Source organism: Chenopodium quinoa, unplaced genomic scaffold (genome assembly GCF_001683475.1).
Source record: "Chenopodium quinoa cultivar QQ74 unplaced genomic scaffold, ASM168347v1, whole genome shotgun sequence".
In the NCBI taxonomy this organism is placed as follows: Eukaryota; Viridiplantae; Streptophyta; class Magnoliopsida; order Caryophyllales; family Amaranthaceae; genus Chenopodium; species Chenopodium quinoa.
Window position 1 is genome coordinate 563177 of NW_018743813.1, and position 72089 is coordinate 635265.

The window sequence follows — 72089 nt, forward strand, 5'->3', positions numbered from 1 at the left end:
GTATCCCAAAAATACTCTAATAACGCGCGGACGACCGTCGCGCCACAACGCCGGGGGCTGCGAAACCCTACAATTGCCGAATAAAAATCTACTAAACCAGCAGATTCCCACAAGGCGTTCGTAATAGGATCCCTCGTGATAATCCCATGAAGTCGAGGAATCAGATCTCCGGCTTCGGAACCGTGATGGCGAAGCGTGCCATCGACTATGCCGGCAAGTGGACGGTGAGAAACGTGGTTCTCACGGCAGAAAACCAACTCATCCGACGACCACGGAGGTGGAACCCACCTGCCCCTACTCGAAGAAGGACGAGGCTCCGTCTCTAGGGCATCGTCGTCCATGCCCTCAGGAACTGTGGGAGTGTCATCCTGAAAAGCCTGACGTCGGTCATGAGTGGAAAGATCGCGATCTTGTCGTCTAGGCATGCTATTACAAATATAAAAATCTAAATGCTTAGCATCATTTTCTAAGTTATTTAGTTATTTATTCCAAACAGCTTAACGGTTATTTCAAGTTGCATTTTCTATTATACGCTAAATTTTTACCTCAAGGCTAAAAATTAGCAAAATAATGGAATTATTTTTAGTATTTAGTTTCTCCATGACGAACTAATACTATGTTCTCCTAATCGCATGATACTATATTCTCCCTGACAATGTAGTACATACACAAAACAAAACATGTTTCAAAATTGCACGAAAACAATAGATCGACACATCATGGCATATTTTACAAGATCTACAACCAATATATCATCATTTTAAGTGCAAAAGAACAACATGAACAACAAGAACACCATTTCACAAAAGTTGTACCAAAAAAATGGTGATTTGCTCAATTCTTCACCAAATCACGCAATTTTTGTCTCAAATCGCTCACAAACACACACACATACATACATATACAAGCTAATTCATGCCAAAAATTTCAACATAAAACCTCAAAATCAAAAATCCCCAAATTGATTTTTCAAGGTTTTTTTTACATGAAATTACTCACTTGAAGCAAAATTCAAGACAAAAATCAAAGGAAACTTACATGGATCCTTGTGGAGAATCGAAAATGAAGAAAATAGCAAAAAATTAGAGAAAAATTGATGAGGATTTGAGCTCCAAAGCTCGAAAAACGGTGAAGACAACAGTAACAGCCGCTGCGACACGGTCAGCAAAAGCCGTGACACGGTGTTCAGGTCCCGTGTCACGGTGAATCTGGGAAGCGGCGGAGCTCCGGCCAGCAGCGACGAGCACCGGGACAGCAGCAGCGGCGAGCAGTAACGGAGAAAAATAAAAAAAGGGGGGACACAGCAGCAGAACCGTCGTGTCACGGTGGCTGAAAACGTGACACGGTGAAGTCGGTCGTGCGACGGTTCTGAACTGACGTGGCGCGGTACTTTTTGAGATTAAAAATAAAAAATTTTAAGGAGAAAGGAAGAATATGGAAATGAAAATGGTGAAAGTGTAGCATGAAATGGCAAATGGAAGTTCGAATTTAAAGAAAAGAGGATCCCGTTATACTCCCCGTTTCCCGTGCCTTGGTGTCCGTTACCGTGTAACGGTAAAATTCTGACGTGGCACACTGTATTTTAGCTGGTCAAAAACGCTAAAATCGAGCATTTGACCATTTCTGCAGCCACAAAAATCCCGCGTCACGGGATATTATTCCGCATGACAGCACTACCTGCCGTGTCACGGGAATTTTGCTTCGTGACACGGTGGTCTTGCTCGTGTCCTGCACACTCCTTGAAGCTGTCGGCAAATATTCCTGGCACTTTGACCAAAATTGCACGATTTTTCGCACAAATTGGATAATTAGTTTTTCAGTAAAATTACGCGGAAAACTCTAACTGACATTTAAAGGGTATCAAAATTACTATTTTACCCCTAGTGAGCGTCAAAGTCAATTTTGTCGATATTTTAAACACCTAATATGGTCGGATAGTCGACTTGAAGGTATGAATCATCTGCGGCCCACATTCGGGGATAATCGAACCATCATACACTTGCAAATTTCAGCGATTACATCAGTTGTCGGTTTTCCTCGAGCATGGAAAACGTTTTCGACAGATTTTTCTTCAAGTATAGAAAACCACCAAGTCGGCTTTCCTCAAGCATGGAAAGCGTTATTGGTGGATTTTTCTTCAAGTATAGAAAACCGCCAAATTGGCTTTCCTCAAGCATGGAAGGCATTACCGGTGGAATTCTTCAAGCATAGAATGACACCAAATTCATCAGTCGGCTCTCCTCAATCATGGAAAGTATCATCCGGTAGGTTTATTCAGGCTTAGAAAGTTACCAAATTCATCAGTCGACTTTCCTCATGCATGGAAAGCGTTTCAACGAACGTCATCCGGTGGATTCCTTCAAGCATAGGAAGCTGCCAAAATCATTTGTCACCGATATACTAGTGTCAGATACGTATTCTATCCTTTACTCTTTTATCTATGGAACTAACATTTTTCTGCAGGTATCGGCGTATACAAAGTGATTTAGGATCGCAGAACGTCTTAAATCATTCTCGGTCCCTATCGGCTACTTTGACTATCGTTTTCAAAACTGACGTTTCTACAGACCCAGTCAAAGTGGAGGCTTCAGTAGACATCTAAAAATATCTCCCCAAAACCAAACCCGATGATGAACAACCTTTCACCGTCACTATTGGTCGGGTTCAGTATTTAATCCCGAGAGTGCTTAAAAAATCGTATTTAATTAAATTCAATTTTTGAATAATCCATGGATCAGTCTTGGTATTTAGTCAAAGCATAGTTTTTTAATTTCAGCCCAAAGCTTTTTTCTATTTTATTGTTTTATTATTTATTTTGGCCCAAACCTTCTATTTTATATTTACTTATTTTCTTATTTTAGCCCAAATAATAATAATAAATCAGAAATGGCCAGAAATTATCAATCGGCACTTAAAATGCTGAGCGAAATTAGGGTTAAAAAATGAATTTAGATGGAAAAACGGACCAGGACTCCCGCGTCACGTCATATGTCCACCGTGTCACGGGAAACTGTCCCGTATTACGGTGGGATTCCCCGTGACACGGGGCACCTGCTGTGACACGGGGGTTTCTGTGTCCTTTCCGCGTAAACCCTTAACGCGTTTTCTCCCCCGTTCACTAAATATTTCCCGCGTCACACATCTGTACACCGTGTCACGGGAATGTTTTCCGTCTGACGGTTGGGATTCCCGTGTCACGGTACACTTTGCCGTGTCGCGGTATACTTTTTAGGGTTTTTATCTTTTTAGGGTTCCGTGTGTTCCCTCAACACATTTTTTCTATAAATACCCCCTCATTTCTGATGTACGGGGCATCAATTAATTTTCTATTTTTTCTCTCTTCTATGCTCTAGCCTAAACACTAGCCTACCCTCCTTCTTTCAAAATTCCTTCTTCAAGCACTCCAAGGAGTCCGTACTTTACTCGAGGTTCTATCTTTTAGCCAAGGCGTGAATGGTAGAACTGTTTGAGGGTTTGGCCCCAAATTGACTCTACTTTATTTAATTTAATTTAATTATTGTTTTATTATTATTTCCTTGAAGTTACTAACTCGTTTATTATTTTATAGTTGCAAGCAAACATAATCAAAGTAAGAATTATGTTCCTTTTATTTCTATTATTTTTCTAACGATTTTATATTGTTGGAATTATTGTTAAATTGCTTCCAATATTTATGTCAATTATATTATTTTTTTGATCACCATATTGCATGTTAAAGGGAATATGTAATTGAAAATCACGCCTAATAAGATAATTTAGACAACCGGTTTAGGTTCCTTTTTAATCTTGTTATTAAATCAAGTGATCACGATATTTTAGAATTATGTGTTGCATTAATATTAAACCAACTTAGCTTAATAATAGTTTGGAGCAAATTGAATTTCTGTTTGTATGCCTTTGAGATCGCAGAAATCATTTTTCACAATAAGAATTGAGTAGAGGCCAAGACGGGCGAATGTGACTCCATGACTCACTTCGTACCATCATCCCCGATCCTCCTTTCGTGGTTCCGAACCATATGGAGTTAGTAATCTCATGGATTATGAATGGGGTGTAACCTTCACGGGTCAATCGTTGTTGCCTATCGTTGTCCCTTATTCGTGGTTGCCTTTTTACGATCCGCGAACGGTTTACAAGTTCCTTAAAAACTTGTTGGCGGCTCCCTACTTTCCTTGTCCCTAATCCTATATGTCAATTCCCACTTCCTATGAGTTCCAGGCACATTCACACATGCTTTTACGTAGGCGCACTTCAAACGACGCCTACACTAGGGTGTTTTGATATTCCTAGTATCATGTTTAGGGTAATTTCTAATATCAAATATGACAATTGTGATTTTTGCGATGCTTCCTACTCTCTTCCTAATATTCATGTTAGTATCATGTTAGGGTTAAAGCTTTGATTTTTATTCCTTAGTGACATGCTAGGGTTTGTTATTAATCTTGTTAGTATCATGCCTATGATCTTGCTATTATTATGCTTTAACATGATTATCATGATTATGTTTTATGATTATTTTTATAATGGTTATGATCATTATTATTGTCATGTTTCTTGATTATATATATTGTTATTGCTTGATCACACCTTTTATGCATGTTTAAAGTGAATTGGTACTTGTAATCACGCTTGATAAGATAATTAATAATCTTGTTTAGGGTTAATATGATTATAATCCAAGTGATCGCCAATAATAGATTTATTTGTGCATTAATATTCAACCAACATAGATTAAACAGGTTTAGGGTAAAGCGCACATGAATACGATCAGAATAAAGTAGAGGCCTATTATTAGGGCAGGTTCAATCTCTTTTAGGTTGGATTTGTACCTTCATCCCCGAACTTCCTTTCATGGTTCCAGACCTATTAGAGTTGACGATCTCATGGATCGTTAAGGGGTGTAACCTTCACCTCGTGAACGGTTTACAAGTTCCTAAAACTTGTTGGCGACTCTTTTGCTCTAGCATCCTTCCCTGTGGACGCCACCGTACTTTAGTGTATGATCACAGTAGGGTTCAAGTTTGGGGTAATGCTTGAAATATTCCCTACAGTTTTTAGCGACTCCGCTGGGGAGGTTTTGTATATTAATTCCTAAAATTTATTTTGGCAATGATTTAGAATGAGTGGATGAGACTCGAAAAGTTCTAAGTATTTCATGTGCGTAATTTTGATTAACATTATTGTCATATGCATAAAAAAGATCTCATTGGAAAGACCATCCGTAATGAGTTAAAACATAGGATTTTTACACGTAGGAAATTTGAGAAATATCTTTCACAACTAGGATCGAAATAACACTGCGCGAAACTGGAAAATTTTATCGAGCATAGAAAGCTGCTAAGGCATGTAGGAATTAGCGTCAGCGAACATAAATTAGCGCTGATACGTTGACTTTAGCGCCAGGCCCTAAAGCCAAAAGCCGGCGCCAACCTCTGTTTGCTGTTGCCAAGTTCTTCCAATACCGAGCCAGAAATATGCGTTCTAATTTTGACCAGTTTTTAGCACTATTTGCTCGATCCTACTTCCTAATTGAGTTTTTCTCACTTTTCTGAAACCCATATGTGTTCTACATATGGACATAACCCTCTGAGAATTCATGCTCCATCTACCTGATTGAACGCTCTGTACAACAAAGGGTACATCCGAGGATGTTGAATAAACCAAACCATGGAAGCGAGTTTTTAACTCGCGGTGTCCCATCCACTCGCGCCAACCCTTCAAAAGGTAAGGCTTCCTCGCGGTGCATCCGGACAATTAACCGTGGACCCTCTTTGACTAACCCATATCCCGAACTTTAGAGAACTAGAGCCATGGTTAGGTTGCAAACTCATTGCATCATATTGTGCCTACTTGACTAATTGTGCATTATTTGTTGTGCATACTTTATGTGTTTTTCCTAACCATTTATTAAGCATGAAAGCCATGACAAGAAAAAGAAAATAACCTAAATGCTCATCAAATGGGGCCTATTTATGACACCCATCATGTTCTCGGTGCTGGACCTCACATGTTTTATGGCAAACCTGCAATTATTATCAAAAGCCCTTCAAGTGAGCTGTTGGAATCGAAAGTGGTATATGAATGGACCCCTCCTTTTTGTTCTACTTGCAACAAGGTGGGGCATGATTGCACTGCTAAACCTGTTCCTGCAAAACAGAACCAGGCTACAAAGCCAACTGCTCCTAAACCTACAGCACCAGTTACTAAACAGGTTTGGGTTCTTAAGTCTATACAAACTGCTGCTGCTGATTTTGTTGTTGACAAAACTGTTCATGGAGTTGTTGTTACACCTGCTGCTACTCATTCTCATCATAATTCAGATGATGGGTGGAGAATTGTGGGTAGGATAACTACAAATCAGGGCACCGGAACTCAGGGTACAACTGCAGTTACTTCTAATGCCTATGTTGCTCTAATGACTGGTGAGGTTGAAGGGACTGGAGGGTTCACTATTAATCCTATCAGAGATGATGGTAATCCCCCTCTGGTGTGTCATGATTATCATCACATGGAATATTGGGGGTCTTAATGACCTCAATAAAGTAGCTGCTGTCAAAAAGCTACTTTCTTAGAATAATTGTGATGTAATTTGTCTTTTTGAGAATAAAGTCAAGTTGAAGAATTTTGTTAATGTGCAGAGGAAGATTGGTATTGGATGGTCTTGGATCACCAACCTCTCTCACTATACCAAAGGCAGAATCTGGGTTGGCTGGAAAGATGATAGGGTTACTTTGGATGTACTTTCTATTCATGAGCAATTTATTCATTGTTTACTCAGTACTAAGGATTTGGCTACCCAAATAAGTTTTACCTTTGTTTATGGGCTTCATTCTATTCATGATAGGAAATCTCTATGGGATGGAATTAGGAGTTTTTCTACTCCTAGGATTTCCTGGTTATATGTTGGTGATTTCAATTTTGTGCTGCATTCTGAAGACAGGATTCTTGGGAATGTTGTTACTGATTATGAAACTAGGGATTTCCAGCAATTCATTGATGAAATGGAATTGGTTGAGATTAGGAGTAAAGGATTGCCTTTCTCTTGGTTTAATAAAGCTCATGATGGACCTAGAACTTGTACAAGGATTGATAGAGGTCTGGTTAATCATGCTTGGATTGATCAATTTGGGCATGTTGAAGCTAACTTCCTCCTTCTCTTTCTGATCACACTCCTCTTCTCTTTGAGATCTTCTCTTCCTCTCTTGGTAAAGCAAGACCTTTTAGATTCTTGAATTGTCTTGCTTCTCATGATCTTTTCTTGGATTTTGTGAAGACTGCTTAGCAAGAATCTATATCTGGTAATGCCATGAAATGTGTTTGGTAAAAGTTCAAACTTGTTAAAGATTAGATGAAGAAGCTAAATGCTAAGCATTTTAGCAACATTGAGATTAGAATTGATGCAGCTCACAATTCTCTCCTTGAAATTCAAAGCTTGCTTGCTAATGGCTATGATCATGACTTGGTTGTTAAGGAAGCTGATTGTATTCAGAAGATCAAATATTGGAGGCATATTCAAGAAAGCATTTGCAAACAAAAATCTAGAGTTATTGGGTGAAATTGGTGATTCTAACCGTCTTTACTTCTTTGCTGTTATGAAAACTAGGAATAATAGGAACAGGATTGATTCAATCATTGATGGAAATCATGTTCTTTTAAAGAAACCTGAAGAGATTGAGCATGAGATTACACGGTTCTATAAGAATTTAATGGAAGCAAGAGTTGTTTCCTTACCAGCTGTTTATTTGATTACTCTGAGAAAAGAGAGACAACTTTCTAGAGAGGCCCAGCAAATGCTCATTGCCCCTATTTCTTTAGATGAGATTGATATGGCTCTTAAAGATATTGATACCTCAAAAGCACCAAAGATTGATGGGTTTAATTCTTTCTTTTTTCAGAAAGCTTGGGATATTGTTATGCATGATATTTATATTCCTATTCTGGAATTTTTTGAAACAGGTGTAATGCAGAAAGAGTGGAATTGCACAACTGTTACTCTTGTTCCTAAGGTTCATAATCCCTCTCATGCCAAATATTTTAGACCGATTGCTTGTTGTTCTGTTCTGTACAAGATTGTATCTAAAATCATGACAGCAAGATTAGCTATGGTAATTGGAGAGGTTGTAGATGAAGCTCAGGCTGGCTTTATTCTTGGAAAGCACATTGGTGATAATATCTTGCTGGCAACTGAGCTCATCAAAGGGTATACAAACAAGTTCATAACCCCAAGGTGTATGCTTAAAGTGGACCTGAAAAAGGCTTATGACTCTATTGAATGGAATTTCTTGAAAACTGTCATGGAAGAGTTAGGTTTCCATGGTATCTTTGTTTCTTGGATTATGAGTTGTCTTTCTACAGTCTCATTCTCTATTCTTATCAATGGAGTGCCTGCTCCTCCTTTTCCTACAACGAAAGAGCTTAGGCAGGGGGATCCCATTTCTCCTTTTCTATTTGCTCTTGGAATGGAATATTTGTCAAGATGGCCCACCAAGTTCAATGGAAAGATCTTAGGCAGGGGGATCCCATTTCTCCTTTTCAAGTTCATTGAGCTTAAGCAATCTCTTCTCACCGGCCAACGATAAATCCATATTTAGGTTAACCCTAAACCTGTTTATCTATGTTGGTTGAATATTAATGCACAAACAAATCTATTATTGGCGATCACTTGAATTATAATCAAATTAACCCTAAACAAGATTATTAATTATCTTATTAAGCGTGATTACAAGTACAAATTCCCTTTAAACATGCATAAAAGGTGTGATCAAGCAATAAAAATAAATAATATAATATCAAGAAACATAATAATAATCAAAATAATAATCATAATTAAAATAATCATGTCAAAGCATAATAATAATATTAAGATCCTAGGCATGATACTAACAAGATTAATAACAAACCCTAGCATGCCACTAAACATCAAAGATCAAAGCTTTAGCCCTAACATGATACTAACATGATATATTAAAAAAGAAAATAAGAAGCATCACAACAATCATACTTGATATTAGGAATTTTTAGTTATTACCCTAAACATGATAATAGGAAGCAATAAAGCATCCTAACATGATACTAGGAATCAAAATAACAATCTAAGCATGATTTCAATATCAAAATATCAATAAAACAATTAAAGTACTTACTTGGATGCCTCGTATCTCTTTCTAATAACAAAATACACACGTTAGTAACTTCAAGGAAAATAATAAAATTAAAGAATTAAATAATTGAATTAGAGATTTGGGACCAAACCCTCAGAAATACCAAACCTTTCACGTCTAGGGCGAAGGCAACTTTGAATTTGGCTAGGTGTGTCTAGATCTTGTGAATGCGGAATTTTGTTTGTAAAAAGTTGGTTTAGAAAGAGAGAGAGAGTATCAAGAATTTCTTGATGAGAGTTGGTAATTAAAAACGGAGGTCTAAGGACGCTATTTATAATGAAAATAGTCCGGATATGATAAATAAAGAATCTGAGTTTGCAAAGGAATAAAACACGTCGCTGTCGCCGCAACAGCCCCTGTCGCGAGGCGACAGCCTAACGTTCGGCGCTGCAGGCGATTTTTCCACATGTTTTCTATTGTTTGATAAAATTAAGTCGTAAAAGTCCTTATGAGGGGTAAAATCGTAATTTCATTTAAAACACTTCTTTTATTCAAAATAAAACTCATAAAACTTAATTATCAATCTTAATCACATTAGGATTCAAAAGAACCTTCTAAAAGATTCTAGAAAACTCTATCCAATCCTAATTGCATTAGGAATGATAATTCATAATAGGCCCTCCTCTAGATCATTGGGCCGCATATAAAGATCAAACCGGGCCCATTTTAGTAATTTGGCCATAACTTCCTCATCATTCATCGGAATTGAGCTTATAACATATCGTTGGAAAGCTCTTTTCGAGCCTAATCCAACTACACTTTTATTGGACCCTTGTTATGGACCAAACTAAACTAGATAGGCTATTTTCATAAAAATAGAGCAAGTTTTCGAAAACAGAAAGAAGAGAAAAAACTAACCGCGACACTAGACTTTCCCACACTTTCACTTCATTCGATTATGATTTGGCGTGAAAGGTATTCATCACAGGGTTTGGTTTTGGGGAGACACAAATGGGTGTCTACAATATGCCAAAATTCTGTTTATCTTCAGTCATTTTATGGAAATAATCAAGCATAGCCATTGCATCTCCGTCTTTTAACTTCAGCCGTGTCTTCCTATTCACAATATTATACATGTCTTTTTTTTAAAACCCCACATTTTCAGCTCCATTCCTCTGGTGGGCTAGATTATTGAAAGTATGAGGAATAGAGGATCCAACCCCATAATTATTTTCAATTCTCTTCTCCACTGCCTTGTTTATTTTGTCAATTCTGTACATTGCAATGTGATTTGAGTCATGGGATTCCACTCTGTGGTTATGACTGTCATTTACATTAACCACCTTCCATTCACCAAACTCATTCATTGATGCATACAAAACAATAGGACACTCACACATCTTAGACTTTCTTTTGACCAAAGGGTCGTGAGTCACAACTGCCCTCTTGCCATTTACTACACTCTTATACTTTGTTGTGCCATAGGCCTCACACTTAAACACATAATTGCAGACATTTTTGGGTGATGACATATACTTTTTAGGCATCTCGCCACCAACACACACCACAACAAATCCTTCTTGTTTCCCGTACTCCCTATAGTAACTATACAGTTCATCCTAAGTGGAAAACACCATTCCAGCTACAGGTGCATCCACTTTCATAGCAGGACAACCACTATCATCCTCATCCATAGCATTTTCCCCTACACGAGTACCACCAGTAATCATACAGTCATCCTCTTCACCACCTTCAATTTAATTGTCACCTTTGGTCTTTCATCCTCATCACCATCCAACACCTCATCAACCTCAACATAATTGTCACCCAACTCATCATCATCAAAACAACAATCAACATCATTTTCCGAATGTAAATTTTTGACCAACTTAATGTTCTGTAGACAGTACATTTATCAGTAACTAATTCAATCCTTTCCCAACAAACAATTAACTTGTTAAAAAAATACCATCATAACATATTAAAATACTATATCATTTTTAAAAGAACGAAATTACCAACAAACTACAAAAGTTTACCAATAACAAATACACACTATTATCAATTTCCCATCTCCAACGGAGATAATCTAGACTTTCAACCAATATTTATCAAATGAAGCAATTATATGGATCTTAACAATCTTCAGTCGATTCTCAACACAAATATCAGCACAATCATTGCAATAGATTTACTACCAAAGATTTACCACCAACAAAACAATGCAACACAAATTCACTCAACACAAATAGCACTTAACAATTACCCAGTACTCATATTACCTAGTACTCATAGCTAATCGAGGCACATTCACATTCAATTACAATTTTGCAAATCTAAATCAACTACAAATTCCAAAATATAAATTATAATTTAAGGAAACACAACGAATTACAAGATCTAGTCGAGGCTTGACACAAACATTTTCCTCCTCCATCGCCGACGAACTCCAACCAGATTCCTTTGTGGAAGGCTAGAAGCTACTTAACTCCTCCAATCTCCTCCTCCAGTGGCCTCGTTGTGGCGTAATTACAATGACACCCCCTGCTAGAGCCATTTTCGTTTCTAGTTGCTAGATGCTGAGAACACCACATCAGGTTTGTTCAGTTTACTTGTTTTCAATAAATCGAAAAAAACCATAAAAGAAATAATCCCGCTTTAGGCCCTGTACTTTTGAGCTTCTGGGTAGAGCAAAGCAAAGCAGAGTAGGGGTTAGCAGAGTAGATTAAATTTCAGCAGAGCAGATTTTAGGATAGCAGAGCAGAGCCGAGTCGGGCCGAGCCGGGCAGATTTCAACATTATTATTAATACTATTATTAATGTTATTATTATTAATGTTGTTGTTGTTGTTATTATTATTATTATTATTATTAAATATTTATTATTATTATTATTATTATTATTATTATTATCATCTCAAAAACAAAAGTCATACAACCTACAGTAAATTAGTGGGAAGCCGAGATACAATCTGGGCCCCCACTCCTCTAGCTATTGCAAATCCTACCCTAGTGAAGATATGAGCTGCAGCACGAGTCCCAATGTCTTGCGTCGTCGAGAACCTTTGAATCCGCTTCAGTAACGCAACATCCTCTTTCTCTAATTCCCCAAGCGAAGAAAAGGAGAAGGGAATGAAACCATATCCAATCGCCTGACATCGAGCTTCATACTTAACCCGCTTTCGATGAGTTGTATCAGCCACAACCCGCCCAGGAATGAAGTCAGATAGCCCTGACCGTGTCAAAGGAGAAGACCCTGTCAAATCAACACAGACATCGCGACCACGATCCCATGAATAAAGTAACACATCCGCGGGTCTGAGGGCCTCGTCGTTCCCTCCGGCCAACCCAATGTCAACCTCTTTTCTCGCTGAAATCCCAGAACGATAGCAAACATCAACAAGGGTATCCCGAACAACATTATGCCGATGTTTAATACCCACAATACCAGCACAAGACACCGCGTGATCACCGAAAATATCTCCAGCAAAAACCCTCGAACAAGCAGAGCACAACGTCAAGATAGAGAACAATGGAACACCCAACCAATAGGACAACACACAGCGATAAGTCTTGGCGTTCATCGTCTAACCCAACCCTGAAATAGGAACCGCCCGAAGCCAAGCAGAGGTGTGATCACCCTGCTGTGATTTCCATAATGCTGATTGTCGAGCAGTTAAAGAATAAGCAGATTCTGCAGAAGCGGTAACCTTTGTGAAATATATATCTGCCAATTTCTTCATGAGTTTAGAAGCAGCGACCTCACTAGGATTACTCAAAATGTCAGAATCCACTGTTCCATTAAACAGACTCAACGCATCCTCAAAGGCTCGTCCAAGACCAACAATGCCAGCATGCCGAAGAAGTTGTGTCTGCAATCCAGCAGACTGTAACCGAGAAGCAAGAAAAGCATAGTGACGAACATCACCTGCAGAATAAACACCAAGCCCTCCAAACGCAAATGGTAAGGTGACAAGTCGCCACTGCCAATCACCAAACCCAGGCCCCGAAGCAGTAACAATACGCTCCATGGAAGATCGAAGAGCTGCATCAAAAGTGCGCTGAGCCACCTCAAAAGTACTAGGAGGACAAGTACGCAATGCAAAGTAGAGTTTAGAAACTCCAGTACATGCCCTAAGTAACAACATCTCACACTGAGGATCATCGAGCATAGCGACCTTATCCATAAGGGCAATGGTCTTGGTCACCCTCTGCATCACAAGCTCACCACACAATAAATTATTAATTATTATTATATCTAAAAAACAAAAGTCATACAGCCTACAATAAATTGGTGGGAATCCGGGATACAATCTGGGCCCCCACTCCTCTAGCTATAGCAAAGCCTACCCTAGTGAATATATGAGCTGCAGCACGAGCACCAATGTCTTGCGTTGTCGAGAACCTCTGACTCCGCTTCAGCAACACAATAGCCTCCTTCTCTAATTCCCCAAGCGAAGAAAAGAGGAAGGGAATGAAACCATATCCAATCGCCAGACAACAAGCTTCATACTTAACCCGCTTCCGATGAGCCGCATCAGCCACAACCCGTCCCGGAACAAAATCAGATAGCCCTGTTTGTGTCAAAGGAGAAGACTCTGTGAAGTTGAAACATACATCACGACCACGATCCCATGAATAAAGTAACACATCGGCAGGTCTAAGGGCCCTATCATTCCCTCTAGACAATCCTATGTCAACCTCCTTTCTTGCTGAAATCCCAGATCTGTAGCAAATATCAACAAAAGTATCCCGAACAACATTGTGCCAATGTTTAATACCTACAATACCAACACATGACACCGCATGGTCGCCGAATACATCCCCCGTAAAAACCCAAGAGCAAGCAGAACATGGTGTCGAGACATAGAATAATGGAACACCCATCTGATAACACAACACACATCGGTATGTCTTAGCGTTCATCATCTGACCCAATCCATAATTAGGGACTGCTCGAAGCCAAATAGAGGTGTGATCACCCTGATGTGGCTTCCACAATGCCGACTGTCGAGGAGACAAAGAAAAGGTGGATTCTGCAAAAGCGGTAATCTTTGTGAAATATATATCTGCCAATTTCTTCACGAGTTTCGGGGCAGCGACCTCACAAGGATTACCTAAAATGTCAGACTCAACTGTTGCAGAAACAGACTCAACGCATCCTCAAAAGCCTGACCAAGAGCAATAATACTAGTACGACGCAGAAGTTGCGTCTGCAACCCAGTAGACTGCAACCGAGAAGCAAGAAAAGCATAATGAAGAATATCACTTGCGGAATAAACACCAAGCCCTCCAAACGAAAATGGTAAGGTGGCAAGTCGCCACTGCCAATCACCAAACCCGAGCCCCGATGCAGTAACAATACGCTCCAAGGAAGATTAAAGAGCCTCGTAAAAAACGCGTTGAGCCGCCTCGAAAGCACCTGGAGGACAAGTACGCAAGGCAAAGTAGAGTTTAGAAACTCTAGTACATGCCCTAAGTAACAACAGCTCACACTGAGGATCATCCAGCGTAGCAACCTTATCCATAAGCGCAATGGTCTTGGTCACCCTCTGCATCACAAGCTCGCCACTAAACCTGGAATCAGAACTAACGGGACCACCAAGCAACTTAACACCATGCAATGGTCGAGCAATAGAAGGGGGAAAAACACCCACAAGCCTGCTTCGAGGGTCTTCTGTAGGCCAGAAAACTTCAGTTTTTTCCACATTGAGATGCAACCCAAAACGAGGTCCTTCCTCCATAATAAACTGTAGAACCTTCCCTACCACCAAAGTGTCTCCAATAATAGTGTCGTCTTCCAAATACCATGCCTGAATACATACCTCAAAAGCATTTTTAATTTTACACACAAGAGGTTGTAAAATCAAAGAAAAAAAGAAGAGGACCAAGGGGATCACCCTGCTGCACCCCCTGAGACAACCATAAGGTATGGTCCCCATAATACAATCTGGCTGGATTAGAGTAGCAGAATTCAACCCACCGTGAAATACCTGGACAACGACGACGGACTTCACGTAACATGATCGCACGATCAACTAGATCAAAGGCATTTCGAAAATCCACCAACAACGTATAAAGACCAACGTCATAACCACGATCCTCAATCAACCGATTCACAGCATGAAGAATAGCCTCACCCCCCTGAAGAAACCCCAACACCAAATTGAAGACCATCAAAGTATTCGCCCAAAGACTGGCCAACCATAACAACACCGATCTTCGAAACTAAACGACGCCAAACAGTTGCCACAGCTATAGGACGTATACCACCACCGGGCTTAATAAGTGGTGTGATAGGAGCACTAGCAATATACTCTCCTAGTTCCAAAGGACATCTGCCAGCAAAAAAGAGATTAACCACCCTGGAAATAGAGGCAACCAACTCATCTGAGACAGCCACATCACACCACTCAAGCAATCCATAAGGTGTAGAGCATGTAAACTGTCCCTACCACATGAAGTACCACGCGGAAAACTGTTAATCTGATCCAAAACAACAACAGAAGTAACAATAAGATGAAATTGATCAATAGGTATATTATTATTATTATTATTATTATTATTGTTATTATTATTATTGTTATTATTATTATTATTATTATTATTATTATTATTATTATTATTATTATTATTATTATTATTATTATTATAGACAACGGTTTAGGACTTGTTCTCTTCACCTGAAATAAGTAGATATGGTCTGAATTTTTAAGGTTTGGTCTGAATGTTTTGGATCTGGTCTGGTATGATCTGATTTAACAATTTGACTAAACTTTGACCGCATTTTAATACTAATCTATAAAGAAAAATATCATCAAAATGGAACTTGTTAGATTCGTCTCATTATGAACTTTTTAAATATGTAATTTGTATAAAAAAAATTTAATACGAAATTAACGATATTTAGCAATAAGTAATTGATAATCAAAAGTTCTGATCTGGTCTGACCTGAATCTTTCTGATCTGATCTGAATTTACTAAGGAATAAATAATAAGTATCTGAAAAAAATTGAAGAGAACAAGTTACTTATATTTATTTCACAAAATTTTTAAAATAAACTGATTTAATGAGTAATAATGATTTTACTTATAATCTTTTCTTAATCATATATTTTTAACCCCTCAAAATAATAATGATAAACAAATACTACTTGAAAACAACCTCTTTTTTTTAATTCTTAAATTGTATGGAAAGATTTAAAAAATAATTCAACTCAATGAACTAACAATCAATACCCACATAAAATATTTCTACACATTGTGATTCTAATATCAAATGTTTATAAAAGAAATTGTTATTAATATTATTTATTTTATTGTCTTTCAAAAAAATATTATTTATTCTTTTGAAAGAATTGTTATAATTATTAGAAATTATTAATTAATAATTTTATTAAATATTAATTCTTAATAGTTTGAATTAGTAAATATTATTATTGATAATTATTATATGATTAATAAATATTAATTATTATAATATTAATAATTATTATAATTATTTTTAATATTAATAATTATAATTATTCAAAATAATAAATTATCATCATCAATACAATATTAATTATTGTTTTTCAAAAATACAGTATTAATTATTATTATTAATTATTATTTGAAAATAAAGTAGAGCATATTAGATTAGATTTGAGCAGAGTAGAGAAACGACACAATTTCTATAGTACTCCTGGAGTACCATGAGCATGGTACTCTAGGGGGTCAAATACTAGCTTTTGGATTAAAAAAAAAATCCTTCTTCTATTTTTTTCTTCTGCTCTTCCCTTTGTCTTACTTTATTTTTCAAAAAATTTCAAATAATCACTCTATTATTAAGAAATTTTGTTGAATTGAAGAGCTAATTGCTCAAATTACCAAAATTAGAAAAATTAAAACCCTTTGTTTCAAAAAATAGAAAAATTAAAACCCTAAAATCAATTAAGTGTTTTATATTTGTGAGAATCTGATAAAATTTGAACAACAATTTGAATGAAGATGATTTTATTTAAAGAAGAGAAAAAGAATCGAACAAATTTATGAGAGTTTTTAGAAGAAATTTTACGTAAAAAAATAAAGTGAGCGAATTTTTTCGGAGAGGGATATTAACGTATTGTTCTGTAAAAATAACTTACATTTGAAAATAACAAAAAGTTGAAGCAAAATAACAAAAAGTTCAAGTAAGATAACACAATAATCTGTTAGCAAAATAATAAATGATTTCACTGAAATAATACAAGGTTCGTGTGAAATAACATAACTTTATAGTAAAATAACACGGGCTGAGGTTTCCACAAAATAACACTAGAATTTATCAAAATAACACATGGTTTACGTAAAGTAACATAATGTTTTAGCAAAGTAACATAAGGTTATTTTAGCAAACAACAACACAAGATTTGCGTAAAATAACATAATGTTTTAGTAGAACTACATAGTATTTAATTAGTAAAATAACATACAGTTTTCTTAAAATAACACAACATTTTGGCAAATTCAAAAATAACGATTCGATTGAATCAAATCAAATTAACATATTTAGTTCAAATTAGCAGTATCATTTTCAATTAATTAAACTAAAAACAAAACAAATTAAATATACTTACTTTATTTTGCTCATTCTTGTTCATAATTGTCGTTTCTTTATATTTTTCATAACTATAAACCATTTTTTATGTAGTGAAATTGATTTTCAGCTTTGATTGAGCAATTTTGTGCTTGTTTGAGTGGTTAAAATAATAATCAAAAGAAATTTTTTGGTTTCTGTTGAGAAGAATGAAAGATTTGATGATGCTAAAATGGTGGGTTGGGAAATTAGAGAGAGAAAAGGTGGGGAGAGAGAAAGTGAAGAGAGAAATGAATTTGAAATTTTGCTTATTTTAGATTTATATTGATTTATATACGCTTTTTATGTTATTTTGTTTTAAAGATTTCTTATTTCATTTAGTATGTTGGAGAAGAATAGTACTGCCGTAGTCCCTAATACTAATTGGAGAAACGAGGCCTTAGTCTCGGCAAAATTCTTCTATAAGCGTGTAAAACCCTCTGCCTGTAAAACCCTATCAAGGTGAACTTTAGGTCTTTAAAACAGAATTCAAAAACAACAACTAACACCACCACCACCACCACCACCACTGACCATGGCGCCACCATCAGACATCGGAAAAAATCGCTTCCTTTCATTCTTAATATGGCAGTCCATTCAATCATCCGCCATTTTCATACTCACCAAAGCTTTTCTTCTCTCTCCTTTCACCCCAAAACCCTTCTTCCCCTCCTTCTTCGGCTGTCTCTCTCTTCTCTGCTTCCTCCTTTCAATGCTACTCTTCTCCATTTCCGTCCAACTTAACTCTTCCCCGCAGTTCCGCCTCCATGCTTCTCTTCCAGAGCTTGCTCTTGGTGTTGTCCGATTTGTTTTCGGTGGTCTGTCTTCCTTAAACAAGGATTTTGTCCGACGAGCTCGGGCTTCACTGACTGCTGTTGTTCTTGTTTGCGTTTCGGCCCTTTCTGGTTTTTGCGCGGTGGTTTCGATTGTTGGGAGTAGCTTTTCTTGTTCATTTGGTGGGTTGATTAGTACTTTGGGGCTTCGGAGTCTTTGTGTTGGTTTATTTTATGGGTTTTATTGTGTATTTTGTCAGCGTTGGGTGTTGGATTTCCCTATTGTTCAGGTGACTTATGTTTCGCTTTGAATTTTTTATTAATTATTTGTTTATTTATCTATTTTTTATGCTAGTAGTTTCTGATGAGATCAAGATATTTTGTTAGATGTGTAATTATACTTAGATGGGATGGATTGAGGGGTGATCTTAGAAAGAGTTAATAGTGGGAGAATGACTCGTAGGTTCGTATTGATGTTAAAATTTGAGAAGCTGAAATTTTGATGGATTGATCATGTAATTTTTTTTTTTTTTTTTTTTTGGTGTTTTACCCGGTTCACCTTTCGGGCTAATCCGGATTCGGGGATCAATTCTGGCAGTCCCCTCCCAATTGTTGTTGCGGGGGATCGAACACAATGTCGTGGCATTAAATGTCATATGGGATACTTGATATGTGAGAAGAAGATGTATCTCCAAGAAGAATTGGATGAGATAATCTGCCAAGAATTGTTTTCCAGCTTAAGCAGGACTTAGATGGTTTGACTGCATAATGAGGAATTGAGGAGGTTTTTAGATGTTATATGGGATTCTTGTTTTGGGTAAGAAAATCTTTGTACTATTAGGGAAGAAGAGGTATGCCCAAGAAGAACTTGGATGAGGTTGTCGAGTTATATGGTAAGTTTTGGCACTCTTAGAGCTTGATATAGACATGGAGTTGAATAGGAAATAATGACGAGTTAGTATTCGTTGAATTTACTCATTTATCTGTCAGCGGCTATCTTTTTCCGGCATGAGTAGAGTAGAGGGTGAGCGAGAGAGCCGGAAGTCGAAGTCCTTAACCATTATCTGGTTTTATGAAATCAAGGGGAAAGGGGGGGGGTTAGCTTGATTTTAACATTTGATAAAAAAAATTTCACTTCGCATGTATTTCTAAGTAATTGTGGATGTTAAATGTGAGCAACCACTGTACAGCTGATTTGTATGAAATTTGGTTGGGTAGAGAACCTATTAGAAGAGCTGTTATGGAGTGTAAATCAATCAATATGGCTATAGAGTTTGCTAAGCATTATCTAGTGAGACCTCTTTACGGCTAATTTATGTCAGTGTCATTAACTGAATGGGTTTCCAAGGACTTAGGCGCTGTTTAGTTCACGTGATTATCTGGTCTGATATGATCGTATTGTCTGATTTAAATAATCTTTGACCTTAAGTGTATGATAATCTGTAATGTAAAACTATATCAAGTGGTATCTTATTAGATTCGTAATAATCTGTATTTTATTAATAATATGTAATTTTCATAATTTTTAAAATCACGAAATTAAAGATATTTAGCGATAAAAAAATGCACATAAAACGATGATCTCATCTAAACTTATTTTTTCTAATCCCATCTGAACTTATTTTTTTTTCTCATCTGAACTTAATTTTTCTAAAATAAGTAAAAATAAGGAGAACTAAACAAGGCCTTAATTCTATACTGTATATTATGAATTAAACTCTTATTTTGTGACAGTGTCATTTTAATTATAAGAATGTGTTTTCAGAAGTTACTATCAAATTTATGGTTTATTTGAAGTAATCTTAATTTTGTTTTTTTTTTGACAGCGCTCACCTTTCTTTAGCTATAAGATGGGGCTTCTTTCAGCTGTTAGACAAGCTCTGAAGCTTTCAGTTGCATCCTACATGTTTTCAGCATTGTTTGTTCTCCTCTTGCCTGATCAGCACAGAAGTTCGGTTGCAGGACAATATTTCTCAGAGCAATTTATCTTTTACGTAGGAAACTTTGCAGTTTTTCTCTCCTGGGAACTGATACTTTATTTGCATAAGGTTTGTTTGCGATTTGAATCATGTTTATTCGATATTATTGCTATGTATATGATGAATGTGTTAACTTAACTATTGAATATACTTAATGATTTAATCTGACATACTGTTCTGCTGTGTTCCATTTTTTCCCTGTGTGTTTATCTTCATACAACCATGGAAACATCTTAGAATCTATTTGACTTTTCTTGACTCATTTAATAAAATATGAAATTTTCTGCTTAAATTTGACTTGTTTGTGATCTCATCACTAATATTAAGACCTTGTTACTCAGTTGGTCAACCAGTTGATCTACCAGTAATGTTTGTTATTTTGTTGACTGTTCTAGACAACTTGTAGCATTAGTTGTTTAAAAGTTGTGTGGTGATTAGCTCTAAGACATTAATACAATATATGGTTAGCTCTTGGCAAAGCGGCAGTTTAATCTGAATAGGTCAATGGCCAAAAAGGCAACACATAAATTCAATCAGTTTCATTTTTAGTCAATGGAAAAATTGTCTGCCAACTATATTTGTTGAAAAGAAAGCCAAAAAAAAAATGGAAAAATCAGGCTAAAAGACATTTGCAATAATTGCAACATTTTCCCTAATGTGGTTTGGTAGTTGCTTTTGTTAATATGCATCTTATGCCTAACTTTGTCTTTCTTAGTTTAAAGCATGTATCCAACATCATCTCAAGATTAAACATGTCAATAAGTGGTGAGGATGGTCTTGGTTTCATCCCATTCCCTCCCTTTTTTTTTTTTTTTTGTTGTTTGTTTGTTTTTTTTTTGTTTTTGTGTGTGTTATTTTACATTCTTTCACATACCATGTGAAGTTCTAGAGTGTTTTATCCTACTTCCTCTGTGTTTTGGTAAAATTGACCTATGTGTTTGGGCACACAGTTAATTTTTTTTGGGTGTTCCACCCAATTCACCCATTGGGCTAATCGGAACACCCAATTCACCCATTGGGCTAATCCGAATTCGTAATCAGTTCTGGGTGGTTAGGTTCCAGTCCCCTCCCAATTGTTGTTGCGGGGAATCGAACACGTGTCCTCTCTACCAAGTGTAGTCCCAATCACTACTAACAACCAATTGGTATAGTTTAAGAAAATATTGAGTATGAACCATTAAATCAGTTGTTTAATGTATATTGAAGTTAATGGGTGCACTTTATATTGTGAGAAAAGTAAACATGTGATGGTGGAAAAGTAGGTGGGTTGGTGAGTTAAAAACTTTTTACTAATGGTGGGGATATCCAAATTACTATATCATAATGAAGTGTGAAATTATTATGAAACAAGTAAAAGAGAGAAGTTTCTCAGTGATGTGTGTGTGTGTGTGTGTGTTGGGGGGGGAGGGTTTAGTAAATTGATAGCTCTCTATAAGAAGTCATAAGTTCACAGCATTTACTTATTTGACTTGTGTACTAAATAAATAGAGGTACTAATCATTGAATTGTTCGTCATCTCAAGTGTCCGAGTGGCCTGACTTGGTAGTCTTATATCTAAGTGTTAGGATTGTGGAACCTATTGTGTGAATCTTGGATGAGCTACAAGGTTGGGCCTATGGCGTGAGGTTGTGTGTGCTATATTCAATTTGCATGGAGTTATTTGCTTTCTTTGGGATTTGACAAGTGGCATTGAATTGAGCCCATGACACAAATCACAATATTATAGGTAATGTGTGATTCATGGGAGCAATTTTGTGGTTTTTCTTCTGGTTCTTGGTTTTCCACGTACAATCTTTGTGTGTGACTATATTGTTGTTTCTTGCGATTATTTCTTCATTTTTATTGCTTGCTATTAACATAATTAGGGAATCACAATCCTAGATTTTGGTTTCAGGGCCCATGAATGTGTAATGGTTGATCCCGTGGATTGCTTAGCATGCTTAACACTTGGAAGTAAAGTGTTTAGTCTTCGTAGCATGAGTTATTTGCTTTTGTTGGGATATGGCAAGTTGCGTGGAATTGAGCCCATGAGGCAAGAAGTAATATATTAGCAAATGTGTGATAAGTGGGTAGCAAGGAAATCTTGGAGATTTCTATTAGGGAGTCATGATCCTAACAACCTTGTCTCATCTGTTTTCCCTCATATATTCACCCCCCCTATTTTTTAAATTCTTCTGGAATGGGGTAGTGGGGAGATATGTATTAAGGGCTTCTTTTCTTGCTGGGAATGTCAATGTGGTTGAGGGACCTGTTTGTTTTAGTAGGATGTAATCTACATGGTGAATGTTACAAGATTGTAAGAATCTTACTACTGTTCCGTTGTAGCTTGCATCTAATTCAGGCATAAATATGAATTTGATGTCCATGGATTTTCATAGAGCTGATAAACAACCCTTTACAATCCATGTAGCTTAGAGCTGATACTTATAATGTATTTGAGTTATACTTGCATATCCTTATGTATGTAGGTTGAATTTTGTGACTTTTATGTTCTTTTTAGGTTGACTGTGAAAATTGTATGTTCTAGAAGGCTAGACTCCAAATTCTCACCATTGTTTAATCTTATTTTTACATAGGTTCTGCATACCAAGAGATTTGTGTTTGCTCCATCAAAAGGATCTGCTGCAGTGGAAACAAATCCCAGTGAATCTCTTCTTGCTGCTTTGGAGGACAGTCAACCTAGATCTCTGCTGCAGTATCTTGCATACCTTGATTTATACATGGTGTGTGGAAGCAATATTGAACCCTGGCGTCGAGCTGCCTTCTTTGAGGAAACTGGTGAGACATATAAGAGAGTGGTTGCAGCGTGCTTAAGGCCTTTAGAGCAGTTTACTTCCAACTTAGCTGAAGGCTTAACAAGCTCTAAAATAAACAAGCTATCTCATCAACTAAGCTCACCGAATGAATATTTTCATAGCTCTGAAATTCTCGAATCATTTAGTGATTTCCAGGTAATCAGTTTTATTCCTTTTATTTTATTTTATATCTATATTTTGTTTTATATCAAACTTTTATATGCCTTATTAATTTAGTGAACCTTAATATTTGTATTTGTCCTAGATAACTTGGACTTTGTGATGGTTCTTTGAATTAATTTTTCGAATTCCATACTGCTTTTTGAAACTAAAACCTATGGTTGCAAATGGATGTGAAATACATGAAGTTTAAAGTGTTATGTTCTCCAAAGTTGAACTCCACATGAGGCAAGGTTGTTAGACTTGTTCTTATATGAACTTACATTCCTTCATCACCTCTCTATTGTAGAATGTTTTGATGTAAGGCCTTGGAGGTCTTTTGTAACATAAATATTTTCCTTTCTTTCAAAATTAATCTGTGATCTCTATAACTCTCCCCAAATAGTATATTTTTTTTTTGTAAGAGGAGGTTGTTACTTGGCTCTAAATTCTAGAAGAGCTACCCCAAAGGATATGCAAGTCATAGTTTTAGAAAAGGACATAATGCAATGGAGATGCTTATTAATCAACTTTTCCTATATGATTATCCCTTGCCTATCCTTTTTTCTTTTTTTGTCGGCATTTTTATCCACTTGATAAAGTCTGATTACCCAATTAAGAAGAGGGTATGGATAACAATATAGTGTCCTTTGGCAAAAAGAAAACTAAGGGGAAGACAAAATATGTTCTTGTTTCATTTATTTTTCTCCTCTAAGACACTTTCACACTCAAATTTGACAAAGAAAATTGAATGAAAAAAAGCAATTGAGTTATTCCCGATAAAAATACACATCAACAAACAATTAATGTTAAGTCAGAAAACAAATAAAGCTAAAGATTAGGGAAGCATTAATCCTATGAACTGAATCAGTAAATAGCATATACTTTCCTCTTACTATGACATAACAAACAAAAGGTTCCTAAAGCCTACTAACTTCAACTAATAATTCTCTACCACTTTCGTATGTTTGATAAACATATACTCTTAAAACGTAAGGAATATGTTGGACAATTAATTCAAAACAGTTCCTTGTATTTAGGACTTAGGAGCATATGTTTTTTAGTTAGTTATTCAAAAAGCAATGAAAGTGGCAAAGATTGTTTGGAATTAGTGGTTCTTAAGATCCCATCGATTTTTGTGTTATAGTTAGTGAGTCAACTATGTTATCAGGTTATGCTTCCTCGAGTTTTAGCTTTATTTGTTATTTGACTCAAGTAGTTGATTTGTTGTTGTGTACTGCATTTCAAAATTAAGCAGTTTTTATTTCTATATAATCTAGTTTAGAAACAACACTAATAACATTGGAATGAAAATTTGGCTGTCACACTCCATTTTTTTACTGTATTATTGATTTGATGTTTCAAAAAACCCGGTTACATAATGCCTTGTCAGAGTGTGACAAAATATGAAATACCAAAAGACGGTGGTCAATTTTAAGATTGGCACTGTAGCTAAATGTAACAGTATACAAGGAGTATACTGGATTCTTACTACAATTTCCTAAGAAACCCAGCAATTCAATGGCAGAAATCTATTGATCAGTGAAGAACAATACCTGGCTTAACAGATGAGAGAAAAAAAGATAAAAGAAAGAGAGAGAAAGATGATTTTTATTGCTGAAAATCAATGAATGAGTTCTGTTACAAGATAACAGATTATTTATAATTTATAATTACACTATGCAATACACCAACACCCTCCACCCGTGAACTTGGTGTACAGTAGGAGACAGAAGAGACCGCCACCTTCCCTCAACAACAGCAAGCCTTAGCAACAGCACAAAAGAAAGACAGAGGACCGTTGAGGGGGCAACATGGGAGACAAGCAGCTTTTAGTTTTTGTTTGCATTGCACTAAAATAGTATGAGGACAAGAGTAGCAATTGTAGTAATTAAGGCTATGTTGCCAATTCTAGTAATGTAATTGTAGTATAAGAAGTAGTAGCCTAGTAAGGACTCATTCAGAAAATTGTATGCAAACACTTGGAGAGTAATGGCCTAAAGCCATGTTTATCTTTTGAAAGCTTTGAGCTTAGTAATCAAACATCAACCTTTCGGCTTTATAATTGTTACATTACGCTAGTCCGTTGCATTTGGTATCACAGCAGACATGCCTCCGACACCACTGACGGTGACACCGGAGAGGGTGGCGGCGCTGGAAGAGCGCGTGGAAGAAATCCTTGAGAAGGTCGGAGATGGAGAAAACTCGATACAGAGAACGCTGAAGAGGGACCAGGACATATTCTTCGAGGAGATGCGAACCCTGATGACAACGTTGCAAAACCAGGACGGGAATCAGTCGCTCGGTGGGGGGAACTTCAATGAAACGCCACTAGACAACGGTGGCCTGAGGTTCGACAACTGGGAGCTCGGGAACGGCGGAGGAATTCGAAATATTAACCACGACGGCCGCGGAGGGAACATGAATTGGCGTTTTAGAAAGCTTGAAATGCCGACACTCAACGGCTCCGACCCCGATGGTTGGATTCTCCGGAGAGAACAATTTTTTCAGTTCTATCGGCTGTCGGAAATAGAGAAGCTACAAGCCGCGGTGGTAGCTATGGATGGAGATGCGCTCCTTTGGTACCAATGGGAGAGCAGACGGCGGCCCGTGGTCGGTTGGGAAGATTTGAAAGGGCGCATCTTGGATCAGTTCCGGCCAGTAAATTCGGGGTCTCTCCACGAAATGGCGGTGGAGCACCTGACTACGGTGGTGGAGTATAGGAGGTTGTTTATAGAAAAGGCCTCTCCGTTGATGGATGTGCCGGAAAGTATAATGAAAGGCCAGATCATTAACGGCTTAAAGGAGGAGATCCGAGTCGAGATCCGAATGTTGAACCCATTGACCCTAGAAGATGCAATGGATCTTACGATCCGGGTTGAGGAAAGGAATCGAGTCAACAGTCTTAGGAAAACGGGTGGGGCGTTCTCTAAGCCCGGACCCTATTCTTTCTTTAATTGTAGCCCAGCAGCCACTCTTTTGGGTACTGGGCCGGCCCAAAAGACAACCACAAACACAGCTTCTTACAACCCAGTTCGACCCAACCCACAAAGTAACCAGTCCAACACCACAACACTCATCAGTGCGGGGTTGAGCGTATTGCTTGTGGATGAGGATGATTGCGAGGAGGAGGGAGAGTTGCAAGCCTTGGAAAACCTCGAGGAGCAAGAAGAGGAGGAAATTCTGACCACCGCTTCGATGAATTCGATTGTTGGGCTTTCCAATCCCAAAACAATGAAATTAACTGGGTTTATCAAAAAGCAACCGGTGGTGGTCATGATTGACCCGGGAGCCACCCACAACTTCATCTCCACGTCGACGGTGGAGAAGCTCGGCCTACCCATTGTCGGAACTCAAATGTTTGGGGTTTTGTTGGGGAACGGAGAAAATATCAAGGGAAGAGGACAATGTAAAGGGGTGCACTTGGAGTTGGGTGATGGAATTTCGAAATAGAGGAGGATTTCTTGCCTCTTAAATTGGGCAACTCGGACGTGGTCATGGGCATACAGTGGCTCGAGAAACTAGGGACCATTCTCACTAACTAGAAGATACAGGAGATGAGCTTCTCCTTGAACGGGCGCACGGTGGTGATTAGGGGGGATCCGAGCTTAACAAAGGCCGGGGGTAACACTCAAGGCCATGATTAGGACCTTGAGAAAGGAAGAAGGTGGTATTTTGGTGGAGCTGAATCGAATTGAGAAGCAACAAAACAGCCAGAATTTTTGATGGGCCGAAAGAGACTGGGCCTCTAGAATTTTTGAGAGGGGTGATCGAAGAGTATGCCACGATATTTGAAAATCCAAAAGGGCTTCGTCCGACTAGGGGCCACAAGCACTCCATAATTCTTAAGGAGGGTAGTAACCCGATTAGTGTTAGACCCTATCGTTACCCGCAATTCCAAAAAGATGAGATCAAAAAACTCATCAAAGAAATGCTACAAGCAGGCATCATAAGACCCTCTACTAGTCCTTTCTCAAGCCCGGTACTTCTCGTTAAAAAGAAGGATGGATCTTGGAGGTTTTGCGTAGACTACCGGGCCTTGAATAAGGAGACCGTTCAGGATAAATATCCGATCCCCGTGATTGATGAACTTATGGATGAACTCCATGGGGCACAACTCTTCTCTAAATTGGACCTCAAAGCCGGCTACCATCAAATTCTTGTTCGGGCTGAAGACACACATAAGACCGCATTCCGGACTCACGAAGGGCTCTATGAATTCCTCGTCATGCCTTTCGATCTTACAAATGCTCCGGCCACTTTTCAATCCCTAATGAACGAGGTATTTCGTCCCTATTTACGTAAGTTTGTACTTGTTTTCTTTGATGATATACTCATATATAGTGCTAGTGAGGAGGACCATGTTATGCATGTGAAATTGGTGTTAGCAACTCTTAAGAAACACTCTTTGTTTGCCAACTTAAAGAAATGCGAATTTGGTAAGCCCAAAGTGGCCTACTTGGGCCACATCATCTCTAGTGAGGGAGTTGCTGTAGATCATGAGAAAGTGGGCTCCATGGTAAATTGGCCCAAACCGAAATCTCTAAGGGATTTAAGAGGTTTTTTAGGGCTAACAGGGTATTACCGAAAGTTTATTCACAACTATGCACATATTGCAAGGCCTTTAACAGAAATTAAAACAAGCCATGATTTCTGCTCCAGTGCTCACAATGCCCGATTTCTCAAAGGAATTCGTAGTAGAGTCAGATGCCTCGGGGTACGGCCTTGGTGCGGTGTTAATGCAAGAGGGGAAGCCGGTGGCTTTCTTTAGTAAGGTGCTCGGTCCACGGGGTCAAGGGAAGTCGATTTTTGAGAAACAACTCATGGCGGTGTGTCTCGCGGTGGAGAAGTGGAAACATTACCTTTTGGGTCGGAAATTCGTGATCCGAAATGATCAACAGAGCCTCAAGTACATAACTCAACAAAGGGAAATTGGGATGGAATTTCAGAAATGGGTGCGCAAGTTGGTAGGGTTCGAATTCGAGTTGCAATACAAACCCGGAGTGGCTAATAGGGTAGCTGACGCCCTCTCAAGGCGGGGTGAGGATGAAATCGAGGCAAGGGAGGAATTTAACGCACTGATAGCCACACAAGGGGTGGAGTGGGGATCCTTGAAGGAAGAGATTGCCAAGAGTACGGAGATACAGAGATTGAGGGCGGAGGTGGAACAAGGACAAGGGCCCCGAGGTTATTCGGTGGAGAACCACATGTATAAGGGTAGGATTGTGCTGCCGAGGGATTCGGTGCACAAGACAGCCTTGCTTCGAGTCTATCACGACTCTTCGGAGGGAGGCCACATCGGCGAAACCAAAACCTATTTAAAGATGGGTGCGGATTGGTTTTGGAGCGGAATGAGAAAAGACGTGGCAAATTACATTCGTGGCTGCTCGGTTTGTCAGCGTAACAAACACTCACAACAATCGCCGGCCGGGTTATTGCAACCGTTACCCATCCCGGAAAGGATATGGGAGGACATAAGCATGGATTTCATCGAAGGATTGCCTCGTTCGAAGGGTGTGGACACAATATTTGTGGTGGTAGATAGGTTGTCGAAGTACGCACATTTTATAGGGCTCAAACATCCATTTACAGCCTATACCGTAGCCGAGGTGTTTGCTAAGGAGGTAGTTCGACTTCATGGGGTCCCAACAAGTATCGTTTCGGATAGGGATTGGGTGTTCCTGAGTATATTTTGGAGGGAATTATTCCGAATGCAAGGAGTTGAAGCGGAGCACTTCATACCACCCCCAAACCGATGGCCAGTCGGAGGTGGTGAACAAAAGTTTGGAGACGTATCTCCGTCGTTTCGCAGGTGGGCAGCCCAAAACATGGGCTAAATGGCTCCGTGAGCTGAGTACTCGTATAATACTACACCACAGGTCTCAACTCAAGTGACCCCCTTCTTAGCCGTGTATGGGAGGGAACCACCCAAGCTAATTCGTATGGGAATAGGGCAGTCCGCTGTGGGAACGGTTGAGGAGTTACTGCAGGAGCGCGATTTAATGTTGGATGAATTAAAACAGAACTTAGTGCGTTCTCAGCAAATTATGAGGAAGAGTGCGGATGGGAAGTGTTTAGGGTAATTTTACCCCGCCACGTGGTCCAATCAGAGGACGTGTCAGCCTCAGGATGGCCCAAAGTGGACCAATCTCTGCTTGACACGTGTCACTCCATAAAATAAGGGAAAAAAGAGGCGGCCTTCAGGCCCAAATCCCGAGAAAGCCGCAAAGCGACGCAGCCCACCAATGAGTAGGGTTCAGTGACCTAATCACGGGCACAAATCCCAAAGACCCTATAAATAGGGAGATATCCCTCTTTTTGAGGACACGTTTTGGATCATTTATTACACATTTACTCTTTGATAGAGACATCCTGAGCTTGGAATCCGAGCAGATCCCTACCTAAATTTCCGCACCTTTTTCTCCATTCAAGTTTCTAACTTGTGCGTCGGAGGCGGAGCACCACCCATGTGGTGTCTCCGTTTGTTTTGCAGGTACAGCTCACCCCGGACCAGTCTTCGTGTTGTAACTCTCCCGAGGGACAAAAACACCCAAAACATTTGGCGTCGTCTGTGGGGAGAGTACCTCGAAGATGGTTCAAGAGTCTGTACCACCCCCTAACCGTCTGGGTGAAGACCCAGAAGTCTTTACAGACTATGAGGATGAAGATCCTCAGGTCGAAACCTTTACAGCCGAAGGCGGCTTTCTCAGAATCAAGCGCATCCGGCCCAGAGAGACTCTGGAGCGGGAGTGCCTCCCAGGCGGGTGCAAGTAGACCCCCTGGCAGCCGGAAGGGGAAACCCAAACGGCAGCTGGATCAGCGCCTGTCACCCGGGACGAGCTCATGAGATTCATGACAAGTTTCAAGGGTGAAATTAAAGAGCTGATCACCCAGAGCCGGGCTGGTCCAAGTAGAGGTTAGTCGGCCAAGAAGATTCCTCTACAAAAGGGGAAGTCAGTCAAAAATCGGCAGCCAACTCCCCATCCAAAGGAGAAGGCAGCCGAGACCATTGATTGGTCCAAAATTCTTCTCCCCAAGGGGAATAACAAATCAACCCTTGATGCCCGGGAGATCATTAACCGGAAGAGAAACCAGTCGCTATCTGAGTCGGCTTCAACGTCGAACTTTCCAGACAGCTTCAACTCCTCTGCCAGGAATGCATCTTCCTTGCATGAGAGTCAGACAGGCGGTAGTACCGCCATTCTGGCCCTCACATGATTGGAGCTGTACCGTATGTGCCTACTCAGGCTTACGGACAGTATCCTCCTCACTTTATGCAGCCGGCCCTCTTTGGAGGTAAGGCGGCATATCCAAATGTCCAACCATTGGACTGGCAGCTTCGTCTGCTACGCCTGGGTGAACAGCCTTCTGCGTTCACCCGGGAGATAACCGAAGCGGCTCAGCCGTTCAAGGTTAAGAATGTGTTGGTTGGTACCTATGACGGTACCACCAATCCGGAAGACCACCTCATGGCTTACACCAACCTCATGTATCTGCAGGGGTTGGATGACGCCACTTGGTGTCGGTGCTTCCCGGCTACATTGAAGGGCATCGCCCAACAATGGTGCTACTTGCCGGCCGAGTCCATCGATAGTTTCAGGAAGTTCGCCTTCCTGTTTGCTTCCAACTTCTCAATGAACATCCCTGCTAAGAAAACAAGCCTTGATTTGAGCACTGTTAAGCAGGGAGAGAGAGAAGGGCTGCGCTCCTATGTCAGGCGGTTCAATCTGATTAGAATTCAGATCCAAGGACTGTCTGACGAGGTAGCTTTTACAGACTTCTTCAAGAGAGACGGGTCGACTTTTAAGTTCGACCTAGTCAGAAAAGGGGCTTTCACCTTACAGGCGGCCCTGAGGGAGGCGGAAAGCTACATCCAGGCTACCGACCTCTGCTCGCCTGGTAACCAGTCGGACTCCAAGAAGTCCGACAAGCAAAAAGACAGCCGTTTTGCTCAGCCGACCAAAAATAAAAGAAGAGAGTAAGAAAAGAAAAGAAGTCTGGGCGGTTACTGACTCTGACCAGCCGTCCCAGAAGAAAAAGAAAGAGTTTAAACCGTACGTCCCCAAGTACGAGTTTAATAAAGACTGCAACTCCATCCTCATGGAGGTAAAGGACCGGCTGTCCATTGAGAAGCCGAATCCTATGAAGAGTTCTGTCCAGTCACGGAACAAAAATAAATTCTGTCAGTTCCATGAGGAGGTCGGCCATGACACCAACGACTGCTTCTGTCTTCAGCGGGCGTTGGACCGTCTGACAAAGGGCTGTTGAAGTCCTACATTTCTAAGTCCCCAGCCGGGGCCAAAAAGAAAAAACAAGGGTCAGTCCTCCAAGACTACCCCTTGCTAGTAGCTCGGATACCGACAAGGAGCCGGTCTACACAATAGCAGGCGGGTTCTCCTGTGGTGGCCCTACCATCCGGGGCACCAAAAGCCATCTTCGAAAGATGGAGAAGGATGAGGATGAGCAGGCGTCTGCAAGCACCCCCTTCCCAGACGTCTTGATTACTGAGAAGGATAGGGGTAGCGTCCGCCGTCCGCATGATGACCCGGTTGTCATTGAATGTAAGGTTGCCAACCAGCTGGTTGGACGGATCCTTATTGACACCGGCAGCTCATCTGACATCATCAGCCCCCGGTGCCTGCAAAAGCTGAAATACAATGTCAGCAGCATGCATACGGTCACCCACCCCTTGGTTGGTTTTGGGGGTGGGATGGTCTACCCAGCCGGAAGGATTGACCCTACCATCCGGCTGGGAGAGAAAGGCCAGGGACGACATATTGTCGTCAAATTCTTGGTCGTTGAGGAGTTAACCGCCTACAACATTATCCTTGGCCGGCCAACCCTCAACGTAGCCAAGGCAGTAATCATCCCGTCTCTGATGCTCATCAAATATGAGAGGGATGACGGCTCTGTTGGTTCCTTGAATGGGGATTAGAAGACGGCCCGGGAGTGCTATCTTGCCCCTGGCGGTCAGGAACCAATTGACCTTGACAATGTCAAGGATGCCGATCCAGCACCTGCCCCACCAGCAGCCGGAAAAAAAAAGAAAGGCACCTTTGCTGGTGGAGGTGAAGAAGGAGAAAAAATAGCAATCACTGACCGGTGAACGGTCAGATGAGCTCCGTCCCCAACCGGCTAGTGAAAGCATTGATCTCGTTCTGGATGACAGTCGTCCGGAACGTACTGTAAAGGTTGGGACGGTCGCTCATGCTACTTTGGGTGCAGACTTGCACCTTATGCTGAAGGAATTCAAAGACATTTTTGCCTTTGAAATGGAAGAGATGCCGGGCGTCAGCCCGGATCTTGTTATCCACAAGCTCGCCGTGGATCCTAAAAAGAAGCCCATCCGGCAAAAGAAAAGAAACCACGGTGAAGAAAGAAGTCAGGCGGCAGCTGCCGAAGTCAAAAAGCTGCTAGACGCCAGGTTCATCCGGCCTTGTAATTTTCCCGACTGGGTGGCCAATGTGGTCCTTGTTAAGAAACCGAATGGGACCCGGCGCATGTGTGTTGATTACACAGACCTCAACAAGGCGTGTCCAAAGGACAGTTACCCGCTTCCAAAGATCGACAGTCTGGTCGATTCTACAGCCGGTCACGCCTTGATGAGCTTCATGGATGCCTACTCCGGCTTCCATCAGATACCCTTGTGGAAGAAAGATCAAGAGAAGACGGCCTTTGTCACTGATCAGGGGTTATTCTGTTATACTGTGATGCCGTTTGGCTTGAAAAATGCGCCTGCCACTTTCCAACGAATGATTAATACGATCTTCATTAATCAGATTGGGAGGAATGTGGAGGCGTACATTGATGATATGATAGTCAAATCCAAGCTCCAGACGGATCACCTTGCTGATCTCCGAGAAACATTCACCACCCTCAGTCGGCATAAGGTCATGTTAAATCCTAAGAAATGCGTCTTTGGTGTTGAGTCTGGGAAGTTTCTCGGATTCCTGATTGATCAAAGGGGGATAGAGGCTAACCCTGAAAAGATACAGGCGGTGATAGACATGAAGTCACCCCGTCCTGTCAAGGAAGTGCAGAGACTTACCGGCTGTCTGGCCACCCTGGGGAGGTTCCTCAGCCGGTCAGGCAACAAGTGCCTATACTTCTTCCAAGCAATCAGGAAGAAGACCAGATTTGAATGGGGGGATGATGCTGAGACGGCATTCCAGAGGTTGAAAGAGCATTTACATTCTTTACCTAGGTTGGTCGGTCCTTTACCTAGGGAGACGTTGTACATGTGCTTAGCCGTCTCAGATCATGCCCTCAGTGCCGTTCTCCTTGCTGAGCGAGACGATGTGCAACTCCCGGTTTACTTCATTAGCCATGTTCTTAAAAATGATGAACTCCGGTATCCCATGGTTGAAAAATTTGGCCTTGCTCTGTATATGGCTTTCAAAAAATTAAAGCCCTACTTTTTGGCACATCCGGTGGTGATTTACACCGACTAGCCACTCAAGCGGCCAATGTCTACCTTGGACTCATTCGGGAGAATGCTGAAATGGGCTATTGAAATGCAAAGTCTTGAAATCACTTACGAACCAAGAAAGGCAGTGAAAGGTCAGGCGTTTGCCGACTTCATTGTTGAAATGACCCGTCCGGTGGCTCCGGATAATCTTGATCAGGTTTGGAAAGTGTATGTAGACGGGAGCTCTACAAAGAACGGCTGTGGTGCAGGCGTAATCTACGAGTCTCCTGAAGGGGACAGATTTGAGTATGCACTACGCTTCAAATTTCAGGCCTCTAACAATGAGGCGGAATATGAAGCCCTGCTTGCCGGCATTCACATGTGTAAGGCGGCAGGGGCCATGAAAATTGACGCCTACTCTGATTCTCAATTGGTTGTTAGCCAGTATGAGGGAAGCTACGAGGCTACTCATCCGGCTATGATTAAATATCTTCAGGCAGTCAAAGAAGAGACCAAGGCACTTGAGGAATTCCGGCTGAATCAGGTGCCTAGGTCGGAAAACAACCAGGCGGATGCATTGTCAAAGCTGGCATCTTCCGCCTGCCATGATACGCCTCGGTTAGTCTTCTGGGAAGTTCTTGAAAAGAGAAGCATCTATGAGGATCCCGTTGGAATTCTGGACCGAAGCTCTACCTGGATGGATGGCATCCGGGCCTATCTCTCAGAGGGCACACTTCCTGATTCGCCACAGGAAGCAGCCGTCCTGAAAAAGCGAGCTGCAAGATTCGAATTGAAAAATGGAGAACTTTTCAAGGCGTGGTTTCTGAAGCCTTTGTTGAAGTGTGTCACCCCAGAAAAGGGGAAAGAAGTTCTCGAAGACTTGCACTCGGGATTCTGCGCCTCTCACGTAGGCGGCAAGTCCCTAGCCGTCAGAGCCAGACGACACTATTTTTGGCCCACTCTTGAGGCAGACGCCAAGGAGTTAGTGAAGAAATGTGACAAGTGCCAAAAAATTGGCAAACTCATTCACCGTTCGGCTATCGATCTGACGGCCATCCACAGCCCAATCCCGTTTGCAAAATGGGGCATGGACATTCTAAGTCCTTACACGCCTGCTCCAGGCGGAAAGCGCTACATCTTGGTGGCTGTGGATTATGTCACCAAGTGGGTAGAAGCTGAGACGGTTAAAAACATCAAGGCCTCAGACGTGATTTCCATCATCTGGAAAAACATTATCACCCGGTATGGGGTACCTATGTCTATGGTGTTTGATAATGGTCCTCAGTTTGAGACTAGTCTGCTAAAAACTTAAAAACTTGGTTGGGAGATCAGGGGATCTCTAGCTATTTTGCATCCGTTGGCCGGCCCCAAGCAAACGGCCAAGTTGAAGCCTTCAATAAACTCATCTCAGACGGCATTAAGAAGAAAATAGAAAGAGTCGGTGGCTTATGGGCAGAAGAGTTAATCCATGTCCTATGGGCCATCCGGACAACAGCAAGGGGGCAACCGGTGAAACCCCATTTCTCATGGTTTACGGTGCTGAAGCCGTCTTGCCCATCGAACATTACGAGCCGACTCTTAGAGTCATGCTATATGATGAAGAGGCAAACTGGGAAGCAATGCGCCTGACATTGGATTCACTCCCAGAACGCAGGGGCAATGCCACCTTGCGTCATGAAATTTACCGTCTGAGAATGACGAGAGCCTACAACAAAAAAGTACACAAGCGTCCTTTGAAAGTTGACGACTTAGTGTTACGAAAAATGGAGGCAACCGGTAGGGCCAATGAGCTGGGAAAGCTAACCCCAAATTTGGAAGGCCCCTACCGGATCTATGAAGAAGTAAGGGACGACACCTACCGCTGCCTGCCTAGAACTTGGAATGTAGACAATCTAAAAAAGTACTACTTCTGAGAATGTAAACTTTTTGTAAACAGTGAGTCAGTTAATGAAGATTCAGACTTTGCTTGCAAAATTGAGTTATCGTTTGATTATCCATCCGGGTAATATCCAGGCGGATTCCCCATTTACCTAACTAAGTTCGATACTTAGTGAAGGTTACATTTGTTTGACCGCCTGGGTAATACTCGGATCTCTTGTTTATTTAAGTTTGATACTTTGTTTATTCAACTGCTTGACTATCCGCCTGGGTTCAGACGGATTCTCCATTTATCTAACTAAGTTTGATACTTAGTATGATCAAATATTTGCCTGTCCGTCTGGATAATACCCAGACAGACTCGTTTGTTTAAAAAACTGAGTTCGATACTTAGTGTAAATTCAATACTTTGACTAAAAACTAAGCACAATAACGTTTAGTGGCTATACAACCGGTCTCAAACAATACCAGAGGCTAAAATGGCCGGATGGTTGCTCATTTTATAAAATCGCCAGTCCCAACATGGACAAAGGCGTCCGGCGACACCCCTCCGGGTGCAATCGTCGCAGAGAACAGACTATTTGTCGGTTCTACGTACCCATGCAGACGGCAAAGATTGAACGACCTAATTGGTCAACTCATAGCCGTCTGACCAAAATGACCTGTGAAGAATGATCAAGTTGCCGAATACCGGATGCCATGGGGCATTAGCCGGTCACCGCTATTCGGAAACGGGGGTAAGTCGTCACTGCTCTAGAGGCGGAGCTGTCGCTCTTCGTCTCCTCCTCACTTTGATTCAAGGGGGCAAAGGCGGCCTCGTCGCCGCCTTGGTCGCATTCCTCCAATAAGGAATTAGCAGGAGTTGAAGGGGCGCGCGGAGGGGATCTCTCCAGAGACGTTCTGAGCCTTCGCTCTTGTAATTTGGATCAGTTGCCGTCTGCTTTATCCGAGCCATTGTGTCCTGCACAGACACGTAACTGGTCGGAATCTGAGGCAAAGGGTGGTCCCAACACCCCGAGACGGCACTCCCAGTCCTAGACTCAGCCGTCCCTGGTGACCGGCTGGACTCTAACCTAGGCTGTGCCGTGTGTGTTGGTGATGCATCCATTTATTGCAAGAAATATGTACAAGCGGTGAAAATAGAAAAAGAGCTGAGAGAGGCAGAAACGGTACCTTTTGAAGAGATATCTGAAACTAGGCGGGTCCGGCTGGGTCTGTGGAAGACGAGCTTTCTTGCTTGCGCCTGACTCAAACGGGTGACGTCTGCTCTCTCAAAGTTCTCTCTAGAAATTTTTTTGTAAACGTACCAAAATTATGAGGGTAAACGGCTATATATAGAGGGTAAAAACGGGGGCATTTCCGTAATTACCCGGAAGGTGAACGGTTACTCTTTAATGGTAAAATTACCGCCAATCGGAGCGTGACACATGTCACAGATGCCACGTGGCGTGCCACGTCACATCTGTGAGGGGCAAATGTTTAGGGTAATTTTACCCCGCCACGTGGTCCAATCAGAGGACGACACGTGTCAGCCTCAGGATGGCCCAAAGTGGACCAATCTCTGCTTGTCACTCCAGAAAATAAGGGAAAAAAGAGGCGGCCTTCAGGCTCAAATCCCGAGAAAGCCGCAAAGCAGCGCAGCCCACCAATAATTAGGGTTCAGTGACCTAATCAGGGGCACAAATCCCAAAGACCCTATAAATAGGGAGATATCCCTCTTTTTGAGGACACGTTTTGGATCATTTATTACACATTTACTCTTTGATAGAGACATCCTGAGCTTGGAATCCGAGCAGATCCCTACCTAAATTTCCGCACCTTTTTCTCCCTTCAAGTTTCTAACTTGTGCGTCGGAGGCGGAGCACCACCCATGTGGTATCTCCGTTTGTTTTGCAGGTACAGCTCACCCCGGACCAGTCTTCGTGTTGTAACTCTCCCGAGGGACAAAAACACCCAAAACAGGAAGCGTTGGGATGATGAATTTCAGGTCGGGGATTTTGTGTACCTCAAGATACAGCCTTACCGCCAAAAGTCGTTGGCAAAGAGACAATTTGAGAAGCTAGCTGCGTGTTTTTATGGCCCATATGAAGTGGTGCAGCGTGTGGGTAAGGTCGCGTACAAACAACTCCTACCCGAGCAATGTCGCATTCACCCGGTCTTCCACATTTCTCAATTGAAACGCGCCATAGGAGATGTTCCTAACCATACCACTATCCCGCTCCAATTAACTCCGGAGCTAGAAATGGTAGCTGAACCAGAGCGAGTTCTGGATGTTAGATGCAAGGGAGACCGTAGTTGCAGCAATGAAGTGCTCATCAAGTGGATGGGAATGCCCGAGTTCGAGGCTACTTGGGAAGCGGCCGAGGCAATCAAAGAGCAATTTCCGGACTTCCACCTTGAGGACAAGGTGGCTCTTTTGGGGGGCGGTATTGCAATACACCAACACCCTCCACCCGTGAACTTGGTGTACAGCAGGAGACAGAAGAGACAGCCACCTTCCCTCAACAACAGCAAGCCTTAGCAACAGCACAAAAGAAAGACAAAGACAGAGGACCGTTGAGGGGGCAACAGGGGAGACAAGCAGCTTTTAGTTTTTGTTTGCATTGCACTAAAATAGTACGAGGACAAGAGTAGCAATTGTAGTAATTAAGGCTATGTTGCCAATTCTAGTAATGTAATTGTAGTATAAGAAGTAGTAGCCTAGTAAGAAGGATTCATTCAGAAAATTGTATGCAAACACTTGGAGAGTAATGGCCTAAAGCCATGTTTATCTTTTGAAAGCTTTGAGCTTAGTAATCAAACATCAACCTTTCGGCTTTATAATTGTTACATTACGCTAGTCCGTTGCACACTAACAACCTAACAAACTTGTAACAACTTCCTAACTTGCTCGTTCAGCATTAGCCAACTAAGCTCCTATTACACTAAACTTTATAGATTTCTTTTTACTTAAAGTTATAAGGAACTTTAGTGTGCAATAGGGATTTTATGAGGTAACTTTTCAAGTCCCGACCAAGAATTAAATCCTCTAACCCACTCTGGATTTTAAATCAATACTCTTCACTATAATAGTGTAACAACCGATTATAAGCCAAATCTATAATTTTTAATGAACGAACTTGAGTACCCAACAACTTTTTAATCTATTGCTGAGCTCAATACATTCCATTTCCCTATGATTACAACTCAAGAAGAATAGTTGTATGAAAAACACAAGAATTATTAAGATTCAAGTGGAATTCACTTTCTATCATTCACTAAGGTTGTTTTTATGTCAGGTGGTTTGTTTGGAAATAACCTGACCCTATTTGTAGAAGTTTAGGATACCCACTAACAGTCCATGTTCCTCACTAACCCCTATGTTTCTTATCTTTAGGCTCAAGCATAACAAGCACATGACGGGCAGTAGACTTCTCAAGATCCCAAGCATCCTCATTTTTCTCAACAAATCTTAAATAATGGAAAATGTGTAATTTATAACTTTCACAATAAATAACACTTTGTCACAACTCACAAGAGTGGGGATTTTCTCAAGCATCCTTTTTTTTTTTTTTTTTTAAATTTTTTTTTATTATTATTACTATTATTATTATATTTTTTTTTCTCATCAAACCTTAAATAATGAAAAATGTGTAATTTATAACTTCCACAATAAATAACACTTTGTCACAAGAGTGGGATTTTCAAAACTAATTTTTCAATATCATAAATTAAATAGACTTTTTAGCTGTTAATTTATCCAAATAAACGCCAAATCCATTTTCAATAAAAACATAACTAAAATCCTACTTTTAAGCAAATCTTTTTGTGGCATGTTTTTTTAAAAATTTCATCTTTCGACACAAATCTCTACCAATAAAGTGTTTTACTATTTATCCTAGAAAGTTAATCTTATTTAGCATCCTTTCTTTTGCATCTTTAGCTTGCAGCTCCTATAAAGGAATATGTCCTTGTTGATTTATCTTGCTTCCTTCTGTGTTTGTTCCTATTCTAGACCTAGTGCTTCTTCCGTTTCCAAAACCCGGTGATACCTAAACAATAGTAAAGATCTTTAATCCTTAAGGTTGCTTAGTCAGAATCAAAACACATTAGGGTTAACATTGTCCATTATGCTATGGTGGCTTGTGGTGTTAAAATAGTTTTTATCCATTTCATACCATCTTAAGTAATTGTTTGTTCACCAAATATGTTATCCACCCATATTATGATATATTTAATTTCTTTATGCTGAAGGAACTAACATGAACATTAATTTAAATAAGGCTTAATCCATTAATTTGATTTTTTTTTAAAATCTTACTCCACTTTAGATGCTATCCATTTGATTCTCCGTTACAAGTTGTTCCATGACAATGCAACCGTTACTACAGTCATGATTGCATATGTGAACTAAATTTTAATATTATTATTTTGCTAATAAACTATTCACTTTTTATGCATGATATATAACCTCACAAATTTGGTAGCATTATCTAACATTTTCAAGTTAATAGATGTGAACTCTTCACTCATGATGCAAATCTCTTGAATTTCATACTTATTGATGCATGCAATTACCGGCACCATATCATTGTAACGTGTTGCTTGCATGTAAAGGTATTGGTGGCTCCTGTGTGACCGATTGTCATTCCTCCTATTGCTCACTCACAAATTATACACTTGTATTCTTTCATGGTCACTTTTACCATGTTTGTGTAATCATTTTTTTAATCTACAATTATTCGCCAAATGCCCCATTTTTTACATTTGAAGCATTAGGGTTTTCCTTTGTGGCAACATTCCTCTTCATGACTAATCTTCTTATGAATGCTACACTATCTGCTTTGAATTATAAATTATGTCCGCAAAGTTACTTACAAATCAAACTTTATTTTCACCATCATTCATCCTCATTACTCTCCTTTGATCCGTAATTCATAGAGAATTATTTATTGTGAAAATTTTAATTTAATAGGTTTATAGTATCTATATAGTGATGAAGTGTATGTGTCTTGTGCTTTCATAATAGTTACTTTATGTCATCCACCAATTTCTGGTTAGAAAATTCTCTTAGCAATTGATGTATTTAATTGACAATAGATATAATCATTCTCCATATTTCAACTCTGGTTTTCATCATACCTAATGTCTTAAACTCCCTTATGAGATTCAATCTGATTTGAGGGTTCGTTCTAGGTCCCTCCTAATGCTTTCCCATGCTTTGTTGGGTGTTTTACAAGCCTTTATAATCAGTTGCTTTCTTCTCATTCACCGAATGATGACATGGAGTTTCCGGGGCTTTGTTGACATTTCCTCATTATGCTTTTCGATTTGGATTGCTGATGGATTTTATGGAAGAGGGGTAGGGTCAAGATCACGCTCAATAGAGGAGCATGGGAGAAAATTAAGGAGTAGGTTGAGGGAAACACATTTTGTGTCAATAGGGAGTTTGTGATTTTGGGTATGACTATGAAAAAACCAAAAGTGTTAAAGAATATAGAGGCAGATTGATGTCCATTCTTAACCAATTCAAATAACTTGGTGTAGAACGTGAGTATTGGACAATATCGTAATCACTCTACAAGGAATCAGCCCGGCCCATAATCACTTATGCTCGTAGGAAGGCCGAAAAGAATTTTCCAGCAACTTGAGTGATAAGGTGGAAGTCTGTAATGAGGTTGTTAGTGGGTTTTGTGGTAATGTAGTTATTTTGGAATTAGTTTGTTATTCCTTCTTAGCTGTAAGAGTTTGTTAGCAACTGATTATAAATAGAGGAGAGTTTGTAGGAAGAGAGAATCATCCAGAAAATTGTAGTGAGAAGTATTGGGAGAGATTCCTTCCTCTCGAAAGAAGGAGAGTTGTATTGTTGATTAAACTGATTAGCAATACATCATATCATCAGTTGAAGATATGATGTATTTTCTCTCTACTGTACTTAGAATTTTCTCTGTTTTGATTCCAGCTCCTAGCACACTCTTGCTGTAAGTTATGAAACAAAAATCTTCTCACCTGAAGATCCTAAAGATCTGTCTAGATTATTATTTTCAGAGCTCATCAATTTTCTATATGTGGATCAGAGAAGAGCAATGAGAAACAAAGTTAAAGAGGCCTATTTGGTATTTTGATTTAGGCTTTTTATTCAAAGTGAAAAGACAAAGGTTTCCCATAGAATTTCATTTTGATGGCCCCTGAACATTTTCTTCGTTGCAAATGGGAATGGTAACAGAAATTAAATGTATATTGGTGAAAAAAGGATGTATCATCATATGGAATATTATATAAGATCTGAAGGATTGCCACCGACTCTAGCCACAATGTGCTCAGTGTTTTTTATTTACAATATGCTTTGGGATACAAAACATGCATTCAACAACGTGCAAAATCTAATTTTGTTAGTCCAAAAGTTATCAATTTATATGTTTCGGGCCATAGTTAGCAGGAGTGAATTAGTGAATCAGTTAACACTGTGTAAGCTAATCAAATTAATTAGGCAGTTAGCTAAAACAATGAAAAATCAGAGTTGTTCTGTAATGAGTAACCTGTTAAACAAAGTATTTTTTGAACTGAAACACATAGGAAAATGCCTTAATGATTTGTGGTAAATTTTGGATTGATTTTCTTGTCAATTTAATCTGTAAGATCAGATGAATCATTGATTTTAAAAACTAAGCAGGTCAATCAATGAGCTTGACTTTCATTTAATTCACTTTTTTGTGGGCTAGATACTCGGATGGCTTCAAGTTCTTTTTGTGTGGTCAGGTATCTGATATTACTTCAGTTGCCCTTAAAAGCTACTGTTTAAATTTTCAGTGGCCTAGCAAGGTGAAATTTTTAAGTTTTTCATGTTCTGTTTTTCTTCTATTTTTGGTCACTATTTTATCGCTTTATTTCTCCTCGTGGCTATATCTCCTACTGTAGGAAGCTATTATATGGTGTAACATCTTTGGCAGAATTAGTTTCGAAACCTTAGGCTGGTAAGATTTTATATGGTGTATTCTTGGTTAGAGTGGTTTCCTTGTGTAACAGGCTGAGTTGGCTTCTTGTCTTCGGCATTTCTTCAGAATCTACTTTTTCTTCCTTTTTGTGGCATATTTAAGGAAACCCTCATAATCCTAATCTTTGGCTCTGATCCTGTTTCTACAGATGTATGCTTGGTGTGCCCAAACTGTTGCATCTTTAGAAGTACACTCTCACAAGGAAGACAGGTTTGGAGTTGCTCAATTATCTGGGAGCCATGCAGTGGTGTTATCAATGCTGTTATCCTGTCTGATTGCTGTCGAAACATCAATGGGAAAGAAAATTAACTTGCAATCCCCAACTCATATGTTGGGTCCTGCTGGCATTAAATGGGCTACGAACAGCACTACTAGAAGAGAAATTGCTACTGCCATGAACAAGAAAAGGGGTAGCCCTTCACACTCAAAGTTGTATGCATTAGCAGATGTGTTAAAAATTTCTATTTATTCAATAGTATCTGAATTCCTGGAAGAGATGCGCGTCAGTACTAAAATGGGGGTTTTAGAGAAAGACTGGCTGAACAATAGCAAGCCTATTTATGGATCTGCTGAAGTTCTGGTTCAAAAACTGCAATTCTTTCTTAATTTTCAAGCTAGCTAGTTGTTATGTTACACCCCCTATTTTAAATATTGATTTGTTGGGTATTGGAGCTTGCCACATTTAATTCAAGAAGTTCTAATCTTGTTTAATAGGAGATTGGCGGTTACCAAACAAAGGTGAGAAAGCCTGTAGTCAATCCTTGAAGATGGGTGGTTTAGAAGTTTTGATACAAATTATCACATCAAACAAATGTGTTCATGTAGGGTGTTTGATGCTTAATGAGCTTGTTGAGATTCCTGTTTCATTGAAAATCACCCTCTTATACTTGTATTCCATATACTTTTGTTGTGGTGAAAGAGTTGGAGTATATTATACTTACTAGTTTTGTGCCCGTGCGATGCCCGAGTTGTTTATTGAATTTAAAGATAAGTTTTTAATCTATATGTCAAATTTTAAAATATACCATTGATACAAAATTAGTTTATTGATGTGCTTTTGTGATGATTTACTATCTAGTAGGCGTGTAATGACTAATAATAATGTTGGTGGAAATGTTCGATTTAATACATTAAAATAAAGCGAATAATAAATTTAAATAAGATAAATGTTCAAAGCCCGTTAGGTTGACCCCAACCCAAATCTTTGGACAAGGGTTGAACATTCTTGACTCGTAACTTAAAGTGACCCAATTCGAGATGACTCATGACCCGACCCTAATTGACAGGTTTATGTAGTAATAAAATTCTATTGGTTGTGAAGTATATTATTTTAACAGATTATTATATATTATAAATATTTTCTTACGCTTTAAACTAATTATTTCACTCCAAAAAAATATTATGACATAAAAAATAAATTTATATGATAATTTTTTAGAATTATAATCTAATAATTTTTTTTTGAATAAAATTATAATTCAATTTGTATCTCTGAAATATTGGTATTTTATCCAAAAAAAAAAAAATTTAGACTTATAATTTTATCCAAATAGAGTTCTAAATTAACTTTTTTTTTTTTTTTTAATCTTATAAGTTTTTTTAAATCTATCTAACGTGTCGCGACACTTGGCTAAAAGTTAGAATGCCAAGTGTCGCAACGTAGTAACCTGGCTAAAAGTTTAGCTTTATATATTAGTTATATAATTTGTCTTTTTTCCTCAAGTGTTTACCCACTAATTGGAATTCATGTAATTCTGTCACGTCACTCACATGTCTTTTATGATTCATATTCATTACTTCATTATGATTCAACTTTTGCCACCAGTTCAATAGTTAATCATGTTCATAACTTTCAAACTTCTACAATGTATATACTTTGTATATACGAATTATGTAAATTAATTCAATGAGGGAATTGCCTTTCCCTTTGATCTGGTGGTAAAAAGTTTTTGAATGAAACAACTAGTCCTAGGTTTGAGCCTTTACCCACACTAATTTAGGGTTCGTTTGGCATTGCTGTGTTTTTCAGTTTTTTGGTTTTTTGTTGTATAAAAATATATGATATATGTCACATAATGAATAAAAAATTATTTAAAATGATTAAAATCATAATAATTTTGAAAACTGACAACAAAAAAGTGGAAACACCTTTTTCTTGTTTCCAGTTTTTGGTTTTTAGTTTTTTTTTTAAAAAAAAACAGGAAACTAAAAACCAAAAATGATGTCAAACAAGTTATTATTTTTTTATTTTTTTTCATTTTGAATTAAAGTTGGAGTCCTAAATTTTTAAAGAGAATCTTGTCAAAACTAATCTCATCTTTTACATATGCTCAGACATACAACCCTACAGGCTACAAGTCTACAACTACTTAAAATATGTAATCTAAATATGTATTGTACTTTTTATGTTAATATTTTTTTTCCCAAAAAAATATGTCAATTTTAGGGAAAGGCTTAGAAATCAAAATAATTGAACAACTTAGGATACTTAATACGTAGTATTAGATATAGTAGTAAATTTTGATGTTCAATAATTTTTGAAAAAAAAAAATAATAATAAATAAATAGTACATGTACTTCTAAAAAACAGTAATCTTTTTTTAAAAAATTAACTAATTTATGATTATATGTCACCTAATTTTGTTATTAAAATTTTGTTTCAATCTAAAATTATTATCCAGGGCATCGTCTAGGCTCAAAACTAGTTCTAAGTTATTTCTATGTTGTATGAAGTCAAGGATATACTACCTCTAGATCATAATGCTCGTAACATATTCGTAATGTTTGTATCAGACTATAAACACTACTGGAGCTGACAAAAAGTCGTGCCGTGTTCGTGTATGGTCTCTTGTCAATTTCGTGTTGTTCATAAAATCAATATATAATTATGTAAAATGTGTTATATAATATACTTCCTCCGTTCTATTAATATTGCAACAATGGACTTTTTGCACTATTCATGACTCATGTTTGACCATATAATATGAGTTCTACGTTAAGCAAAATATAGTTAAGTGGGATCTTGTTGAATTCGTCTCATATACGGAGTAATACTTTCACAATATCAACTTTTTATAATTTTTACTCTTACACAATTATAGATATTTAGCATATAAAATGTATTTTGGGATGCGTAATTTCCTCCTTGTTGCAATATTAACAGAACGGAGGAAGTATGTATTTAAGCTGATGCCCATTTTACCCTTATGATAATTCTAGGATATTCTAGATTTACTAGTTTTATTATCATTCTACAATGAAACCCTAATTGTATCACATGTATATATATGTACTCCTACATCATTCAGTAAGATGAATATAGATCTATTTTCTCCTCTATTTTTCCCTTTATCTCTTTAATTTCATAACACGTTATCAGCACCAAAGCTATACCCAACTCATTAAAATCAAGACTTGCCGATTCAAAAAGGTCAATAAAAAAAAAAGTTACTTTTAAATATTGATCTTTTGGTTTGCACTAAGGTACCCTAATATAAGTTGATAAATTGTTTGTTAGTCATCAAAAGTTTTCTTCTTTACGTTGATTTGCAATTTAATTTTGATTCTTTAATAACATGACATTGAACTTCCATTATTAATTTCTTTGCAAAACAATAAGCTTTTAATTCGAAAGTTGTTAGGATCAGATCCGATATATTCTGAAATAATTAGGCAAAAAATGTACTCTGTATTTCATTATTGGATCTTATTTTAGGATAGCCTTGTAATTTTATTTGAACTCTGACATTGTTTGTATAATTATATTATGTGAGCAATAATAATAATCAAGTTCCGTGCGTTCCTTAGCAAAGTTTTGGTTTTACTAAAATTAAGAAGTTTTTTAATGGGCTAAAGGATAGCAAAACTGCAAAAGGCATTAATTATTTAATGTAGTATGTTACATCTATTTACAAGTATTATATATGTGCTGTAATCACTTATAATTAACTTGTGCGAAAAAGTCCATTTGCATGGAGTGCCATTGATACATATATATATATATATATATATATATATAGACATATAGTAAATGATTACTTTGGTTATATGTTTTCATGATTGCCTTATATGAATAAGTAATGGTACTATATTGCACTGTGACACAAACACTAAATATTACGAATGATTTAAATTTATGCTTTTTGATCTTGTTTATTTAAGGAATGAATTATGATTATTATTGCTACCTTATTATAATAAATTATGGTATAAAAATTACTATGTGATGTTTGATTATATTCTTTTGATTGCATATGGAGTATTTATATTTGGTCATTGCCTCATATTTTATTTAATCTTAATTATATTCTAAGATATTTTATTTATCAAGAAATCTAAGTATATGGAGATTTTCTTTTGATTAATATGTTACAAGTTCTAACAAACTAATTAAAGATAAGATTGACTTTATCAATTCGTAGCTCTATTAACCAAGAGACCAATTTTATTCGTATATCAAGTCTATTTTGCACCCTTAATATTAACCAAATGTCTATATTTATTATGTATTCATCTATAATTTTAATTTATCTTTATGTGTTTTGTCGGGGAATCGCTTGATACTTGATGATTTGATACTAGTCAGATACATGTCTGGACAATTGTATTTTAAACTATAAAATCAATGATTAGTTGCAAGCTCCTTATACTACTCTATAAAATCAATGACTAGTCAGATGGTGACTTTATAACTGCATACTCCTTTTGCAATTTTGGACTTGAAGTTTCAAATTTTGTTCTTTTAATCTATACTTAAAAATATCTCATGTATATGCATTAAATTGACATTAACTTAGTAACCTTATTAGTGGGTACTATATTGTGAAACATACTAACACGATGGTATAAGTATTGTTTGATGTGTGATTGAATTTGATTATATACCTAATATACATGAAGTTGAATTATACGAATGATGAATAAATTGAACGTGAAGTATTCATACGTAATGACTAAAAGTTCCTTAAATTAATGAATTGAAGGGTCAGATATACCGTATATGTGACCTAAATATGTCCACCAGTCATAGGACTAAAGTGATTTTATAAACACCATGTTAAGAGAAGAGTATACAAAATATTTTGATTAGGTCTAATATTGTCTATTGGGTGCACATTTAAGATATTGAACTCGATATATATATATATATATATATATATATATATATATATGTTGATAAATAATTGAATTTACTCATTCCAGAGAATTCTTATGATTAAAAGGTATATGTTTTCATGGTGATTATCATTCATGTAAAGTTCATAATAATCACAAACATGAGTACATAATATACATTTGAAATCTAAGCATGACATCGTGAAAAGATTAATTAATTAGTTGAACACTGTATTCATAATGCCCATACTTTTGAAAATTTTCAATATAAAGATTTATATAATTGGGCAAGAGGAAATGAATAACTTTCTTTTCTTTGATACATGCATTGCTAAAAGAATTTATGGCTTAAAAAAGCAAGGGATTTAAAGATTGTTGGACTATTTTTATACCCCCATATGCAAGGATTAGGGGGAGATAGTGTTTATTCTATTGTTTTTATGTAATCATGAATAATTGAATATGGTGATAGTCAGTTTGGTACATACACTAGACTAAATATCAATGATTTATTTCTTAATAGAGGTGGTCACATGATAATCAAATATTTAGAATAATACCATCCTGAAGATGGTAATGAATAAATGTCATTACCTATATACTAGTTATAAATGTACATATAAGTTGATGTCCTAGAAGGACATGATCAGTTGCTATTGAAACTAGCACACCTAAAGTGTGGTAATCCAAAGGGTACAATGATAAGAATCCTTGGAAGAGGAAAAGAACAATAATTAACAATGACAAATTTGAGAAAGTGACACATTTTGATGGATCTCCTTAAGAGATCATTTCTAGTACATTAAAATGTGTTATGATTATATAAAGTACTCCAAAAGAGTATAAAATGTTGTCCAACAAGATTAGCATGTATCAATATTACAATCAATGCACCAGCGAAGTATGAGTATTAGTTAATTGTCTTGCCAGTTGTAGAAAGAAACACAATTGTTTACTTATATCACATCATACTCATGGCCATGCATAAAGTATCTTTAATAAGGTGATCACCAGTATTATAAAATTGACCATAATTTAAATATTAAAGGAAAAGTGATTTGATATGATAATTAAAAAAAATTAGGCCATCCGGGGTTTAATATATAAATACTGTTATGAAAACTTGAAGTTTCATGTGATAATGAAAGAAATAATGTGCTGACGCTCTCTCATGTTAAATATATGAAATAAATTAAATGGCAAGACATAACATTGAGATTGAGCTATATTTGGATTGTAATTTTTAATATTTTGTGTTAAAAGAAAAGTTCAAGAGATAATATATTGGTTTTTCTGAAAAATTGGTGACTAGTAGTTCACTTGAATAATTTATACGATGACGAATAGCAGGTGATCAAAAGGTCATCACGTACAAGTTATATGTGAAAAAAAAATTAAGTAACTAGTATCATACTATCAATGTTTCTAGTGATCCCGAAAATCACCACCTAATGGAATTACAGGAAAGTTTATGTTTGTATAACAATTCTCTTGATTGGGGCTATTGTATCTCAGCACATAATGTAAGAAATATTATTAACAAAAATAGATAACTGCACAATTCATAACCCCCCTATTAATATTGATATCTAGAAGAGAACAAAATTTCATTATTCTCTAGAAGAGATATAAATTTGTTGAATATATATAATTATCCTATGAGATGAAATTTGTTACACATGAAATTATATTCTAAGTTGGTGAAGAATTGCCCCAATATATGAGATACTTTACCAACTTAGGGGGAGAAGAACTAAAGTAAGTTGGCAAAATTATAGAGTTATAATTAATTGATCCCTCTAGTGATACTTTGTAAAGTTACATGCCAACTTTTGTATCAAGTTATATTGCACATTTATGATTTGATTTGTATATCGTTATGCCCCATCAAGAGGAATAGAAAGATACATTTTGGCCATAATGATAATGATATTATGTCTAAAGATTAAGATAGATCTTGCCAATTTTCTTCTAATCACTACACTTGAAGTGTAGATTGTATAATCGGTTCTAATAAAAATATGTGATGTATGGAAAGATAGCGCAGTTGATACTTTTAAAGTATAATAATAGTATATTATACCATAGTGCGAGAAATACCCTTGATTAGTGGGATAGATATTTGAATTATTAAAATAGATGACCTTTATGTAAGAAAAATTATGATGGTACCAATGATGAATGTATTCAGATATCATTGTCAAACTAGCATGCAAATTAAAATTGTATCTTGAGGAATTATATGATACTGGTATATGATTATGGAACCGATATATAATATGCATATGCAGAAGGAATGGACTTGTGAATAAGGGATCAAAAATATATGTCCATTTTGATGTCGACATGAAACTAAGATAATGAATCAAAAGCTTATCATGGACAAGATGTCCAACGAAATATAAATGCTAAAAATTAAAAGTTTATCATGGACCAAAAGTCCAAAGAAATATAAATTTTTAAATTCACACTGTATAGTGTCTTATATTATTTTGAGTCATATGTATGTTCATATGCATGTGTGAGTCATAGGTTGATGATTATTCATTGCATATGTTAGAAGTTGTTAGATGCACTATCCATTATATATTTTTGTTTAATATGTTATCATGAATTCTACATCTCATATTACATGCATTAGTACTAGTTCTATACATCAACAATTATGTTATATGTGAATGTTTGTGGTATGACGAGTTTATAATTATGATGAAGACTTACAAGAAGAAACTTATAGTTGGGCTTATAATTGTGATGAAAGTTTATATGTTGACTGTCCAATAGCATGTTATGTATCATGCATGAAAAGTTCCTGAAGAACTTACATACAATGTATTCAAATATCTAGCCCTTCAAATTCTATATTTAGAAGTTTATATTAAACTCATGTTGAGTATTGGTGACTAAGTTATTAAGGTATCAGCCTGAAGTTCAACCATGTGAGAATTAATTGATTTTGTATTCATTGGGGACTCTCGTATAAAATTCAAATTTCCTAAAGAAGAATAGTAATGAGATATATTATTGTAAGAATAATATCTTTATGGTCTAGAAGAACCATGATTAAAAGTATATAGTAATTACTTATGTTATATTATTATTGATTCATAAAAGCTTAGATAATGATATCAAGATATTACGAGTTGTCATAAACTATTATCAATATTTGATTATCAATAGCTACTTTTACGACCTCAAGAAGCAGGCATAATTTTGATGGTAAGGCAACTTGAAACAAAAATGTCATATAAGGTAGTGGTAAACGCAACATAGATATTGTTCTTACAAGTATGAAGAATGAAGATGCCTCCCACTGAAGAACTGAAGATTCAAGTTTGATTAGGGAGGATCAACGTTCAAGGAATGTTATTCAGCTACAAGTGTGAAGTTACTAAGGCATTGGATCAGATCATTACATTGGAAGATATCAAATTATGCATTCATCAAGGGGAGAAAATACGCGCTGCACTCTTTTTCCCTTAACCATGGTTTTGTCCCACATTGGGTTTTCCTAGTAAGGTTTTTAACGAAACAGTGTCAAAGCGTATTACGAAAGTGTTGTACTTTTTTTCCTTTACTAGGTTTTTATCCCATCGGGTTTTTCCTAGTAAGGTTTTAACGAGGCACACTATTCGATAATGGTCATCCAAGGGGGAGTGTTATATAATATATGTATTTAAGTGGATGCCCATTTTACCATTATGATAATTCTAGGATATTCTAGATTTACTAGGTTTATTATCATTCTACAATGAAACCCTAATTGTATCACATGTATATATATGTACTCCCACATCATTCAGTAAGATGAAAATAATTCTATTCTCTCCTCTATTTTTCCCTTTTTCTCTTTAATTTCATAACAAAATGTAAGATAATTGCATATTTTGACTACTTTATCTTAATAGGTCGTGTTCAGATTGATTTCGTGTCGTGTCATCAACTTCATGTTTTCTCTTAGTAACTTTGTGTTTGTGTCATGCCGGTTTCGGTCATGTTGTCGTGTCATATCAGGGACTGCCAGCACTAATCAACACTCATGGAAGTCATTGTATAAAACTTTATACCATACCTCTTTCTCTACCACTTGTTCACTCATTCACGTAATCTATATCACAATACAAATACTTCCACCGTTTTTTTAGTTGCTACACTTTTAATTTCATGGTCTCTAAGACAATTTTTTTTCTAGAGGAGAGAGATAGAGAGAAAATGAGAGCGACCCATGTAGATAGGAAAGAGATAAAGAGAAAGAAATGCCAAAAATAGAAAGTGTAGCAACTAATTAACAATTTTCAAAATAAGAAAGTGTAGTAACTAAAAAAACGGAGAAAGTACAATCATCATTACAAAAAAACCCAAAGTTGTGCTCGATGATAAATTTGACGCATAAGTACAAAAAAAAAATCCAACACAAATAAGCCAACACGGCTCCGCGCTCTCCCCAGACCAAGAATCAAACACAAGTCGAGGAAGTATTAATGCAGTGTTGTTATGCATTTGCAAACGCATGACAAAAATATTAAAAAGTACATGGAAGAGAAAAAAAGGAGGAGAGAGATAGATATGTCAGACCACTTTTAAATATACCACTAAAAGTTTATATAATACCATTAGTTATTTAGTAATACTATATATGTACTTAATATTAGTGAATGTATACATAGTACCACTGAATCCGAGGGCTGTTCATAACTGGGCACCCGAAGATGCGGGTACCCGGCTTTGCGGGTAGTTGAAACGGAGGCCCATGACCCGACCCACAAAAGCCAGGTACCCGGTTAGCGAGTACCCGTTTATCCCGGGTCGGGTCACGAGTATCTGAATATATAGCTATTCAATTTAATTAAATAAAACCTTAATTCAAATTATAATCAAATTCACAATGAAAATGAGTATTTGAACACTAATTATAACATTTGAAACTTACAGTTCAACTATTCAATTAATTATCTCACAAAATATCAATAATATTGTTTATAAATCAAAATCACGTAATTTCTACAAAAATATAAAATAAAAAAAGCAAGCTAGAAATTTGGGATTAAATTGGGTAGTACAAACACTTGTATTGCATCAGTTGGGCATCATCAAACTCAAACTTGGATTCAAATTTGGGAGCCACAAGTCCACAACCCAAATTAGGAAGATTAAAGATTTTCTAATGGTGGAGATTTGAAACATTAAGAGGACAAAACTCAAGAAGCATTAGGAAGACATTTAAGCTTGCAAAAGTTTACAAAGTTCAACAATGTCTCCAGGCTACCTCTGCCTCTTCCACAACCACCTCCCCTTCTTCCACGACCGCATCTTCCATGACCACCTCCTCTCGGCTTCATTAATCCACCACACGCACCCAGTCCTCACCTATCGGCGCCATCGGCTCGTCCGCCGAAACTACCGCCTCTAACGTCGAATCTACCTCGTCTTGTAACACAATATTAATCCATCATTTTTATAAAAATCGACAAAATTAAATTAGTAGAATAATGAAATGGAGGAATGAATTGAGAAGAAATGGGATTTAATTAAAAATCAAATGAGTATTTGAGAGGAGAGAGGAGAGAGAAGAGAAGAGAGGTGAGGTACGGCTACTGACTAAGCCCATAAGTGAGTTAAGTAACCCTAAAGGAGTAAAGGGAAGAGAGTAATATAAAGTGCATCCAAGAAAACAAAAATCGAGTATTTAATAAGTACCCGCTATAGTCAGAGGGCGGCCAATTATGAAGGAATTCTGTCTTCGATAATTGCAATTACTAGATATATCAAGGATCACTATTATGGAGATATTAAGTTCATTATTTTGGGTCGTCATCAGCTGTTGCTAGACTACGAGCGATGATCTTTGGACTAGTCAAATAGTCCAAAGCCCGCTAGAATTGATCCTATGAGGTCACACACAAGGGTATTGGGTTAAGCAACTTAGAGGCCCATTATGGGCCTCATGAGCAATTAACTAATCATGAAATGGATTGGGCTAGCAAAGTTAGATTATAAATAGGTTTTGGGCTTTTGATATGGGCTCATATTTAGATATGAGATCTATAAATAAGATCCATTGTGGAGAATATTTTCAAGCGTTAAATCCCTGGCTTGAACCCCACTGTGATCATACATTAAAGTATGGTGGCGTCCAAAGGGAAAGAAGATAGAGCAAAAAAGTCGCCAACAAGTTTTAGGAACTTGTAAACCGTTCACAGGGTGAAGGTTACACCCCTTAACGATCCAAGAGATCGTCAACTCCATAAGGTCTAGAACCAAATAAGGGTTTGGGGATGAAGGTACAAATCCAACCTAAAAGATATTGAACCTTCCCTAATAATAGGCCTCTACTTTATTCAGATCGTATTCATGTGCGCTTTTCGATTAACATGCAATCAATAGGATTAACCCTAAACCTGTTTATCTATGTTGGTGGAATATTAATGCACAAATAAATCTATTATTGGCGATCACTTGAAATTATAATCATATTAACCCTAAATAAGATTATTAATTATCTTATTAAGCGTGATTACAAGTACTAATTCCCTTTAAACATGCATAAAAAAAGGTGTGATCAAGCAATAAATAAATAAATAATCAAGCAACATGATAAATAACCAAAATAATAATTATATTAATCATAAAAATAATCATGTTCATAATAATAATAATAATTATAAAAATCATAATTGTAATAATCATTGTTTGGGGGTTTTCTGTGTCCTTCGGGAGAGTTACAATTTCCTAGCAGACTTCCTTCTTACGCCTGTACCTGCACCTAGCCGACTTCCTTCTTGCGCCTGTACCTGCACAAGTAACGGAGACTCCGGATGGGGGGTGGGAGTTCCGCCTCCGAAGATTAAGTTAGTATCTTTTCGAAGTGGAATAAGAACTGTAAAAGCTTCTCGGTTCGAGAGCGTTTCAGTAGGTTTAGGCTTTGTTTGGTTTTTTTGTGGTTGCAATTAATGTCCGTCCCTCATAAATGAGGTCTACCCTTACTATTTATAGTAAGGGAGAACTGTACCTCAATAAGGGTATAAGGGACACGTGTCTGCAAAGGAAATGGGCCTTTGCAGACTGCTGAAAGATTGACACGTGTCAAGCATTTATTGGGCCACGTGTCTTAGGTATTTTCACCCTAAACATCTGCCCCTCACAGATGAGATGTGGCAATCTCACGTGTCATCTGTGACAGACGTAGGGTGCACGGGGTAAGTGACGGTTCGTCTGCCTTCCCCCTCTTGAATTTCAAATTTTCGTGCAAGTGACTGTTCGCCTTCTGCCTCTTTCTATAAGTAGGGTGGCTACCTCTTTCCTCCGCACTTTTTATTTTCAAAAATTTCCTGAGAAGCTCTGATACCGGCTGCTTCTTTCAAGACTTTCGAGCATCCGGTTTTCGCAAGAACTTGACGTCTGCCTTCCGGCTGAGTGCGGATTTAGTAAGGTACCGTCTGCTTTCTCCCTCTACCCCTAGATTAAGGACCTCACTCGGCATTTTGCCGCCTGGGTATATTATGTAAAATACCCTCATCCGTCATTTTGCCGCATGGGGCTGGCTTGGGACAAGTCCAAAAAATCTCCCTCATCCGGCGTTTTGCCGTCTGGAATGTTTAATACACTACCATCCGGCATTGTGCCGCATGGGACCCCTTTAAGCCAACTTTGTTTTAATGCAGACTAGTCATAAGTACCCTCATCCGGCCTTTAGCCGTATGGGGGTGGTTTGATCAACCTTTGCTTTCAAACATCTTTCAAATTGCCCCCATCCGGCATTTAACCGTATGGGGGTAGTTTGAGTAGCCTTGGCTTTTTCTCAAACATCATTCAAATTGCCCCCATCCGGCATTTAACCGTATGGGGGTAGTTTGAGCAACCTCGACTTTTCCCCAAACGTTGTTTTAATTGCCCCCATCCGGCGTCTAACCGTATGGGGGTTGTTTGAGCAGCCTTGAGCTTTTTCTCAAACATACAAATAGCCCCCATCCGGCTTTTAACCGTATGGGGGTCGTTTGAGCAACCTTGGCTCAAACTGTTTCAAATTGCCCCCATCCGGCTTTTAACCGTATGGGGGTCGTTTGAGCAGCCTTGGCTTTTTCTCAAACGTTGTTTAAATTGCCCCCATCCGGCGTCTAACCGTATGGGGGTTGTTTGAGCAGCCTTAAGCTTTTTCTCAAACATACAAATAGCCCCCATCCGGCTTTTAACCGTATGGGGGTCGTTTGAGCAACCTTGGCTCAAACTGTTTCAAATTGCCCCCATCCGGCTTTTAACCGTATGGGGGTCGTTTGAGCAGCCTTGGCTTTTTCTCAAACGTTGTTTAAATTGCCCCCATCCGGCTTTTAACCGTATGGGGGTTGTTTGAGCAACTTCCAGCCCATCTCTGCTATCCCTCATCCGGGACTCCGCCGCTTGGGGGCTTTTAAATGAGCTTCCAATTAAACATGTCTGATCTATTTTTCTTTATTTCAGCTTCAAACACATTCGGAAATTTCCGCCTGTGTAGGTTTCAAGCCACCATCTCAGCAAATTCCAACCTCCAAAGGTACCGTCTGCACCCTTTTTCAATTCTTTTTGTTAATTTTCCGGTTGCATAGATAGGATATGGACCCTTCAATTATACACTCGGCACAGTTTACGACTGCTGTCAGGCGGTCACCAGGCACGGCTGAGTCTAGGACTGGGACTGCCGTCTGGGGGTATTTGGGCGAACCTTCACCTACCTCGAATCCGACCGTCTCTGTTCATGTGCAGGACAGAATGGCTCGGATAAGATGGACGACAGTTGACCCGGATTACAAATCCGACGACGCAGCCGAAGATCCGGCTGATCCCAGAAACGAGGACCAGACGGCAGGACCGTCTGGTGTAATTCCTTTGGAAGAAACCTTGGGGACTCGTCAAGATTCCCCGAGTGGTCCTAGCACACCGGGTGATAGCATATTAGAAGACTCTGATTCTAATGCCGAAGGATCCGGCGATGAATCTGCTGGAGAAGGGTCTGGGTCCGAATCTGAAGCCCCAGCACAGGAGGCTGAGCCTATTGTTGAGGAGGCCTACAAATGGCCGGCTAAGGGGGATCCGACTGACATGACCATGTCAGCAAGAGACGTGGTCACCCTTACTGCAACCCTTCCTGCCTTTCTTTTTAAAAGGAAACCAGTTGGGAAGGACTGGGAAATAAGAGTCCCGCCTGTTAATGCAACCGTCGTATGGGAGGATGACTTGGACCATGCCGATGATTTTTTCGGCTGTTATGAGGCGGCATTCAAAGCAGGCCTCCGGTTCCCCCTTCACCCCTGCATCAAGGACATATTGCTGGGGTATGACTTGGGCGTATGGCAATTGACTCCTAACTCTTGGATCAATATTTTGGGGTACATTGCCGCGTGTGAGCTGCAGGAGGTAAACCCCAGTTGGGAGGCTTTTGCACACATGCATTACCTCAGCCGGGCTCCGGGTGGGTGGAACGCCTGGTACACCCTTACCACCAACCAAGAATACATGATGACTTTAGAGAAGCCATCAAAGTGGACCAACTGGAAGAGCAAATTTTATGTCGTCTCTTCGCCTTCCACTTCCCTAAATCACCGGCTGCGGCGGTATAATAAGCACCCGGCATTACTGGGCAAAAAATGCGCGCTCCCGAAAGTGTCGTCTGAGGCCTGGGACCAAATAATGGAGACGGGTCTCTTCCTCAAAACGACCCATCAGATGGAGGACGGAAGTGAAATCATCGTCCCAAAGTTCTGGGTACCCCTCCCGGAATGGTTAAGGGACGAGTCCTTCTTGTCCCTTTGCAATCTAAGTTCAATGTTTAAAAAGAGTAGGTTCATTAACCCATCCGGTATTCTGACACCTGATTATGCATACACGCTCTAACTCGAATTTCCCTTTTTTGCAGGTACAGCTAAAAGAATGGTGCCTCCTGAAAAGACACCTGCCTTCTCAGCTATTGAGCTGAGAAAGAAGCAAATCGAAGAGAAGAAGGCGGCACTGGCCGCCAAGAATGGAGTAAAACCTCTTCCATTTCTTACCGGATGACATATGATCTGCCTTTGTTTCTAACTGATTGCTTTGTTTTGACTATTTTCAGGGTGGAACCCAAGGCATGCCAAAATCAATAGCAAGCATGCACAAAAGACCGGCTGGTGTGATACCTCAGCCGGCTTCAAAAGCTCCAAGGCTGCCGGGTCCACCTTTGGCAGCTAGTCCTGCAAAGAGGACGTCTGACCCTGCCAGGCCAACCACTGCAGGGAAGAGCCTGCAGCTAACGCCGAGTGCTTCGGCGGGCCAGACCCGGATGGGATCTGGCTCAGATGCGGCTGGGGGGGATGGCACCCCACAGCCTGTACAAGGTAAAACCTCTGCCTTTGACCCCCCCTGGCCGCTTGGGCATATGAGAGTCAAAACTCAAGCAAGCCAGTCTGGGGGCTCCTCTGGCAGCCGCATGAATATAGGCGGCGCCTATGCCCAGTATCTGACAGATAACCCTTCCTTTGCAGATGACTCTACCAGCCGGCCCGACTACAACCAATACGCCAAGAGAATGGTCAAGACTCTGACCCGTTCTGAAAAGGAGGCGGTGCCGGCTGTACACCAGGTTAACCTGGATCGCATCAACTCTCTTCTTGCTGAGGTAAATAACCCGAATGCCCTATGCTTGTCTCAAGCTCTGCTTTTGCCGGATGAGTAGTAATTATCATCATTAGTTCTAACTCCTTTTCCGGTTGGTACCATAGGTGATGCTGAGAGTGGACGGGCTCCGAGTCCCCTTGCGTAAAAAGCAAGAGGAGGTAAGAGACGCTCAGAAGCGTGCCCTTGACCTAATTGACGTTAGTCAATTTCACACTATTAAATATGATTTGGCAACTAAAGAGAGAGAGTTGCAACAGGAGGAATTACTGAAAGAGGCTGTGCTGGCTGGGGATGAGGCCAAAAAGAAAGTTGATGAACTTGAGCTTAAGGTTAAGGACCTCCAGGCTGATCTCAGAGCTCTGGAAGGAGCTGACAAGGAAAATGCCAACCTCCGCCAGAAGAACAGCGAGCTGACTGTCCAACTCACTAATATTCAGGCGGCCCACAAAAAGGAGCTGAACGAGGAACTCAGCCGCCTGATAACAGAGAATGAAGCCGACTGCGAGGAGCGCATGAAGCTGGCTTGGGGCCTCATCCATCCGGACTCTGACTTTGACTATTTCCACCTCCGTTACTTGTATGCTTCTGAAGTTTATGAAGCTCGAGTACTCGGCACTCCTGCCCCTCCTCCTTTCGACGAGTGGGCTGAGAAGGAGTTAGGGTCAGAGCCGGATGGGGTGCCAATGGGAAACCAGCCGGAGCAGCTGCAGGAGCAGACGGCTGAGACCCAGGTTGGGCAAGCTCAAGGGTTGGAGCAGCCTCAGCAACAAGAGCAACAGCAAGATTGATATTTTCTTCTCTTTTTTTTACCGGCCTGCGTGCCGTGTATTTTCGATGTATCTTTCCCGGACAAGGGTCCGGCTAACATTTTAATTAATCTATTAACCGACACAGTCGGGTTTTCTATCTATTATTTACAATTTTTTTATATATGCATTTTTTTTTTTATATACGCATTTTTACAAGTATTTCAGACGGATGAAGAAGAGATACCACAATATGCCCCTGAAATGGCTACCTGTTTACCCCAGCAGTAGACAGGCAGTCATTTCATGGAAGCCGGATGGGGGGTCAGTGACTGACCTGACCTTGCCCCGTCTGGTACAATTATATATAGGATGGGATGTAAAACCGTTTAGGTGATTACGGTGGCCCATTAGGAATTTCATTCTTCCGGATGGACCTCTTTTGGGTCCTTGCCGGATGAATCCCAGATGCAAAGGATCATTTCTAACGGCTGCAAATCGTTTTAGACAAACGCCGTTTGAGTTGTGGGATCGCTAGAACAATGTTCCACCCAGAAGGGAGCTGTTCTCTTCAGTGATTCACCCGGATGGGTGTCACCGGATGACTGCTCTTTTTGGAGCAGTGGTTTTAACAAGTGTTCTTCCGTCTGTGTTCTTGCACTAGACAGGTGCAAATACAATTGTATGAATGGAAATTATATGCTTTCACATTTCAATCCTTAGAAGTAGTACTTTTTCAAGTTATCTACATTCCAGGTACGAGGCAGCCGCATTCCGTCTGGGGTTTCCAGACGGTATGTGCCGTTTCTAACTTCTTCAAAAATCCGGTAGGGTCCCTCCCAGTTTGGGGTCAGTTTCCCTTGTTCGTATGCCCTACCAGTTGCTTCAAGCTTTCGTAATACAAAATCTCCAACTTTGAGAGGGCGTTTAAGCACCTTTTTGTTGTAGGCCCTCGTCATTCGAAGGCGGTAGATTTCATGACGCAAGGCGGCGTTGCCCCTTCTTTCTGGAAGAGTATCCAGAGACAGGCGCATGGCTTCCCAATTTGCCTCTTCATCATACAACATGATTCGAAGTGTTGGCTCATATAATTCAATGGGAAGCACCGCCTCTGTGCCATATGCCATAAGGAATGGAGTTTCACCGGTTGACCCCTTCTCAGTAGTTCTGATGGACCAAAGAACGTGAGTTAACTCTTCTGCCCAAAGCCCGCCTGCCTTCTCGATCTTTTTCTTTATGCCGCTTGAGATGAGCTTGTTGAAAGCTTCAACTTGACCGTTTGCTTGCGGACGGCCAACGGATGCAAAGTAGTGGGAAATCCCTTGATCTTGCAACCAAGTCTTCAGGACAGGCGTTTCGAACTGGGGGCCATTGTCAAAGACCATTGACATTGGTACACCGAACCGGGTGATGACATTTCTCCAAATGAAGGAGATGACATCCTTAGTTTTGATGCCCTTTACCGCCTCGGCCTCAACCCACTTGGTGAAGTAATCAACAGCCACCAAAATGTATCTTCTGCCGCCTGGGGCAGGAGTGTATGGCCCCAAAATATCCATGCCCCATTTTGCAAAGGGAATTGGGCTGTGAATAGCTGTCATATCAGTTGCCGGCTGCCTTATCAGCCGGCCGAACCTCTGGCACTTGTCGCATCTTTTCACCAGATCTAATGCATCCGCCTCTAGTGTAGGCCAAAAGTATCCTTGGCGCCGGGTTCTTTTGGCGAGGGTCCTCCCGCCAATGTGAGATCCACAGAAGCCGGCGTGAAGATCTTCCAGTATTTCCTTGCCCCGTTCTGGGGTAACACACTTGAATAGCGGCTGCAAGTAACCCTTCCGAAACAGTTCACCGTTGTGCATTGCGAAGCTTAATGCTCGTCTTTTAAGAGCAGCTGCTTCGGATGAGGTTTCCGGTAGAGTGCCGTCTACCAAGTAATTCCGGATGGGGTCCATCCATGTGGAGCTTCGATCTAGAAGTCCAATGGGGTCATGTTCAATGCTTCTCTTTTCCATGACTTCCCAGAAGACTGATCTAGGCGTATCACATGTGGCGGAGGATGCAAGTTTAGATAGTGCATCCGCCTGATTATTCTCGGATCTGGGTACTTGACTCAGGTTGAATTCATCAAATACCCCAGCCTCCTCTTTGACCGCCTGCAGATACATAATCATCACCGGATGGGTGGCCTCGTAGTCACCGTTGTACTGGCTAACGATGAGTTGGGAATCTGAGCAGGCATCAACTTTCCTTGCCCCGACCGCCTTACACATGCGGATACCGGCTAGCAGGGCTTCGTATTCAGCTTCATTATTCGAAGCTTGAAACTTGAATCGTAGAGCGTACTCGTATTTGTCCCCCTCCGGAGAGTGAATAATTACACCTGCTCCGCAGCCATTCAGCGTAGAGCTCCCGTCTACATAAACCCTCCAAACTTCATCGGTTTTATCCGGCTGTATTGGCCTTGTCATTTCAACAATGAAGTCGGCAAACGCCTGACCCTTAACTGCTCGCCTGGGTTCGAAAGTGATTTCTAAGCCTTGGATTTCCACAGCCCATTTAATCATTCTTCCGGATGACTCTAAAGTGGTCATAGGCCTTTTGAGCGGCTGATCAGTGTAAACGGTCACCGGATGTGCTAAAAAATACGGTTTCAGCCGCTTGACTGCTTTGAACAAAGCCAGACCGAATTTTTCGATCATGGGATAACGAAGTTCAGCATTCCGGAGTATATGGCTTATAAAGTATACCGGGAGCTGATTACCGTCTCTCTCAGCAAGGAGGACGGCGCTCAAGGAGTGATCCGAGACGGACAAGTACATGTAGAGAGCCTCCTGGGGTAGGGGACTCACCAATCCTGGCAAAGAATGCAGGTGTTGCTTCAGCCGTTGAAATGCCGCCTCAGCCTCTTCACCCCATTCAAACCTTGACCTCTTTTTGATTGCTTGAAAGAAATACAGGCACTTGTCACCTGACCGGCTGAGGAATCTCCCCAATGCCGCCAGGCAACCGGTAAGCTTTTGAGCCTCCCTGACGGTACGTGGCGACTGCATGTTGATCACCGCCTGTACTTTGTCCGGATTGGCTTCTATGCCTCTCTGATCAATCAAAAATCCAAGAAACTTCCCGGACTCAACTCCAAAGACGCATTTTTTAGGATTTAACATGACTTTATGCCGTCTGAGGGTGGTGAGAGTTTCTCGGAGGTCGGCTAGATGATTCGCCTGCAGCTTTGATTTGACAATCATGTCATCAATGTACACCTCCACATTCCTTCCAATCTGATCATAAAAGACTGAGTTCATCATTCGCTGGAAAGTAGCAGGCGCATTCTTCAACCCAAAAGGCATCACCTTGTAGCAATATAGCCCTTGATCTGTGACGAAAGCCGTCTTCTCTTGGTCTTTCTTCCACAAGGGTATCTGATGGAAGCCGAAATAGGCGTCCATGAAACTCATCAGGGCATGGCCGGCTGTAGAGTCTACCAAATGATCTATCTTTGGAAGCGGGTAGCTATCCTTTGGACAAGCCCTGTTGAGGTCCGTGTAATCTACACACATCCGCCAGGTTCCATTCGGCTTTTTCACAAGGACGACATTGGCTACCCAATCCGGGTAGTAACATTGCCGGATGAATCCAGCATCCAAGAGTTTCTTGACCTCGGTTGCTGCCGCCTGGGACCTTTCCTCGCCATGGTTCCGTTTCTTTTGCCTGACCGGCTTCTTCTTAGGATCCACAGCGAGTCTATGTACAGCAAGATCCGGACTTACACCCGGCATCTCTTCTACTTCAAAGGCAAACACATCTTTGAACTCTTTCAACAAAAGGAGCAAACCTGATCCCAAACTTTCAAACGCAGCCGTTCCAACCTTGACGGTTCTGTCTGGCCGACTGTCTTCAAGAACAACATCAATTATTTCTCCTGCCGGCTGAGGGCGAAGAACGTTTGTCCTCTCGGACAGTGATTGCTATTGTTTCTCCTTCACAGGCGCCAGTTGGTCCGCCTTCCTCTTTTTACCGGCTGGCTTTGTAGCCGGTAAGCTTTGATCACAGTCGTCAAGTTCAACAATTTCTTTCTCTTGACCGCCTGTGTCAAGCGTTGGTTTGATGTCCGAGAGGTAACACTCTCTCGCCATCTTTTGGTTCCCACTCAAGGAACCGACTGTGCCATCATCCCTTTCAAACTTTATCAACATTAAAGATGGGATGATGACTGCCTTTGAGAGGTTAAGGGTTGGACGACCAATAATCAGATTGTAGGCAGTCAACTCTTCTACTACAAGAAACTTGACAACCATATGCCGGCCCTTACCCTTCTCTCCGAACCGGATGGGTAGATCAATCATGCCCACCGGATGTACTACTCCTCCCCCAAAACCTACAAGAGGGTATGAGGCCGGAAGCATGCTACTGGGCTTATACTTGAGTTTCTCCAAGCACCGGTAGCTGATGAGGTTGGATGAGCTCCCGGTATCAATCAAGATCCGACCAACTCTTTGATTGGCGATTTTGCACTCGATGACTATGGGGTCATCATGAGGCCGTCTGACCTCGCCTCTATCTCTCTCGGAGATGTTAACTTCCGGAAATGAATATTGAACCTTCCCTAATAATAGGCCTCTACTTTATTCAGATCGTATTCATGTGCGCTTTTCGATTAACATGCAATCAATAGGATTAACCCTAAACCTGTTTATCTATGTTGGTGGAATATTAATGCACAAATAAATCTATTATTGGCGATCACTTGAAATTATAATCATATTAACCCTAAATAAGATTATTAATTATCTTATTAAGCGTGATTACAAGTACTAATTCCCTTTAAACATGCATAAAAAAAGGTGTGATCAAGCAATAAATAAATAAATAATCAAGCAACATGATAAATAACCAAAATAATAATTATATTAATCATAAAAATAATCATGTTCATAATAATAATAATTATAAAAATCATAATTGTAATAATCATTGTTTGGGGGTTTTCTGTGTCCTTCGGGAGAGTTACAATTTCCTAGCAGACTTCCTTCTTACGCCTGTACCTGCACCTAGCCGACTTCCTTCTTGCGCCTGTACCTGCACAAGTAACGGAGACTCCGGATGGGGGGTGGGAGTTCCGCCTCCGAAGATTAAGTTAGTATCTTTTCGAAGTGGAATAAGAACTGTAAAAGCTTCTCGGTTCGAGAGCGTTTCAGTAGGTTTAGGCTTTGTTTGGTTTTTTTGTGGTTGCAATTAATGTCCGTCCCTCATAAATGAGGTCTACCCTTACTATTTATAGTAAGGGAGAACTGTACCTCAATAAGGGTATAAGGGACACGTGTCTGCAAAGGAAATGGGCCTTTGCAGACTGCTGAAAGATTGACACGTGTCAAGCATTTATTGGGCCACGTGTCTTAGGTATTTTCACCCTAAACAATCATCATCATAAAATTATAATCATAATCAAAACAATTATAAAAATAATCATAAATCATGTTAAAGCATAATAAAAATAGCAAGATCCTAGGCATGATACTAACAAGATTAATAACAAACCCTAGCATGCCACTAAGCAATAAAAATCAAATCTTTAACCCTAACATGATACTAGGAATTATAAATATTAGGAAGAACATAGGAAGCATCGCAGGAATCATAATAAGCGTATTTGATATTATAACCTTTTCCCTAAACATGATACTAGGAATATCATAATAACAATCTAAACATGATTTCTACATCATAATATCAATTAAAACCATTAAAATCACTTACTTTGATGCCTCGTACCTCTTTCTAATAACAAAATACACACGTTAGTAAATTCAAGGAAAATAATAAACAAAACAACTAAATTAAATAATTGAAAGAGAGATTTGGGACCAAACCCATAGAAATTAAACCTTTCACGTCTAGGGCGAAGGCAACTTCGAATATGGCTAGGTGTTTCTAGATTTAATGAATGCGGATTTTGTATGTAAAAAGCGAGTTTAGAAAAGAGAAAGAGAGAAAGAGAATGAGAGAATTGATGAATGAGAATGAAAACTGGTTGTAGGTGAATGAAAACGGAGTTTTTAATACGTTATTTATAGAGAAAATCAGCCAAAAAGATGAAATTAACAAAACAGAGCATTGGCGCACTAAAAACAGAGCTGGCGCCAACGCCAGCTATTAGCGCCAGGCTTAGCGCTAGGTGCCAATGCCTGACGTTTGGCGCTAACACTGTTTTTGATGTGTTTTCTCAAATCAGATAAATTTTGCCGTACAGGAGGATAAAATCGTATTCCTTTCCTCAAAAATGCTCTTTGATTTTAATTAAAACTCTGAAAAGTCAACAAAAGTCAATTTATCAATGCTAATTGAATTAGGAATGAAAAGAACCTTCTAGAAGAATTTAGAAGACTAAAACCATTCCTAATTTCATTAGGAATGATAAATCATATTAGGCCCACCTCTAGATCATTGGGCCGCATATAACGCTCAAACCGGGCCCAGTTCAGTAAATTGGCCATAACTTCCTCAATATTCACCGGAATTGGGCTTATAATATAACGTTGGAAAGCTCTTGTCAAGCCTCATCTAACTACACTACTATTGGACCCATATCATGGACCAACCAAACTGGATTAGCTGTTTTCTTAAAATAAGTTTTCAAAAATAGAGAGAATAGAAAATAAATTAAAACTATCCACAACACTAGACTTTCCACACTTTCACTTCATTCGATTATGATTCGACGGGAAAGGTACTCATCACTGGGTTTGGTTTTGGGGAGACACAAATGGGTGTCTACAGAAGCCCCCACTTTGACTGAGTTTGGAGAAACGTCAGTTTCGAAAACAAAAGTCAAAGTATCGATAGGGTCGGAGAATGATTCAGAAAATTCTGCGATCCTAAATCATTCTTGCAACGCCGATACCTGCAAACTAGCGTTAGTTTAACAGATAAAAGAGTTAAGAAACGCGTATCTTGCACCGTCGAGCACACGTCTCTGAAAGTAACTGATTGTTGCCGCTTTACTGTTGTTTTGATGACCTCCTCCAAGCTAGAGAATGCCATCCCTCTTGAAAACCGCTACGCCCGTAACTGCTTCCAAATTAGAAGATTGCTTCGCCTGAAACGATCCTCCTCTGCTTTGATAATATTCCACGTCCAAGGGAATACTATCGAAGATTATTTCTCTCGAAACAATTATCATCCGCATTGATAATATTCCACGTCCAAGGGAATACTATCGAAGATTATTTCTCTCGAAACAATCCTCATCCGCATTGACAATATTCCACGTCCAAGGGAATACTATTGAAGATTATTTCTCTCGAAACAATCCTCATCCGCATTGACAATATTTCACGTCCAAGGGAATACTATTGAAGATTATTTCTCTCGAAACAATCCTCATCCGCATTGATAATATTCCATGTCCAAGGGAATACTATCGAATGTTATTTCTCTCAAAACAATCCTCATTCGTTGCGATAATTTTCCAAAGAGAATTACCGAAGACCTCTACTTGTCGATCTTTAAAATCCTGCTTGAACTTTGCTTCCGCTATGCCTGTACTTCGGCGCTTCCGTTGCTTTGAACCTGTACGTCGGGCCCTTTTGCTGAATGAACCATTATGCCGGTGCCTTTTGCAAATGAACCAGTATGTCGGTACCTTTTGCGAATGAACCAGTATGTCGGTACCTTTTGTCAATGAGCCAAGCTAAGGCTTAGGCGCTTTAAGCTAAGTGAGACGATCTTTCATCAGGTCCATCACTTTATGCAATCAAGCCGATTACTAAAATCACCGTCAAATTTCTTAGAGGGGCTAACTGGCGTACCAAGGAACCCAAAATATATTGCAAAAAAGATAGAACAAACTCACTGAGTGGCTGGGTGTCCTGGCATCACGAAATTGTTGAGTATGTCAGAGGGAGCTGGTCCCCCTTTGGCGATCTTGCATGATCCCTGGGCGATGCTATGCAGAGGAGCTACTGCCGTTGTTAGATCCAGTTCCTGTACCGGCTGAGGATGTGGTGGTACGATTTTTAGCTTTTATCTTTCGTTAAGTAGCCCCCAAGTAATGCTCCACTGACTTGGTTTTGCTTTGTCCGGATGATGTTGCTGAGTTTGTGCCACCCTGTATGTCTATCCATTACTAGGGGACATATGGGCCGATTGAGGAGATGATTCCTCCGGCTCTCGAGGGCGAGCGCTTCGTAGAGCGGTCGATTCCTCGCCACCAGACTCGAGTAAGCTTATTTATTTGCAAATTTTGTCCACATATATTATGCATGTTTACTGACTTATTTCTTTGACAGTTCTCGTGCGAGGTGATTTGTACTTGTGCTTATTATTTATTTATTTGACTTTGTATAGAACTTTGCCTTTTAATTAAACATATTTTGTATATACATACTATTACGATATTATCATGTTTTCTATTATTATTATCTTTATGTGTATGTTTGTGTGTGCAAGAAAAGTGTGAAAAACAATTTTGCGCAAAAATTCCGTCATTTTTATTATTGATGGAGGGTATCCGACTCTCTCCCCCAAAAAGAAAAATGAAAAAAGGAAAAGTCAAATAAAATCTTGTGTTTATAACAAACTTTGGAAATTAATCTAAATAAAATCCAAAAAGAATAATATAATAATATAATAGCTATATTAATTAAAAGAAGAATAAAAAGATTTTTAGAAAAGATAATTGGAGCCGTAAAGTCATTAGTTGACTCGAACTTAAGGTAAAAACGCGATTTAAGAAAGCGTGCCTGACGTGGCAAATTGGCGCCACGCAATTGGGTGTAGCACCAGGCATTACACTTGGCGTGTGGCGCCAAGCTTTGGCGTCTAGCGCCAATTGTGGAGTCTGACGCCAATTGGCGCTGTCTCCGTATTTCATACTGATTAAAACTGCTCGCAATTTGTGTATAAATAGCCCCCTGCCCAGCCGATTCTTTTCATAATTGCAGCAAATAAAATAATTCTTGGCCTTAGGAAAATAATACCATGTCTCTAGTCACCAAAACTTTCACTCAATACACCCACGAATGGTGTCGATCTCTTAATGCTAGAGACAGAAAATAATTAGATTTGTTTCACTTAGGGGGAATTTATGGCATCAAAGGGGTAGATCTTGACCTAGATTTCATTCATACCGCTCTAGAATATTAGAATGTTGATACTCATTGCTTTAGAATAGGGTATGATGAGATTAGCCCTTTGCCGGAAGAATTTGGTGCTATTTTAGGTTTCTCTGCAATGGACCTCATAGCAATCCCTAGAGTAGATGCATATTATTATAAGGATTTTGAGCGCTTTTTCAATTTAAAAGAAAGGTATCTTTCAAAAATAGTAGATGGCAACATAGTTAATTTGAAAGAATTTGCACGCCATTATTTTGATAAACCTCTTTCTGAATCTTTTCTTATTTTGCATGCTTAATCAATTTTTTCTTAGTATTGGTAAAAATAATGAAGGTCAATCAATTATAACCACCGTACTAGAACAAATTGAATCAGGGAGAAATCCAATGCCATTGATAGTTGGAGAGACCATGATTAGTCTTGATGAATTGAAAAGGAACCCAAAAGCACCTTTACGCGGCTCTCCAATTTTATTACAGGTAGAAAAATAATATTTTTAATTGCAGAAATCAAAAAATATATTTTTGTATTGTAATAATAATTTATTTGCATTGCAATTTTTTTTACAGATGTGGCTAATGGAAAGGCTAGGATTAATTAGCCCTCCGGACAACATTGAGAAGTACACCTGTAGGGAATATATTTCAAGCGTTAACCCCTAGCTTGAACCCCACTGTGATCATACACTAAAGTACGGTGGCGTCCAAAGGGAAAGAAGATAGAGCAAAAGAGTCGCCAACAAGTTTTAGGAACTTGTAAACCGTTCACGAGGTGAAGGTTACACCCCTTAACGATCCAAGAGATCGTCAACTCCATAAGGTCTAGAACCAAATAAGGGTTCGGGGATGAAGGTACAAATCCAACCTAAAAGAGATTGAACCTGCCCTAATAATAGGCCTCTACTTTATTCAGATCGTATTCATGTGCGCTTTTTGACTATCATGCAATCAATAGGATTAACCCTAAACCTGTTTATCTATGATGGTTGAATATTAATGCACAAAGAAATATATTATTGGCGATCACTTGAAATTATAATCACATTAACCCTAACAAGATTATTAAATATCTTATTAAGCGTGATTACAAGTACTAATTTCCTTTAAACATGCATAAAAGGCGTGATCAAGCAATAGCAATAAATATATATCAAGCAACATCATAATAATAATAATTAAAATAATTATGATCATCACAACCATAATTAAAATTAATATCATAATAATAATTATAACAATCAGAAAATTATAATAATTATTTATAATCATAGAAATAAACATGTTCATGTTAAAGCATAATAAAAATAGCAAGACCCTAGGCATGATACTAACAAGATTAATAACAAACCCTAGCATGTCACTAAGCAATAAAAATCAAATCTTTAGACCTAACATGATACTAACAATCATAAATATTAGGAAGAACATAGGAAGCATCGCAACAATCATATTTAATATTAAAATTACCCTAGACATGACACTACGAATATCATAATAATTTAAACATGATTTCTCTACATAACATCAATAAAAACCATTAAAGTACTTACTTTGATGCCTCGTACCTCTTTCTAATAACAAAATACACACGTTAGTAACTTCGAGGAAAATAATAAACAAACAATTAAATTAAATAATTGAAAGAGAGATTTGGGACCAAACCCTCAGAAATTAAACCTTTCACGTCTAGGGCGAAGGAAACTTCGAATATGGCTAGGTATTTCTAAATCTAATGAATGCGGAATTTTGTATGTAAAAAGCAAGTTTAGAAAAAGAGAGAGGGAGGGATTAGAATGCGAGAATTAATGATTGCGAATGAAAACTGGTTGTAGGTGAATGAAAACGGAGTTTTTACGACGTTATTTATAGAGAAAATCAGCCAAAAAGATAAAATATCAAAACAGAGCATTGGCGCACCTAAAACAAACCTGGCGCCAATGCTGGCTTACTGGCGCCAGGCGCCAACATTAGCGCCAGGCGCTAATGCTGGCGCCAAGCGCCAATGCCTGGCGTTAGGCGCTAAACCTGTTTTTGACGCGTTTTCTAAAATCTGATAAATTTTGCCGTACAGGAGGATAAAATCGTACCTTTTCCTCAAAAATGGTCTTTGATTTTAATTAAAATTCTGAAAAGTCAATAAAAGTCAATTTATCAATGCTAATTGAATTAGGAATGAAAAGAACCTTCTAGAAGAATCTAGAAGACTAAAACCATTCCTAATTGCATTAGGAATGATATATCATATTAGACCCTCCTCTAGTTTATTGGGCCGCATATAAGGCTCAAAACGGGCCCAGTTTAGTAAATTGGCCATAACTTCCTCAATATTCTTCGGAATTGGGCTTATAATATATCGTTTGAAAGCTCTTGCCAAGCCCCATCCAACTACACTACTATTGGACCATATCATTTACCAAACAAACTGGATTGGCTGTTTTCTTAAAATAAGTTTTCAAAAACAGAGAGAAGAGAAAATAAATTAAAACTTTCCGCAACACTAAACTTTCCACACTTTCGCTTCATTTTATTATGATTCGACGTGAAAGGTACTCATTACTGGGTTTGGTTTTGGTGAGACACAAATGGGTGTCTACAGAAGCCCCCACTTTGACCGAGTTTTGAGAAACGCAAGTTTCGAAAACAAAAGTCAAAGTATCGATAGGGACGGAGAATGATTCAGAACGTTCTGCGATTCTGAATCACTCTTGTAACGCCAATACCTGCAAAACTAGTATTAGTTAAACAGATAAAAGAGTTAAGAAACGCGTATCTTGCACCGTCGAGCACACGTCTCTGAAATTAACTGATTGTTGCATTTTGCTGTTGTGACAACCTTCCACAATCTATGGAACGCCATCTTGTTGTTTTGATGTTCACTCGTCTCTATACAATAGAGCTTTTTTGGATATGTTCAGCGTCTCTGAACAAAGAGCTTCTTTTTAATATGAACTTATAAATGATGTGTCCACGCGTCTCTGAACAAAGAGCTTTATAATAGGATTCCCACACGTCTTTGTGCAATAAAGCTTGATAATAGGATGCCCACGCGTCTCTGAGGAAAAGAGCTTGATAATAGGATGCTCACGTGTCTTTGAGCAAAAGAGCTTGAAATAAATGTCCACGCGTCTCTGAACAAAAGAGCTTGAAAGAAATGTCCACGCGTCTCTAAACAAAAGAGCTTGAAAGAAATTCCCACGCGTCTCTGAACAAAAGAGCTTGAAAGAAATGCCCACCCGTCTCTGAACAAAAGAGCTTGATGATATGTCCACGCGTCTCTGAAAAAAAGAGCTTCGATACTTGATTGTTTGTTATGATAATATTCTGAAGAAAACTTCTGAAGACTAACGCTTGTCGATCTTTAAAGCTCTCTTGAACTTTGCTTCCGCTATGCCAGTACGTCGGCGCTTTTGATGCTTGTAAACCATTATGTCAGTGCCTCTGCTGTTTATGAACCAGTATGTCGGTGTCTCTGCGATGAGCCAATTTTTAGGCGCTTTAAGCTAAGTGAGACGATCTTTCGTCAGGTCGATCACTTATTGCGATTGTAATCAAGCCGACTACTTAATCATGCCAAATTTCTGTTAGGGGTTAACTGGCATACCAAGGAACCCGAAATTGCTGTATGAGGTCGAAATCTCCTTTCTGAGAGGCTTCGAGCTCTATCGCTGCTGAAATATCTCTGGCGTCAAGAATGGGCTCTATCGCCAGACGCTAGGATCTAGAGTCAGGGCACTGAACTCTGTTGCTAGACGCCAGATGTTGTTGCCAGACGACAGTCTGGTGCTGGAGTCGGGTCTTCCCTATTCTGCTCTTGCTGCCGCTGGGATGCACCTA

General features: G+C 39.2%; 1 protein-coding gene across 1 annotated transcript; it reads left to right on the forward strand.

Moving 5' to 3' along the window:
* The first annotated feature begins 17855 nt into the window (after positions 1–17855).
* Positions 17856–43615, forward strand: LOC110685421. Its single transcript, XM_021861951.1, has 4 exons — positions 17856–18759; positions 20296–20517; positions 23025–23399; positions 42811–43615. The coding sequence occupies exons 1-4, from the start codon at positions 18232–18234 to the stop codon at positions 43282–43284; spliced, it is 1599 nt and encodes a 532-aa protein (XP_021717643.1). The 5' UTR covers positions 17856–18231; the 3' UTR covers positions 43285–43615.
* The last annotated feature ends 28474 nt before the right edge of the window (positions 43616–72089 follow it).

Excerpts from the sequence above, each read along its gene's own strand:
- LOC110685421 (XM_021861951.1), top strand. The coding sequence starts at position 18,232 with ATGGCGCCACCATCAGACATCGGAAAAAATCGCTTCCTTTCATTCTTA. Across the intron at positions 18,760-20,295 it reads TGGATTTCCCTATTGTTCAG|CGCTCACCTTTCTTTAGCTA; the intron begins GTGACTTATGTT and ends TTTTTTTGACAG. Across the intron at positions 20,518-23,024 it reads TGATACTTTATTTGCATAAG|GTTCTGCATACCAAGAGATT; the intron begins GTTTGTTTGCGA and ends ATTTTTACATAG.